We start from the raw sequence: 71,207 nt of genomic DNA on the forward strand, positions 1-71,207 counted from the left end.
ATGCAAGTAGGCTTCAATGATTTCATTTTATCAAACAATATTTTGTCAATCTATTCTATTTAAGATAACGTTTTATTGAATATTGGTTTACTTATGTCCATTTTGAGCTTGTTTTTCCACTGGCTCTAAGGTGTTGATGTTTAAGCCTACATTAATTATGAATAAAATACTATACTGTTTATTTATTTATTTTTTGTGAAGTCTCGCTCTATTACAGTTTGTCATTTTCACTTTAACTATATATAATTTCTTGATGCACGTTCATGGTTAATCAAGGCATAACTTAGCATTTCTTAAAGGGGGGGGGGGGTGAAATGCTATTTCATACATACTGAGTTTTTTACACTGTTAAAGAGTTGGATTCCCATGCTAAACATGGACAAAGTTTCAAAAATTAAGTTGTACGTTTGAAGGAGTATTTCTGTTCCAAAAATACTCCTTCTGGTTTGTCACAAGTTTTGGAAAGTTTTTTTTCGAGTATGGCTCTGTGTGACGTTAGATGGAGCGGAATTTCCTTATATGGGTCCTACGGGCACTTCTGCCGGAAGAGTGCGCGCTCCTGTATAGCAGAGCACTGACTGAGAGCACAACAGACTTCACTGATCAGAGCGAGAGCGTCGCGAAATGTCACAAAAGAAGTGTGTTTTTGTTAAATTTTAGCCTCTGGATCTGATTCTGGATCATAAATATATGCTGAATCTGACTGTTAGCCATGGTTTGTTGCTTCCACACAGCTTTCAAACGCTCTCAATGCAAAAGCCTACTGGCGCTCGTGATTCTTTAGCTCCGCCCACACGCCACGCCTCCAGCCGGACGTGTTTTTCCGGGAAAAATCGGTACAGACTATCTTTCTCTTATGAATATAATAAAACTAAAGACTTTTTGGAGTTATGAAGGATGCAGTACTACTCTATAGGTACTCAAGATTAACAGGAGATTGAGTGAAAACGAGCATTTCACCCCCCCTTTAAGGTAACTCACTCTGTCTGATCCATTCTTGCTTTCGTGTTTGACAGCAGCAGTACAAGCGCAGGCAGACGTGTCACTTGTAAATGTGACAACGAAGCTTAAAAATATATTAAAAAAAATACTTCATTTCAAAACAGACATTGCTGGGGGGGGGGGTTCTTTCTATTTTTCCTATATTAGTGTTATTTCATCTTTACTGTGTAATTCATCATGTATGTTTGCACTATGTGTGTACTTTATTCTACCCTGGAAGCTAATGTTGCCAAGTCAAATTCCTTGTGTGTGTGTTAACATGCTTGGTAATAAAGCTCCTTCTGATTCTGATTCTTAAAGGATCAGTAAGGGAGTCATTAATGGCTTATTTTAATTCCCCCTCTCAAAAACTTTTTTTTTCTTTGAAAAACCAGGTTTCCCAGAATCTTGAGAAACACAGATATATCAAATAAAAGCAGAGATATGTTTTTGTGTTTAAATGTCAGTGAATGACTAGTGGGCATGTCTTATCTCATCAAACTGAACTCATTCCCTCCTGCTCATCCTCTCTACACACGCTCTTCACTCATCAAAGGCGTTGATTCATTCACAGACTTTTTAGTGGATTCTGAAACAAAAAGCAGAGACAATTAGAAAAATTTTAAAAAGAGAAAAAAACAATGATGCTACATATAAACTATATATGTATATGCATATGTGGGTGTTTCTGCAACTATGGGCACTTTTGAACCAGTAGAGTCTGTAATACATATAAAAAAGAAAACAAAATTGCATGGATTCATTAAAATTTTAATCTGGAACGTGATTATTTATTATGTTTTATAACTTAACAAAGTGTACTTACCGCAATGTTACAATAATGTTCATTATATACATTTTCCTTTTTTCATTTGTATGCATAATAACATTTTAACATATTTCAATAAATTTTTCACATTTTGTGCAGTTTTGTAAATATTGATTTAAAAAATAATAATATGCAAAATAGAGGATTTCACGGTTTTCTCTATGACGTAAAATTTTGCAATTGAAAAATTAACTTTATGAAAGCAAAGTTACTTTTTTATTGGAAATGTTTAGTTTGAAGTCACCATTATGGTGAACAGTGTTTGCTTTAATTGACCACTTTCAACGAATGCAACAGTGTTTCATAAAGAAAATAATATATATATATATATATATATATATATATATATATATATATTTGCATTGACAAAGTAGATCAGCTGAAATTGTCTGCACTGACAACATTCAAAAGCTACAGTTTAAATCATGTAATACTGCAATGGTGAGGTTGAGGCAAATCATTTTTAACTAATCAAAATAAGCTGTGATAGAAATATCACTAATGCATTAAAGCTGTGGTAGGGAAGTTTTGACGCTCTAGTGGTTAATAAACAGAACTGCTTGCGTCTTGCGGAAGAACATCGTAGCCGGAGCTACTTCTCTCTGTTTATGTCTATGAAGAATCACAAAGGTACTGGGTTACTCCGCCGCGGTATCCCCGAAGCAATCTAAAATAGTCCGAATATAAACACTTATTATAGGTGCACTCTAGTGAGTCAGGACAAGCTAAAAACACGGTTTGGAAAATGGATTCATGTTGTACTCGCTTATTATGTTCATTTTTCTACATTTTGAACACAAACAAAGTTACAGACCGCAGCTCTGATTGGTTGTTTTTTACCGGGAGCGCATGACTTTCTGCAAATGGCAATAGGACCACTGGGAGGAGCCAGAGGAGCATGATTTTATTCACAGATTATCTGTCTCATATTCTACTGTCAGGACATAATGACAGGTTTAATAAATATGTAAAAAATATTTTTTTTACAAAGGTTCCCTACAGCACCTTTAATGCTGACACGAACATAATATCTGAAACAACATCTTTTGTGCAACAATTTCAAATGGAAATATACTATTAAACTATAAAAAATATGCTGCTACTATAATCAATGTTGTTCTACTCACTGGTGACAGACACATTAATTCTCTTGATTATGGTCTGTTCGCTGTTGATGATCTGTAGTTTATACTGCCCAGAGTCTGTGGTGTCCATGTTTATGATGGTCACAGATCCAGTCTCATCCTCATCATCTCTTTCCAGTCTGTCTCTGAATTTTTCACCAATATAACATGCTCCTGAATCAAATTTAACAATGAGACGCTTTTCAGCTCCAAATGTCCAAAGTATCAGATTTCCCTCTGTTTTAGCATCAGTCTTGAGAGGGAAAGATTCTCCTTTCTCCACTGACTCGGACTTCACTTCATGTCGCAGCAGCACATAGAAACAGAGAAATTCAGAAGATAAAAATAATCAATTTAGCTTGCAATGTCAATAACAGATACATTTACAATTTTTTTAAACTAGTTTGACGTACCTAGAACTTTTAAATCTTGTGTCATTTTGTTAGCTGATGCAAAGCATAACCCATTGTATGTGATTTGAATGAAATCTGTTATTGAATATTATGCTGTTATAAACAAATTTCAAATATTTCAGTTCAAACTGTTTGACAGTTACACATTGTTTAATTGAAAATGAACTTGTGTTAATTTCAGCTCACTTATATTTCACACAGAACACCTTTATAAAATATCCTTTTTACAGTAAAAGATGAAAACTAAAAAAAGTGAAGTAGAGCGGAGGATGATATTACCTGAACTCACACATTATAAGGTATAATGTGCTGTATTATTTACATGTTTAAACCATGGTACAATACATTTATAGAAAAAAAGAGTTCTGAATTTCAAACCACAAACTATGATTCTTGATCATGCTTTTTCTCATAATATTCTGATCCCCCCATCTCCACCCACACACACAATAATACTGCAACTCAATAATACTATGACTTTATTCTCATAACATTATAACTTTATTCATGAAATTTGAGATTTTATTTTTTAATTGTAGCATGGTACTAATTAAAGTAATTCATATATGTAAGTAATTAAGTAAAATTACCCACCAGTCACAGGAACCAAAATGGTCTTGTTTTTTGTTCTTTTACGGCTGCTGATCTTCTTGAGTTTATAGTGTCCAGAGTGGATGGTCTTGATGTCACTGATGGTGAGATTTCCAGTATCATCCAGACTCAGTTTGCTTCTGAATCGCCCATCAGCACCATCGTAAACATGTTTCTCAGTCTTCCCTGTATCGAATTTAGCAATGAGATTCTCTTCATCTTCATAACACCACTGTATCACATCATCTTTATGTAGTTGAGTACTAGTGTGTAGAGTGACATCCATTCCCTCTTGCACGGGATTTTTCTTCTCTTCGCCCATCAAAGCATCACATAGAAACAGAACAGAAATGTGTTCATGAGATCAAGTGACTGTGCAGGTGGACATCTCAGTCATATACATATACATATACTCAGCTGCATAAAGATGCTGCATAAAGATGCCTTGAAAATTAATCAGTTCACTCAGAATCAGGATGGCTCTATATAAAGTAATGCTAACACAACATTTGCAGTCCATTTCAGAATTCCGGTGAAGGTTCAGAACTTCAGTTTATCAGCAAATAGCAATTTCAGTTTATATATATATATATAATTCCGTTTACAGTATGGTTACTGAAAGAGTTTTTTTTTTCTCCCAAAATTCAAAAACTATTTGAAGAGTAATTTGGTGTAAAGTTCTGATTTTATATATTTTTTCATACTGAAGTATATATTGCAGAAAAACTAAATATTATGTTTACTATAGCACATTTGGACGATACTAGTAAAGTTCTCTAATTTAATAGCTAGATAGCTGCATTGTTCTTTTTTTTTTCGCAGTACTCATAATTTATAATTCATTTTATGTCATAAATCTATGCAGTTTCAGTGTGAATGATTGGTGGCAGAATTGGCGGTGATGCCTTACTAGGGAACCAAATATGTCAGTGTTGGCCCTGCTGTAATACGTACCTATTTGCAGTTTAGCAAACTGTCTGCGATGGTAAATCACCACGGCAGCTAAAATTGCAGCCACCAGCAGAACAGCGCCAACTATTGCTGCTATTTCACCAAAAGACAGAGTCAAATCTGAAACAGCTAAAGAGAGACAGCCAGACAGTTAGTGTTAACACGTGTCCATCATATAAATCATATTATTTGAGAAGACTTAATTTCCAGCTAATAATAATGATTTTCTGTCATATTGTTCATTGTTTACGTTATCTGTAGTGAATTATTTCCTTTAAGTTTAAGAGTTGCGATCTGCATGATGTTTTGTAGTGCAGTATTTACTGTACAGCATGTAGCCTGCGGTCGTAGCATAACTGCTTATTCACTGTTACAGTACTTCAGCATTACAGTCACACCGCGTGCTCTCGCTCAGGTGCTGTGTTTATGTGCAAGAGAAAGTGCATGATAAAGTAAGTTACTTCAATGTATATTGTTAATTACCTAGATTACTACAGTGCACCGCAATCATGTTAACTTTGACAGTGATGTTTTGCGAACTTTCTGAGTGTGATTTGATCCTGTTTAACGAGTGGCTTAACCCTCTAGCATCGCAGCATGCATTGTTCATGTTTACAACTTTATTACATAAGTGTAACATTTTCATGGTGATAATACCTTTCAGCGACTATTATTACTGTTACGGATTCCTGGTATGTGAATGAAAGCGCACGAGGAGGACGATATACAAAAAGATACTTTTAATGATCGAGGGAGAATAAGGGAACATCCGACATAATACATTAACTTAACTGAAGATACTACAATAATCACGGACCAGGAGGAACTCAAAAGACAGAGTATTTAAACACGAGGGAGAAATCAGGTGAATGGAGACAGGTGGAAATTAATCAATTAACCCAACAAGAAAAGGAAGATGACCAAATAAATGAACTGAAACTGAAACAGTTCGCCCCCTCCCGGAACGGTGCATCCTCGCAACGCAAGAGGAATACCAGCAGAGGCACGGTGGGGGTTCTGGAGGCGGACGTGGGGCAGGCAAGGGGCAGGCAATGGAGAGGACCCAGGATGGAGTAGGAGGGAGGAGCCAGGGAGGAGCCCGGAGCAGGAAGAGCCAGATGGTGCTCCAGAGACCAGCCAGGATGAAGACCCACAGGGGAGTCGACGGCAGGAGGAGCCGATGAAACCAGGGGGCCGATAGACGGAGACTGCGCCGGTGGGTGAGGAGCCCATGATGGAGCAGAGCAGCCGCAAAGCCAGGGTGACGCTGAGGGTCTGGAGGTCCAAGGCAGCGCTGAAGGCACTGCCTTCTACCACTACCTCCGACTGAGGTGGAGGCGGGGCTCCGGAAGCCCGCTGCATAGTGGGGAAGGAGGAGCCTGACAGAGCCGGAGGGATGGAATGATGAGGAAAAGCCAAAGGAGTGGAGTCCTGAGGTTGATGGATGGTCAACGACTGACCAAGGTGGAGCTGGAGGGACGAAGGAGCCCGGTGGAGCAGATGGGATATGACAGGCCAGGGTGAAGACGAGGGAGCAGGGTGCCAAGGCGGAGCCGCAGGGTCAAAGGACCGAGGAGGAGTCCAGGGCTCAGAGGCTGGAGGCGGAGACAGGGAATCCACATGCCAAGGCAGAGCTGACTGGCACCAGCAGAGATGAGGTTGAGGAACTGGCTGGTCTAGGAGGAGATGAGAGAGGGAGGCTGGGAGGAAACACAGGAGGAACAGGGCTGGCTAGAGCCAGCAGAGAAACAGGAGATTCAGGGCTGGACTGAACCAGCGGAAGTGGAGCAGAGGAACAGACTGGTCTAGGAGGAGGTGGGAGAAGGAGGCTGGGAGGGAATACAGGAGGATCAGGGCTGGACGGAACCAGCGGAGAAACAGAAAATTCATGGCTGTACAGAACCACCAGAGAAAGAGAAAATTCAGGGCTGGATGGAACCAGCAGAGAAACAGAAAATTCAGGGCTGGACGGAACCAGCGGAGAAAAATAAAATTCAAGGCTTGACGGAACCAGTGGAGAAACAGAAAATTCAAGGCTGGACGGAACCAGCGGAGAAACAGAAAATGCAGGGCTGGAAGGAACCAGCGGAGACACAGAAAATTCAGGGCTAGACGAACCAGCGGAGAAACTGAAACTTCAGGGCTGGGCGAAACCAGCGGAAACGGAAGAGAGGAACTGACTGGTCTAGGAGGAGGTGTGAGTGAGAAGCTGGGAGGGAATACAGGAGGATCAGGGCTGGATGAAACCAGCGGAGACACAGGAAATTCAGGGCTGGGCAGAACCAGCAGAGAAACAGGAAATTCAGGGCTGGGCGGAACCAGCAGAGAGACATGAGATTCAGGGTTTACCTCCATAAACCAGTCTGTAAGGTCCTCCATATAATTCCCAGAAACCGAATGCAGCTCACCCTCAGTCGCAGAAGTGTGTGCAGGGCTTTCCTCCACGTCCTCGATCTCCACTAATACTCCCACGATGCACGGTGTTGCCGGCTCGCATACCTGGTCAGTCGCGCTCTCGAGTCCTTGCTCTCCGATAATGACAGGCTCAGGCTCTGCAGCTGCAGTGGGCTCTAGCTCCGTGTGGCGGGATGGTGGCTACCGGGTCTGGGGCTTGAGATTTCCTCTTCAGTGGTGCAGATGGTAAACAAAGATCCATTTTTCTCCAGCACCCACTCCACAAAGGCGGCGAAATCCTCTCTGGGACCGTTCGCTGGCAGGCGTGCCTTACATCGCCCGCTCAGGCCGGTGTAATAGAAGTTAGAGAGCGAGAGGTCGGGGAAGTGGGTAAGGCACGCCAGATCTAGAAAGTCCCTGGTATGGTCCTCCAGCGAACTGTCCAGTTGGTCCAGGCATAAGAGTCGGACTGCTGGGATTGCCATTCCGGGAGAGGGAGGAAAACAAAACGAAAGAAAAATGCTGCTAAATAAATTGTTTGGTCCGTGTTTCTGTTACGGATTGCTGGTATGTGAATGAAGGCGCACGAGGAAGATGATATACAAAAGGTACTTTTAATGATCGACAGAGAATAAGGGCACATCCAACATAATACATTAACTTAACTTAAGATACAACAATAATCACGGACCAGGAGGAACACAAAAGACAGAGTATTTAAACACAACGGAGAAATCAGGTGAATGGAGACAGGTGGGGATTAAACAAGAAAATGAAGATGACCAAATAAGGGAACTGAAAGTCCATGTATGTAACAATTTCTTACATCTGTATTAATGATACAGTCTCATTTCTATATACAATATAGACCAAACGTTTGGACACACCTTCTCATTCAATGACTATGAAAATTGTAGGGTCACACTGAAGGCATCAAGGGCTATTTGACCAAGAAGGAGAGTGATGGGGTGCTGCTCCAGATGACCTGGCCTCCACAGTCACCGGACCTGAACCCAATCGAGATGGTTTAGGGGTGAGCTGGACCGCAGACAGAAGGCAAAAGGGCCAACAAGTGCTAAGCATCTCTCGGGGAACTCCTTCAAGACTGTTGGAAGACCATTTCAGGTGACTACCTCTTGAAGCTCATCAAGAGAATGTCAAGAGTGTGCAAAGCAGTAATCAAAGCAAAAGGTGGCTACTTTGAAGAACCTAGAATATTAAATTTTTAGTTGTTTCACACTTTTTTGTTATGTGTATGATTCCATATATAATTACACATGTGTTAATTCATAGTTTTGATGCCTTCAGTGTGAATCTGCAATTTTCATAGTCATGAAAATAAAGAAAACTCTTTGAATGAGAAGGTGTGTCCAAACTTTTGGTCTGTACTGTATATATCTTATATTTCATTGTTTTAGTAATCTTACTAAGCAGATTATTCACACAGATGTATTGCTAATACATTTCTCAGTTTATATTCTATATATCAGTGCACTTGACAAAGTTGTTTATTATAGAGTATGTAATATGTTGAGTTATTAGTTATATTTGAACAATGAATATTTATATCTGTTGTTTTATTTATTTCAGAAACTACCTCAAATACACTAACATGTGTATAGGGTCAAATCTTGTGCAATAAACGGTTAAACTTAATATGATGACTCTGACTCCCTGACAAGAATTCTGCAGCAGTCAATAACTATTAACCAGCATTAAGTGGGGCAATCCCCAACATTATCTAATATTGATCTAATCACTGATCTAATTATACTATGTGTCATTACATTGAAGGATTATAATAACTCACCACTGACAGAAAGAAGGAACCGCTGTGAGCTCTCACGGCCTCTGATCTCTACTTCATAAAGCCCGGCGTGTTCAGTTCTGGAGTTTGTGATGGTCAGAGATCCAGTCTGATCCAGCAGCAGTCGATCTTTGAATCTTTCATCAGCATCGTTTAATGAAGTCTCTTTAGTCTCTACATCAACTTTAGCCAGGAGGATGCCTTTATCTCCAAACCTCCACAGGAGCAGATCATCTGTGTGTATTTCAGCATCATGTTGTAGAGTGATAGGGTCTCCTTCCATCACTGACACTGACTTCACTCCATCCGTCTCAACAACTGCCTCTGGAAAATATTAGTTATGATTTACCTAAGTCTCTTAAAGACAAGTCATGTCATCTTTGAAATGAGATGGCGATGGCCCGCTCTGCAAACGCTCTTCAGGAGTCTATGGGTGACATCACGGACACTACGTCCAGTTTTTATACAGTCTATGCTCAAAACGCTGATTGTTTCTATACCAACTGGGACTTCTAACAGCAGCTACAGTGACCCGGTGACTTTAACGATTAACGATTGGCTCTTTCATTCAGGATGCAGGGCTTCCTGCGATTGAGCAGCCTTATTGAGTGTTGCATTTTTTCCCATTCAGAACTCTTGGGTATTTAGTCTTTGGTTTTACTTACAGTGTATACATGAACTGTAAGTTGCAATAATTTAAAAGCAATTTTTTTTTTTTTCAAAAACATTGTGATATCACTTATGGTGTCTGAGATGGTTTATTATATAACAATATAATTATATCATTATTAACACATAGTGCTCATCCTTATCATTGTTACATAGAAAAACTTGATACTCACCAAAGACAGCAACATTAAATATCTTTATCGTAGTATTTTCTTTAGAGATTGTTCGTTTATATTGTCCAGAGTGTCTGATTCTGGTGTTTCTGATGGTGAGAGTTCCAGTCTTTTGGTCCACTTGCAATCTGCCTCTGAATTTAGGCTCATCAGTGACAAAAAATGAGGTAAAATCCTTCTTTCGCGTTATTTGAGATAAGACGAATCCTTTAGGTCCCCACGTCCACAGAATGGTATCATCATTCTGTATTTCAGTGAGATCTGTGTGTAGAGTGACGGAATCTCCCTCCATCACTGACATCACCCCGTCTGTTTCTGCGCCAGACGACACACCTACAGCATGCAATCAGTTTTACAGATCAGACTCTACAGCAATGCCGTCCAAATGAGGCAGTGAAAATAAAAAAATAAAAACAATTTCAATAAATAATAGGAATTTCTGCAAATACACTGTTAATTGATGTTTACTTTACAGCAAGCGAATGGTCCACGTGACATACAACCATTCGCCACATTATTGACAAATGTTGGTATAATTATTAGACGCGTCTACAGCCTCATTTTCCATGTATTAACCTAGAACATTGATACTGAAATGAAACCGAAAGAACAGAAATCCATCACTTACCGCCCAGGACCAATAAAAGTAGAAATATAGGTGTCATATTCTGCTCGTTGTTGTGAAACTGTGAGTCTGGATTAATGAAGACGATCTCTGGATATTTAAATTATTCTGTTCCGCTGAATCTCCGTTATGTTTCTGAACAGCGGCGTGCACCGCGCGTCCAGACAGACGCCGATCGGTCTGCGCAGACCCGAGTCACACACACACACACACACACACCGAAAGCTGGTTGTTTGCTCTAAGAACGCATAAGCATTTTCAAAAAATGGGTGCAATAAGTGATTATGTCACTATGGCTCAAGGATTGCACCGTGGTATCTCCAAAAAGGGGGAGGTCACATGCCAGTGTAATGTGTAGTGTCAGCAAAGCGGTGCAGAGACAGTCTTATTGGCCAGGACTCAAGAGCACACGTTTTTCTTAGGTCGTTAATTCTTAGTCCGTTTATATGTAATGTAAAACTTATTCTATGTCAACAGCTTGGCATGACATCTATAATGTCATTCGCTCTCAGAGAGTCGCTGGCGATGTGAAGCTGTTCTTTAGCTTTATTATTGAATGACAAATGAATATGATCAGAACTCTTCTGTTCTGTGTGTGCTTGTGGCGTCTGGTTGGTAAGTTATACGCGTTTGTATTACTTCCTTTCATGTTTTCTGTTTTAATTGGATTTACGGTGGATTTCATAATAAAAAGTTTTCGAAACAGTTTATTATCACTTTTTCTTTTATTTACAAACGTAATTTGTATTACTAGTTTTGGGCTGCAGGTTGATCTTGATTTGATTTGCATGAAAGTGAGTGCTGAAGAAAAATCTCTTCCCACTGAAATCCTGAAGTCATGGCTTACTTGCATTCATATTACAGATTTAGTTTGGCCATTAATAACCAACATAATGTTTTTGTGGAGCATTCAGTCTGTTACAAAAATATGTTTCTGTTTGTTCTGTAGATGTGACAGATGAAGTGAGGTCGATATCAGTGATGGAGGGAGATTCTGTCACTCTACACACCGATGTTACTGAAGTACACAAGTATTTGTTCATACAGTGGATGTTCGGAAACACGCGAATAGCTGAAGTCGGCAGGCTCACACAAACACACTCGACATATGATGGTCCTGATGGGAGATTCAGAGACAGACTGAAGCTGGATCATCAGACTGGATCTCTGACCATCACAAACACCAGAACCACACACTCTGGACTTTATAAAGTAACAGCTATCAGCAGTGAGACCAGCTACATGAGTTTCAATGTCACAGTCTATGGTGAGTTGAGAATAGCAGTGTACATTTCCAATTCTAAAAGAAAATAAATTACTGTAATGTTATTATACAGTAACTTTCTGCCACCCAGCTCCCAGTAAATTACTGTAATATTTACAGCAACCCTTTTACAGTGTATTAATGTCATGGTGATACTTTTTTATTTTCTGTTCTTTTCAATGTTCCTTATATTAACATTTATGGTATTAACTGTATTAAAGGAATAGTTTGCCCAAAAATGAAAATTTCATCACAATTTACTTACCCACAAGTTGTTCCAAAGCTACATGAGTTTCTTTCTTCGTCTTGGAACAGCTTGAGACAAACTAACATCTGTCCTTTTCAGAGACTCCACAAAGTTCTATAACAACAGGAAGTTCAACGAGCACAAATTTTGAGACGTCCAATTTAACCATCAACCAGACTGAAGACGTCAATATTACTGAACTCCTTCGGCCAAGTTCAGGTACGCCACTCGTGATCTTAGAACTCTGTTAAATGTGTTCAGTTAATGTGACATCAGTTTTTATAAAACCTTTACAATTTTTTGATTCTGGAATCCAGTGTTAGCTCATAGAGGCTTAATGTCAGATTTGAGGCCACGTTTCTGCAATTGTGACCACAATGCTAATGCAGCACATATTCACAGGTGTTGCTTCATGTTACTGCAGATGGGCGTGAAATAGTCATTCACACTCGCAACATTTTCATTTACATTTTATGTATGCATTCGCTTTTATCCTTACACTGCATTCAAGGTGTACATTTGGTGAACTTATGCACTCCTTGACAAAGAATGACTTGTTTGTGCTCGTGAGGGTGAAGTGCATTTGCTTTTTTATTTTCTTTTGTTTTCTTTTATTTTCTATTCGCTGGAACAAAGGCAAACCACAGATGAGCGTCACAGGCGTGAAGCGGGTGTCCAAGAGCAGTGTGTGGGTTTGGTGCCCCATATTGCTCAAAAAGATATTAATGCTCAAAGTAAAACAAGATCTTAAAGAAGAAATGAAATAATCACATAGGTTTCTAAAAGAGCTGATATATTTAAGATGTCACCAAAGCACTTATTAGAGTCTAGATTGCTTACAGTAAACAATCCTAGTTAATGTCATTTGGCTAATAAAATCTGGATCAAACACACAGTAAATCTTGTGGATGTACTGCTTTCACAATGAATGCTTGAGGTCCTAATAATAATAACTCTTAAAACCGGCTCATATGAGTCTATTTCAAAGACAGCTAAATGCATTTTTCTAACTCAACGTTTTTCTTGTTTCAGGCCACGTCCACTGCTGTGGTTTTACTGAAACTGTGATACGATTGGTTGTTTCTGCTTTGGTAAGCGTGGCTGCTGTTGGTTTTCTGGTTTACGACATCAGATCTACAAGAAGTCAGCTGAACAGGAAGCAAGGGGCTAGACATTACCATCAAAGCCATCGAGTAAAACCAGACCAACATCAGTTGAGCAAAAGAATGAGTTCCAGATATGTTTGCTGAAGGTTGCTGGTATAATCCCAAAAATATACTGATACATCCAGTTATGTTATCATTAACTGATCTTTAAAATGAAAGAAAATTCCACCAAATGGATCCTCTGGAGTGAAAGGGTGACGTCAGATTGAGAGTACAAACAGCAAGAAACACATCCATCATTAATATGTTTTGACTTATAACTAATGCTAGTCCTATAATTTCATTTTCACCAGTGAAATGTCTTCTCTTCCGAATCAGGAGAGAAATATGCTCAGATCAAGCTCCATTTACAGGTCAAAACAGTCTGAAACAATTCTAAAGAATGGGTGGATTTTGATGTAAGAGGACAACAGGAGATGTTTTTCACTGGAGGAGGCATTTGTGGATTATGCAATTGTGAATTATGGCCAGCAACACCAGCATAAATGATGGGTTCGTTTCTGAAAATCACAGTTTTTCACATCAAAAGATGTTAATTGATAGACTGGAGTCGTGTTGTTTGGACTATCATTCTGACGGCACCCATACACTGCAGAGGATCCATTGGTGAGCAAGTGATGTGATGCTAAATCCCTCCAAAACTGTTCTGTTGAAGAAACAAACCCCCATCTCAGATTGGTAAATTTTAAGCAAATGTTCATTTTTGAGTGAACTCACCGGCGGCGCCAGGGGGGGTCTTGGGGGGTCTCAAGACCCTGCCAAAAAATGCCTTGACCCCCCATTTGACCCCCCAGCCTCTTCCTGATTAATATATATATATATATATTCGGGATAAAGATCCAAAAATGTTTCTCTTCAAACTACGCAGAACAATAATAAATAATAATTATTTCGACATTTATTCATACACTGAACCGAGAACCGTTTCTGTCGGACGCGTCCGATTCGAGAACCGATGAGCTGATGATAACTGCGCATGTGTGATTCAGTGTGAAGCAGACTGACACAGAGCGCATCTGAACCGAACTGATTCTTTTGGTAAATGATTCTGAACTGATTCTTTGCTAATGTTATAAGCGCGGGTAAACCAAAGGCTTGAATAAAGGGCAGTCATCGCCAATGACGGCATTACATCGAGCGCAAAAGAACCGGTGAACCATTTTTTTTCTCAACTGGTTTATTTGATCGAATTGTCCGAAAGAACCGGTTCACTTGAGCACCTGCTCCTTTGCCCCTTAAGTGCCCTTTTGTCAAAAGCAAAATTTCCTCGCATTTTTTTTGTAATAACATAAACTTTTGTGAATGCCTGCCCATACCCAATCATAATATTAGTACAATTTATTAATAATAATTTAGCCGTAAATAAGATGACCAACATGATGACTGTGACCTCATCCAACCGGGAAGATTCCTCATGCTGCACGCGCATTTTTTAATTGCTAGAGGATATTTCAACATCGTGGCAGCTGGTAAGTGGTGTTTCATTCTCAGCGAAGTGATTTTGGTGTTTATTTACTTATTATTATTTGACAAGAACGATGTGGTGTGAGAGAACATGCAGATATGTTGTTTATATTGCTGTGTGTAGCCTGTAGTGTAGAAGTAACACTAGAGTGCTGTTTGAGGGAGAAAAGTTTCACAGGCATCGAGGGGTCTGGTCTTTTTTATGTTATTTGAATAAACTTTTATTATATTACAGTACTTATTTATTTTTAACATGTAAAAATAATTATCACAACACTGGTAAGGCTTATTCAGATTTTCTCATTCTCTGAATTATCATTATAAAAATAAAAACAATTCAGAAATGAATTAAAATATAATTATAATTTAAATGTGATGCAAATATTTTTTCTACAATAGCAACAGTGTTTACAACAGCAAGACCACTTTAGCCTGTAAACTCAATAATATCTATCTGGAAATAAATGTAAAAATATCAATGTCAATAATAATGCATAATATACCTGACATGAAAGTGAAGTGTGAAGGATATGAATAACAAATGTAGCCTGTCATTTGTTTACATTGCAAAGGTGTTTTTGTTGTTGAATAGCAGTAATAAGCAGTTATTAGCCATGTCCAATGTATTTTTTGTTGGTTTTCATGAGACCCCCCTTGAAAAGACCAGGACCCCCCATTGCCCCCCCAATCAAAATTGTCTGGAGCCGCCACTGAGTGAACTATTGATTTAAATATAGGCTGTAAACATAATTTCCTCAGAGGGCCTCAGAACCATGAAACAACATACAGAACTGCCAAATTTATGATTGCAACATATAATAACTGCTGTTAATAGTGTTCATCGTCTGTTTGATTGCATCTTTAATTGATTTTTCTGTACATTTCTGCCATATGTATATTAACTGACAGTCAACACTGATAAGCTACTAATAAATAGTAAATTAATTGTAAAGTTGCTTTGCAATGATTTGTATTGTGAAAATCGCTATACAAATAAACATGAATGAATGAATAATTACCCTAAACAAAATATTTAGCAACACAAATGGTAGATCTCATAGTCCGTTGTTTCTGTTGTAACCATGTAATGACCTCACAGAGGAAATCCTGTGTATTTTTGGAAATTTTGTTTTTAAATAAAGATTTGGTGAAGAGTTTGTGTTTAATTCTTAATGTTTAATGGAACTTCAACTTCGACTCCTGGACTTAATTGAGCATATTGAATACTTTATGAGCATATTGTAATTTCTTCTACACCTCTTTAGAGACACTAATGTTAAAAAAAAAAGTCTGCTATGGAAATTAAATCCCTTTTACAACAATGATTATATTCTTCCAAAGTGGGAAGTAGTGTAAATGAGACTAAGCCAAATTCCATATCTATGGGAAACCATACCATATTTCTCCATATGATGGTGGCCCTCCAGGTTTCCATACCAAACTCCTCTATGGATGAGTCTGCCCAGATCATTCTGCTTTCAAGGATGCTGAATTTTAAAGCAAAACTTTACACAAGTTTGCCCAGGAGACAGGTTTTTATCAATGCATCTGAAAGATGCTTACTTTCATACCTTTTCCTTACTTTCTTACTTTATGTATTTTAGAATTTTTAAATATATATAATAAGGTTGTGATGAGAAGTTGAAACATGAAGAAAAATGGACTTGAAACTGAACTGAAAAAGAAGGTAGCGCAAACAATCCTTGGTGTGTTTTTCATTGGGTTTATCAGAAAATTTTCAGTAAGAACTGCCATTTGTTCAATCAGATAAAGACCATAATTTTCTTCTTAAGAGAAAAATATTTGAAAGCTTGAAAACTGTAGTGAAGATGCCTGATTCGTCGTAGCTTAGCAGAGAGCGCTTAGTGTTTTTCTGACAGATATAACGAGAAGGAGATCAAGACAGTGTTACCATGTTGAACTGATGTGCTATATTTAAATTATATAGTTGTATTTTCCTGTTCAAATAGTAGTGTTTGTATTTTAATTAGTGGTTCTATTGTCAAAGTGAGCGTATGAGAGCGGACAAGGTTCATTTCTCACTTCGGACAGATGGATTAAGACACAGTGTCGATGTCACAGTGATTAGCATTAGTGGTAGTGTATCAGACTGAACTCTTCTTCTGCTCCTCATTCACTAATAAAAGGTGTTTCTTCATTCCCTCCTTTTCCTGTTGATTCTGAAAGCAAACACAGAGGCAATGAAGATCTGGAGATCAAGTCAAGTCGTTCCTAAGATCTAATCATAAGGATTGTCAGTTATTTACCATCAAATTACCATTAGAAATAACATTGTCCTCAGCACTTCTGACTCGTTTTATAAGTTAAATCTTTTTTGAGCACTTGCTCTTTTCTCTCAAAAATAAACATTATATTTGTGAACTCACTCAGTCACTTTTTAACACACAAACTAAAATGTGAAGTTCACATTGATCTTTTGACACATTCAAAGATTTACAATTTGCCCATGTTTCTCAGGACAAACATATTTTCATTAAAGGGTTAGTTCGCCCAAAAATGAAAATTATGTCATGAATAACTCACCCCCATGCTGTTCCAAACATGTAAGGCCTCCTTTTATCTTCAGAACACAGTTTAAGATATTTTAGATTTAGTCCGAGAGCTCTCAGTCCCTCCATTGAAGCTGTGTGTATGGTATACTGTCCATGTCCAGAAAGATAAGAAAAACATCATCAAAGTAGTCCATGTGACATCAGAGGGTCAGTTAGAATTTTTTGAAGCATCGAAAGTACATTTTGGTCCAATAGCAAAAACGACGACTTTATTGAGCATTGTCTTCTCTTCCGTGTCTGTGTGAGAGAGAGAGTTCAAATCAAAGCAGCTGCATATCCGGTTCGCTAACGAATCATTCAGTTCACCAAATCGAACTGAATCGTTTTAAAAGGTTCGCATCTCTAATACGCATTAATCCACAAATGACTTAAGCTGTTAACTTTTTAATGTGACTGACACTCCCTCTGAGTTCAAACAAACCAATATCCCGGAGTAATTCATTGACTCAAACAGTACACTGACTGAACTGCTGTGAAGAGAGAACTGAAGATGAACACCGAGCCGAGCCAGATAACGAACAAAACATTGACTCATTCACGAGTCAAGAACTGTTTCTGTCAGACGGGTCCGATTCGTGAACCGAGGAGCTGATGATACTGCGCATGTGTGATTCAGCGTGAAGCAGACCGACACACAGAGCGTCTGAAATGAACTGATTCTTTTGGTGATTGATTCTGAACTGATTCTTTGCTAATTTTATGAACGCGGGTAAACCGAAGGCTTGAATCAAGGGCAGTCATCACCAATGACGCCATTACGTCGAGTGCAAAAGAACTGGTGAACAGTTTACTTCAACCGGTTTATTGAATCGAACTGTCCGAAAGAACTACTGGTGATCCGAACACCGATGCAACCGGTTCTTGACTCGTGAACGAATCAGTCTATTGTTCGTTATCTGGCTCGGCGGTCATCTTCAGTTCTCTCTTCACAGCAGTTCAGTCAGTGTACTGTTTCAGTACATGAATTACTCCGGGATATTGGTTTGTTTGATCTCAGAGGGAGTGTCAGCCACATTAAAAAAGTTAACATCTAAGTAATTTGTGGATTAATGCGTATTAGAGATGCGAACCGTTTAAAACGATTCAGTTCGATTTCGTGAACTGAATGATTCGTTCGCGAACCGGATATGCAGCTGCTTTGATTTGAACTCTCTCTCACACGGAAGAGAAGACAATGCTCAATAAAGTCGTCGTTTTTGCTATTTTTGGACCAAAATGAATTTTCGATGCTTCAAAATATTCTAACTGACCCTCTGATGTCACATGGACTACTTTGATGATGTTTTTCTTACCTTTCTGGACATGGACAGTATACCGTACACACAGCTTCAATGGAGGGACTGAGAGCTCTCAGACTAAATCTAAAATATCTTAAACTGTGTTCTGAAGATAAAAGGAGGCCTTACATGTTTGGAACAGAATAAGGGTGAGTTATTAATGACATAATTTTCATTTTTGGGCGAACTAACCCCTTAACTTACATTCGTTTCTGATTATCTGGCAGTCTGTATTCATATAATTTTGTTGGATATATGAACCCATCAAAGTTTAAAATGGTGTTTGAGCAAGACAGTGCTAAATAAAAAAAAATAGCATTATTTTTAAAATGTGTTAAAATGATCAATTTACACACTGGAGGACAAGATTGTGGAATGACATTTGTTTAAATGGATGACAAAATACTGAAAATAAAAGTAGACTTTTATCTGATTAATTGAAGAAATAATCAACAGTTTGTGTCTAACCAAATGAAAGGACATCAAATCTGTTCCATGATTCATAAAAGCACCATAAACTGTAGCACAGAGTACAGAGACTACAGTCAAACACTGTGCTGTTGCCTCTGAAACCGAACTGGGGGACGTCAACAAACAGCTGAGTGGGTCGTACTGTAATCCTTATCCTTATTTTTTTTCCAATTTTTTTTTTATTTTTTATTTACATTTTTATGGATTGTCATTTTCTGGACTTCTTTTTTAATGGTTGCATTAAATATATTAATCAAATGCATGTATAATTAATTAAAATCATGAAACATACAATTCAGCATCAATTTATTGAAAGTTGAACCAATATTACATGTTTAGGGCCCTATTGAATGTTCTACGTTGTTTTCAGCTTATGTTTTATTGTTACCAATTTCTGTGTTTTAACGTGTCTAATTATTTTAATGCATAAAAAACTATTTTTATTTATTCTTAATAACAGCTTTACGTTTTTTTTTTGTTATATATATATATATATATATATATATATATATATATATATATATATATATATATATATATATATATACATAATTTTGTTTTTGGTTATCAAATGAAGGAATAAAACACAGTTTAATTTATCTCTAAACTAATGAAATTTATTTTTGAAAAACAAAGGGGATTCACTATTAAAATTAAAACAAGGATAAATAGTGTGATTATTATCCCTTGTGGATTGTTCAAATTCACTACCCTTTTGGGTTGTTCAGGATGAAAACATCCACTCAATTAAACTGCTGTAAAAATGTATCAGATTCATTTTTTCTTTTTTTTTTTTTTTGCATAAATCTGTTAATCAACCTCAGTCCTGATCAAAACTACCAAATGTTTTTAAAAAATCCAAGATTTTAACTCTTTAATTGCCAAGTTCATAAATGATGTCACTGATTTGGGGGGAAAAACACACAAAATGACTTATTTTCAATATAAATGTAATTGTGGTTGGATGTTTTAAAAACTTTTTATAACAGTCTTGGGCATGTCAAAGATTGGTAGCAACATTGGCTTTGATGCATTTTTAGTTTTTGTGCAGCATTAGATTTAATTTTTTTCTCCCTAATTTGTTGTTGGTGGCTGTTTTTGCCCCATTGACTTCCATTATAACGACATTTTTTGATTGCAAAGCCATGACACCATGTAATCATGCATTCTTAATTGTTTGTGGTTTTTCCTTTTGGGAAAAGGTAAAAATTTTTAATTTTACAGTTGATCACTAGGTGGGACCATTAACCCTTTAAATAGGCCTGTGCAAAAAAAGGCTTAGTTTCTGGCTTGTATATGGAGTTATATGGAGTGTAACATTTGTTATTTTTACAGTTGATCACTAGGTGGGACCAATTAATTAAAAAGTTAAAATCTTGGAATTTTTTTAAGTCTAATTTTTTAGTTTTGATCAGGACTGAGGTTGATTAATAGATTTATGCAAAAAAAGAGAGAAAAAAATATTTATCTGATACATTTTTACAGCAGTTTAATTTAGTGGATGTTTTCATCCACAAACATCACAAAAGGGTAGTGAATTTGCCCACAGTGTTTCCTAATTTCCTAAAATATGGGTCAAAATAAGTTTTGTCACCAAAAATCATTCCATTAGCTCAAACACAGAGAAAGTTGTGGCCAAAATAAGACTCAACTTTACCCCCTAGTGGACGAAAACGTCCCCAACAATGCACAAGGGTTAAAAAATAGTTATAATAATTTTAGCAGTAGTTTGACAATTTCTGTGACATTCCAGGTTGAACAGTATATTACATTTTTATGATTGGATTCCGCGATTCTGTCTGCTTTTTCCACATCGCAGAAATCATAAAGAACAATGTATGTGTATCTGATTTTTGTAAATGTTGCAAAAGTGCAGTGACTTGGTTCTGCACTGATCAGTTTTTCCACATGGTGGCGACACTGGCCCAGGTCATTGTTTTACAATAGAAAATGAGATGGAACAACAAAAAAATAGCGGAGAATGCAACAACAACAGACGGCCACATTGACAAGCGCTTGTGTGAGGGGGTTATGAGAGAGCAGCAACTTTAGTTTAAAAGAGTATAGAGACATTTTTATCAGTCATAGCTAGTGGAGAAACATAGAGCAGATGCTGGATAAAGATGAAGCTCTCTAGAGTGCATGTGTCGACCACCTGCGTTCATGCATGCTATCAAATGTATACTTTGTATACTTTGAAAGTCTATGCGTTTGACTGTATGCTAGTATGCATAAAAACTGTATGCTAGCATACCCATAAAAATGCACACACCACTGCTCCGGGTGTGTGTTCACGGTGTGTGTGTGTGTGTGTGTGTTCACTGCTCTGTGTGTGCGCACTTCAGATGGGTTAAATGCAGAGCACGAGTTCTGAGTGTGGGTCACCATACTTGGCTGAAAGTCACGTCAAAAGCTGAACCATACTTTAGGGTTAAGAGGATGGTAGGACTTAAAACACAGTTTCCACTCAACTTCATGAAAGATTTAGTTTCAGTTTGATAAGATTTATGTGGACAAATAGGCTGTTTTGACCTGGTAGTATCTTTCATAACCTTCATCTCTTAATTCATCGCATTATATCACTTTTGAAGGGGCACCAAGTGATATGCATGAATACTATTGAATGAACAAACCCTTCTTACATTAAAATATTAAGTTAAAAGACAAATACTTACCATGAACTCCGGTATGTTCAGCAGTAGTGTTAAGGACTACAAGGCTCTTGCCATGCATGTCTAGGACTCTCCTATCAGCACCATGTGGCCCACCAATCTCCTGACTTATGGCAGTGTCTTTAAAAACAATGCACCGTTCCCTTTCACCTTTCTCCATCTCTTCTTTTGTGGCATCAGCACCTGGAAACACAACACAATGCAACAAAGCACTAATTGCACTAAATCTTTTCCCTATTTACACAAGTAAGTATGGTGACACCAATAAAATGTGGCGATTTTCTAAGCGGATCAAAGATTATAACTATAATGTATGGCGGAAGAGCACATCGCAGCACTTCGACCTCGGCACAGTAATTTCATCACTCCTAAGCTAAATGCTAGCATAGTGGTTCCGCGCGCTACAGCAATTGCCCTCATTGGCTGAGGTGCCCCTATTAAAACCCCAGCCCCCTCCCACCAACCCACACCCCCCACCGAATCAGCACTGGATCAGACAGCTATCATTGCTTTGCCAATGTAAAGCCTTTTTACCATGCCAGTAAAGCTTCTGGAATCTGATTCTGTCAATCGCATATGGTACGTATGGTTGTGCTTTGGTTGAGTCATTTCTTTCGTGTGACTGGTTAAGTTATTATAAGTAGCTTGTATTAGGAACAAAATGTTTTCCCTGTGTCCAGATTTCACTGCAATAATGATGTAAAAACTGACACTTCAAATCAACATTTAAATGTCAACTTTAAAATAAGGAGTCTTTAATAGTCTAAATATTGTATTTATCCAAATATATAATCTAATTCAAGTAAGCAGTTATGTTTGAAAACTAGGGAATACACAGCCCTGTTTATATATCTAAATATAGTGATATAAAACATTGTAATGGGTACACCATGGTGCAAAATTTAGAGTAAATATTCACATAAACATTTAGTCCCGAAAAATCCTCTTAAAATGCCAAACGACAAAAATATTATTGAACTAATATACCTGACAGCAACTCAATCATCAGAATCCTCGGTAATCCTCTGCAAACTTCATTAGTTAGTTGAACTGGGTCCTAGGTCTATGATTTTGAGTCAGATATGATAGAAAAGCTGTTTTCAACTTTTCCTTTCAACTCTCCGACTGCCTACAACAAATGGTAAGTTTAACCGATAACTTTAGCCTAAATATTCATAAAATGCATGTTAAGAGAAAAGAAAAGGTTAATATATGCAAATTTGCTGTTTGTGCGCACACTTTGGATGTATGTCATTGCATCTTAGCTTACTTTAAACTTAATTTTTTGACAATTACTAACCGTTGCCAATTTTAAGATATTTATACACCTCTTAAATGTCCATGTGAGTTGAGCACTGCATTGAGTTCTTCAGTGCATATTGCTCTTTTTAACATCAAGCACGTCCCACTGTTTATTTTCTCATTCATGCATGTTTCTCTTTCTTATGTGTATTTAGCCCTTAAGTAGTACTTATGTATTTCCTGTTCAGAGATTTCCTTTTTACTTGTCAAAGCTGTACATAGAAGCAAAGAAATGGGGAGATGTCAGAAACCCTGAGAAGATACTGTGTGATTCTTCATGTGCTTCTAATAATCACTTCATCATCTACATGACATTCTTAACAAAAGACATCCACAGCACTTATTGGTTAATGTTCATTTATATACATTTTAATATCAGTTAATTGATGTGTTACATTTGTATATTAGGGTAAAGGTAACTCTTCTAGCACTTTTTTCTCTCTGAAATACTTACACATCTGCTTCAGTCGTTCAGAGATCTTGCCTTCATGTCACAGCAGCACACAGAAACAGAAACGAGATGATTATAAGTGAATGAACAGATTAAGTTCTCTGGCCTTTATATTTGTTTAAACATTATAACAGGCCAAGGGACAGCAGGGCTACGATTTTAGGCCAACTACTTATAAAATTGTATATAGTTTTGTAAGATTAAATAGAAGAACAACAAAACACACTTATTTAAACATATTTATATATATATATAAACACTGATATGAAAAACTATATTGTACATTTAAACTAAGAGAAGAATTTTTTTTATCTTTCTGCATCAGTTTTATTACTTACGCAGTTCTTTTTCACATTCCTCCGCTTCATGTCACAGCAGCACATAGAAACAGAGAAATGAGGAGATTATAAATGAATGAACAGGTTAACATGACAGAAACGCTGAGAAGATACTGTATGATTCTTCATGTGCTTCTAATAATCACTTCATCAATATATAATTAAATCAATATATAATTCTTCCTCCGATGAAAAAGTCCAACCCCTGTTGTAATCTCCCATCAGAACTGTTTTACTTGTAAACATTTCTTGATTTGTGCATATTTCTCTCCTGATTCAAGATGGCCTTTGCATCGGAGAAGGCAATATTATGGATAGAGGACTCAAATTTTAGCTGGAAGCAACAGTTTGAAGTTAAAAACATCATAACACGTCAAACTTTAATATTCTTCTCAGGTGTTTTTTGGGCACTTAACATGCTTAAAGTTTCACGAACCTTGGCACAAAATAGTTGTCAACTGTTAGACATTGGAAAAAGCTCATAAATGTGTGTGGAGGAAAGGCTCTATAGCGCCACCTTTTGACTGATTCCATTTATACATTACGGTTACCAAACTTGGTACGCATATTGCTCTCAGGCCAGAAAACTTTCTTTCTATTTAACAGTCATTAGCTATGACCAACAGTCTCCTTCTGAAGACCCCTGTCTCATCAGTTAAAATGCAGTTAAAGTCATTCTAGCATCCACTCAGTCAAAAGTAACAAAGCTGTGGCTGAAGCTGCTGCATTTTGGGAAGTTTTAGCAGTGCTGTAGAAACAAGAAAGGGAAACAGCAGGGCAAAAAAGGAAATAGAAATAATTATAATCACTGACTCTACACTGGGCACAGAGTACAGCACTTTAATTTCTGACATACTCCACACACTTGAGTCTGCTGACGACAGGACCAATCATCCAGTTTAAACAGTTTGTTTGTGTCTCTGTACAGACTTCAGAATTATATGCTTTTTCTGAACATCTTGTTTTGTAAATAAGGCAGTGTAATAGAGAGCTTGCAAGAAACTTTTGCTGAAAGATGAAGCAGCAGCTGCATCACAAACCAAGAGTAAACAGTTTCATACAATTTATCAGTAAATGATGGTTTTATATAGAGATTTTAAAACACTGACTGGTTACTGACACAGTCAAACACATGTTTATGTACTGTAAGTGTTGTAAATTCAACACTCTGAACAGACAGAGATTCAATCATCAGTATATTAATGTCATGCAGCTTAATACTGGACAATCACACGTTATTATTTATTACACTAAATCAAACACAAATAGTTATATGTATAACATATATCAAAATGTATAAATAGACTATATTATAAAAACAATATTTTTACTTTTATACTCCAGAGTAGCAGAATAAAGCTAATTTCCTTCAGTTGCTTCAGCTGTAATACTTACACATCTGCTTCAGTTGTTCAGAGTTCTTCACTTCATGTCACAGCAGCACATAGAAAAAATAAATGTACAATTCTTTATGTGAGAATTCCTTATTATTAACACTTCATCATCTGCATTACTTTGTCTTAATGATCAGTAACAATTACAGTAATGCTGTATATCTAATGTTGTATGTGATTCATTCATCAGTATATTAATATCATGCAGCTTAATACCAGACAATCACACTCTTCACTGATAACTGCATTAAATCAAACAAGCAAAATTAATGTAAAAAAGAAAACAAAACTGACAATGAAAAATCCTTTAAAAAATTTTTTTACTCAACAGTAGCTCAATAAAGCTCACTTTTCTCTCTCTCTCTCTCGCTCTCTCCGTATCAGCTGTTATACTTACACATTTGCTTTAGTCGTTCAGAGATCCTCACTTCATGTCACAGCAGCACACAGAAACAGGAATGAGAAGATTTTAGGTAAATGAACAGATGTACACTGAGAAGATACTTCATCATCTGCACAATTTTTTTATTAATAATCAGTAACAATTGCTTATTTTCCTCTAGCTGTACAAACTGTAATACTTACATGTTTGATGATGTTTAGATATCTCAGCTTCTTGTGTCACAGCAGCGCATAGAAACAGAGAAATGAGAAAAATGATTTTGCAGATGAACATGAAGATACTGTGATTCTTTAAAAATTACTTTTCATTAACGATATGTTACAGCTTACAGTAATGTTGTAGGTAACCATCTTTGGCATCCATCTGGCAAATCTATGCTCCCTAACCCACAAAAAGGATGAACTACTTCTCCACTGCCAAACAAATAAGGACTTTTTAAACTTTGCTACTCATCATACATCATTTTCTGTGAGGATATGTGCATCTATACCAGGACTCGTTTAATCCACAACAATGACAAACCATGGTTCACAGCTAAATGTACAGCTTCATCAGGCCAAAGACGACGCCCACATGAATAGGGATATTATCTTATATAATTAGGCCAAAAATAAACTGATAAAGGAGATAAGAGTTGCTAAGAGGAGCTTCTCCAAAAAGTTAGAAAACCAGTTGTCATAAACTACAAGACGCCATTCCCCAAACTCTTATCTACAACTAGAGATCGACCGATATATCAATTTGCCGATATTTTCCCGATATTTAAGCATTTTACCATAGTCAGATATCGGTTTTGTAATATCGGATTCACCGATAAACACTGAAATGTAATTCTCTCTGTTGTAAATTTGCTCCATCATTAGTCTCGTGAAGACACTTACATATTGCTGTTCACTCAGCGTTGATGTGATTGATGCTCAGGAAATGCTCAAGCACGGCCACCACATGTAACTTTTAGCAGGATTCACTTGTTTAAAATCCCCTAAATTGTATCAAAATTTGCTATATAACCATCATTCTGCTAATAAACTAATAAATACAACTCTATAGAAATTAATTATTATAGTCGCGAGCGATCACAATTTCATAATCTAGAAGGACAAAACATTAATCATTTTATATAACATTCCAGTTGAGAAATGCAATAAAATACGATGTTTTGTTTGTTATATTCCAATATTCCAGAGAACATTATTCAGTGAATTAACATTATCCAGTAAATTATTATTGACTCCGTAGCTATAAAAAAAATCTATTATAAACCTACTAAAACGGTAGTTTAAAATTAAGTTGATATGACTCCTGTCCTGTTGATATTTTCTCCATTAGAAAACATTAGATGTTCTACATTTATTTTGTTTATTTTTAATATTAGTGTTGTTTCTGTTGAAGCGTTTTACAAATGAAATGTTTTTATTGTTATAATATAAAGATTAACTTTAACATGAAAGACAAATTTTCAACACTTAAAAAAAAGATGCTTGAAAAGAGGAAAAACCAAAGTGAAATATATTCTTTCTTCACTCAATCATTTATTTACTTTATAACAGTTAATAAATATTGGTTCTGCATATCAGTTATCTGGCACAAAATGCAAATAATCGGTATCAGTAATTTAAAAAATCAATATCGGTCGATCCCTATCAAAAGCTGACTAGCTATTGTGAGTAATTTAATATAACTTAGTAACTGTGTTTGCACAACTGCACTCTTGCTTCATTCGTTTTAATACTTACACAATTCTTTTTCACAGTCCTCCACTTCGTGTCACAGTGGCACAGAGAAACAGAGAAATGAGGAGATTAGAAGTGAAGGAACAGATGAATAAGACACTGAGAAGATGCTGTGTGATTCTTCATGTGCATCTAACAATCACTTCATCATATGAATGACTTTATATTAATGATCAATAACAATTACAGTAATGTTGATTGTGTGAACATTAGTTAAATCATCAATGTGTATTAGAAAACAAGCAACACAGAAACAATGTATAATATGGATTAATTTGTTTACATTATTTTACTACTTTGGTTAATATAAACAAAGAAAAATATGTCATGCTAACTTCAACATTCACTAACATATAGTTAAAATCAAAAGTTATACCTGTAAATATTATTTAATGGATCTGATCAAACATGAAGTAATAATGTTTATTATTAACTAACATTAAGGACATTAGGTACTAACCAACTAAAACAAATGTTTTGCTTATTGTTGGTTAATGTTAGTAAATGCAGTACCAAACATTAACTAAAAGAACTTAAATGATAAGTGTCACCAATGATACTAATCACATAATTTACTAGTAAAAAATCATTTATTTATTTTAAACCTCAGTTAAGTGATGCGTCACACCATTGATGTTTTTATATTAAATTCAACTTACTCATTTCTTTTAGTTCTTCAGAGATCTCTGCTTCATGTCACAGCAACACATAGAAACAAATGAAGAGATCATAAGTGAATGAACAGATGAATCTACATTACTTTTTATTAATAATCAGTAATGCTGCCTCTGAGCTGCAATAATAGGTCCTGCGAATATATCTAAATACTGTTTGATACTTTTCTCAATACTGACTTTGAAATTGTCTCTTGGGGATAATGTCTCAGCCAAATTTGCTGTTTTTAATTTGTGATGTATATAGCCAGAGCCTGGGCTCGTACCCAATCAAACATTTCTGGAGAAGCCTGAAAATGTCTGTAGGCTTCAATCCAACCTGACAGAGCTTTAGAAATGAAGAGAAGAATGGCAGATAATTGCCAAATGTAGATGTGAAACGCTTGTGCCATCACCCCCAAAAACACTCATGGCTGTAAAGGTAAAAGTATGGATTTCCTGATTTTAGCCATTCTTTTTTTAACAAACTTTCAAATTGTGTCAATTTTATCACAAAATTCTAACTATGAATGTCATTCTGTCATTCTCACTCCAAAGAGAAAGGAACAATTTGACCCCTTTAAATCAGGAGAGCAGACCACTAATGTGCAGTATAACAAAATAATAATAAGGAGAAAAAGAATGAAGCGGAGTGATTTATTCTTTAAATTGTAAAAGGCTTGCTTGGAAAAATGTGGCTGAAATGCAAAAATGAAAGCTGAAATAAAATGGATATTAATAGTTCTCTGCGGAGCCAAACCTTCTCCATTCAGTGGATATTGCTGCTTCTGGTTTGTGAATTGCAATGCTCAGAATGTCTACAAAATATAATGTCACCCAAAAACATCACACCCGTAACCCATGTCTCCTGATGTTTCAGCTTTAATACTTACACATTTGCTTTAGTTTGTCAGAGATCTCCACTTCATGTCACAGCAGCACATAGAAACAGAAAAACAAGGAGATTAGAAGTAGAATCACTGATGATGAAAACTTATCTTATATATTTCAACTACTGTAGCACAATACAGTTAGTTTTTCTCTGGCTGTGTCAGCTGTAATACTTACATGTTTCATTTTGGCGTTCAGAGATCTTGGCTTCATGTCACAGCAGCACATAGAAAGAGAAATGAGATTAGAAGTGAAGGAACAGATGAACATGACATGCAAATCTCTATATGACTTGTGAACTTAATCTTACTGGTTTGAACGCTTTATGTGCATTTTGAGTGGTATTTTACATTTACACCTACTGCCATGCAACAAAAATTAATTTTTCTCTTTCAAGCTGCATCTGTAATACTTACACTTTTGATTTTTTAGTTCAGAGGTCCTGCGCCAATAAAATAAAACACCAGCAGCTGCAACTATTACCAGCAGAACAACAACAACAACAACAATCCCTACTACAGCAGCCGGACACAGACCTGGAACTGAAATGATACAACGAGAAACAGTCATTTGTGTGAATGTGTGTCTGATTGATGATAAACACTATTTTAAGTTTTGAGTTCTGAAAGTTACAGAATGAGGTATTTGTGCACTGAAGCTTTTCTATTTTAAAGGAAGTTGGATTCACAGACAGCTGATAAACCATCATAACTTCTTTAAAAGACTTGAGTTACTCACCACTGACAGTAACAAAGTATTTCTGGTATAAGGTCTGTTTGTTGCTGCTGATTTTCACTTGATAGAGTCCAGAGTTTATGGTTCTGGTGTTTGTGATGATCAGAGATCCAGTCTGATCCAGCTTCAGTCTGTCTCTGAATCTCTCGTCAGTTTCATCATATAATTGTGAGCTCTTGGCCTCTATATCATGTTTAGCTATGAGTTTTCCTTTATCTCCAAACCTCCACACTATCAGTTCATCTCCGTAAAGTGGAGGAACATGAAGATCCACAGGATCTCCCTCCGTCACTGACATGAGCTTCATATTAGCCTCACCAGCATCAATTACAGATGGAGACTCTACAAGAAACAGATTCACAGATAGATGATAAACATACTGAACACTGGCACTAGAATATTGATTATTTCATCTTATGGTAACTACATAAAGCATGTAGATTATTAAAATGATGTCAGATTGACAGTTACAGGTGGTTGACTAATTTGGCTGGTCATCATTTCATATCACAAAACAGCAACATTTCATTGTTTGTATAAATGCGCTTTTCTGTGTTCAAATAATTCATTTTTCTATACAGCAAGCAATCATGCTTTGAGTTGTTTCAGTACTGTTGCTGAAGGAATGAAACTAAAAATACATATCTATGTTCTGTATCAAATGTAAGTTTTTTAGTCTGCGGTTTTAGAAAGAAGTTCATACTGAGTGTATGAACTTCTTTCTAAAACCGCAGACTAAAAAACACACTGGATATCAGTCATGTGTTCACATGTGACTCATTCACAGCTGTGATATTCAGAACAACAGCATGACTGTGATACTGCGAAACTAAATCTCTGTAAGATTGTTTAACACATTATGAGTAATATTTCCTGGTTGCAACTTAAATCTGTTATATATACATATATATATATTCTCACCATAGACAGTAAGACGGAACTTAATATATAAGGTTCCAGTTTTGTGGCTGATTTCTGCTTCATAGAGTCCAGTGTGTTTGGTTCTAGTGTTATTGATGGTGAGAGACCCCGACTGATCCAGCTGCAATCTGTCTTTGAAAATCTCATTATTGTTATATAAGATTTCATCTTCGTCAATTTGAGCAACGGTGGAACCTTTATCACCAAACCTCCACAATAGCAGGACGATTCCCTTTATTTGAGTGAGATCAGGGTTTAGAGTCACAGAATCTCCCTCCATCACTGACACTGACTTCACTTCATCTGTTTCAGCACAAAACACTCCTGCAGAACAAACAGAAGATATTAATATCATAACACAACTGGTAGTGATGCTGAAGATTTATTCATGATCATTTAGTCTTGTCTCATTAACACTGTGGTCTTTGTTCACCTCCATTCTGCAAAGAGACAACAATTAGCAACCTGAGTCCTTTATGATAATATGTTTTGAGATACTTTGTTCATACATCTTCGTGGCTGGTATTTTCAGTATGGTCGCCATAGCCGGGTTGTTTCCTTTTTATTTGTTATTTTATTTTTTTGGCCGTATTGTTTACCATAACCACAGTTTTAATACAATATAAATACGGTTAGTATAATAGGCCTAAAAAAACCATTGTTAATTTGAACACTATGCTTTATCTATAACCAATTTTTTGTTGCTGGTGTTGTTGTGTTATTTGTCCCATACGAAAATTAACCATGGTTTTACTACAGATAAAACCAAAAAAACATGGTTACTGTAGTTAAACCATGGTAACCACAAATTAACCATGGTTTTGCTATATTAACCATAGTTTAACCATGGTATTTGTAGTAAATCTGTGGTTTTACAAATGGCAGTCAATACGCCAAAAAACCATGGGTTACTACAGTTTTACTATAATAAAACCATGGTTATTTTTCGTAAGGGGTAGTAAAACGTACGTTGCCACAACGCCAAATGCGGCTTCCGGTGAAACTGGAACTTTACCGAAAAAAGAGAATTGCGCACTTACCACACATGATTAGCAAAAACCGGACGATTTTGAGAGTACTCTTCATGATCTTGAAGATTCCAGAAAAATATCGATGGATAATTTCGATGGATAGTGTTATTATCATTCATACTCATTTGTTTCTGAACTACATCCACTCAAGTGACAGCGACGATTGTTATCTAAGGACAACGGAGTGATTCATGTACAATAATATTTAAATACTGATAAAAAAGTACGTTTTATGTCAACAGTCCAAGAGGGTCTGGCTGCAGACAAACGAGACGGCTGGGAACGCCCCGTCACGGGATGTGAACTGTGAAGGGGAACTGGGCCACATGTCATTTGCTATCTGGGAATGTTTTCCCCCACGGGCTAAATTAATTCACATCACGTGACGGTGCGTTCCCAGACCAACCGTCTGTATGTCTGCAGCCAGACCCTCTTGGACTGTTGACATAAAACGTACTTTTCATTATTAACGTTATAAAAACTGTGTTTCAGAAAGGGGCATGTATAATAAGCCTTATCATTCTACCTGAAGCAAAACTAAACTCGCCCTCCCGCCCCCAACTATAACTAGATGCCGACTCGAGCTCCACTCAAGAGCGGAAATACGTCACCTCCACTAGCGACGCCACCGCCATGTTGGTCCGGGCAATACTTTCCGTAGAATTACGTCACTTCCACCAAACTTTCGTTTTGTATTATTGTTATATACATGTATAAAGGGTGCTATGCAAGTTATGTCACCTCTTTCTAAGTGATGTTAATATGTTCTGTACTTTTATCTTTGTTACGTTTACCTAGTAGAAATAAAAATAATACTATATATATCTTTAAGGTTAATGACACGACAGCGTATTTTTAATTTCCCCCCAGCTATTTGTACTACAGACATCCACAATCCATATTTTTAGGGCTTCTGCCTTTTGTTCATGTTTGTTTTACCAATGTACAACTGCCAATGTAACATTCCATACATTTTAGAAAGTTAACCTCATGTTTGTGATATTTGCAGGGGAAAATAAATTATTAAAATAATACCTCAACCAGATTTTTTTTATTTCAAGCAAAATAACAGCATATACAAATAAACCACAGTAAAATAATGAAGAATAATTTCCACAATTTAGCAGTTTTAATTGTTTTTGAGTAATAACAATAATAAACATCTTACACTACACTGAAAACACATGAACTGCAAGCGCACACACAATTTACACTTCAAGACCTCCATCGTCTGTGAAGCAATCCCAGCTACAGTAGCCAGGGTGGTCATCTGAGGAGTAAAACCCCAAAAACTCTCCCTGTTGTCCATTTTCCTGGTGACAAGCCCCACAGTCTTTGTGAAGCTGGCTGCACTGGGTGACTGGACCTAGAGATGATGTACGGTGATGTTTCATGTTAAGGAAATGGAAGAGAGTGAGATTACTTAGCCAAATTGTTATAGCCACAAAAAACAAGAGGGTCAACCACACTTACTGAAGTCACCATCAAGCCAGCTGAAGTGTGCCTCCTGTTAAATATGCTCCTGACTGACAGTGTTGTTAAATCTCTGGCATGAACAATTACGTCAGATGGGTCAAGTTTAATTACAATACTGACATTTCATTATCATTAATGTTAAAGCAATTTACTGGTTGCTGAAGGTGCCTGGGCCACCACAGTTGTGCTTTGTTGTTCTGATGCATCTGATTGCTGGGCTGGGGACACAAAGAAGACATGATCACAGCAAAACTGGAACAAAACTTTGTCTGTGTACTGACGTTATGTAAATTCAACACAGAAAAGTACTGCATCATTCACCTATGACAGTCCTAAAGCAGACAAGGTGATGGTGCTCAGAAGTTCCAGTCTTTATTTGTGGAGGTGTTATGAGGATGGATAACACTTGATATACATTTGATCTGAAACTAAAAAGTCAAAAAATAGAATAATAGAACAACAAAATAGAAAAAAAATAAATATGTACATGTTAATGTCACATGTAAAAAGACTTACATTTAAAATGTAAAGAGTGCTTCATCTTCCATGTCAATCCTATCCCTGGAAGCGGATGAAAAGTTAAATATGAAAACAACCTCCTCATATGACCTTTTTGACATTATACAACAAATGCTAAAGGCATACACATACAAAACGAGCGTGTCCTTTCATTATTCACTACGTTATTTTAACACAAGCCACCAAAAACTAAGTTACACCTATGCTATCCATCATGTACTGAAGGTAAAAATTTAAAGAGCAAATAATTAACAAATAAGTTTATCAGAAATGTATTATCCAAACTGTACTTTCCAGTCAACTGAAAAGAAGGTATGTTCTTCAAGAATTAATTGAAGAAGAGGCAAAGAAAATAAGGAAGCTTTATTTTACTTATCCAGTTCTTCCTAAAGACAAAGAACTAACATTTAAAATTCTAAAGGAAATTTATCCATCTAATAACTTCCTACAAGAAAGATTTTATTGGGAGAACAATTTATGCGGGTTCTGTGAGAAAGATAATGAAACTGTAGATCATATTTTTTTACAATGTGAATCTGTACAGACTTCTTTAAAAACTGGCTTCATTCCACACATATATCAATACACTCTTTGACTGTGTTCTCAATTAAGGTTGGAGTATTGTTGAAGGAAAAGATCCTAGACTTTATGATAAATAACTTAATTACTTTGTGCAAATACTATATTCATAGATGTAAGATTAAACCTCACTTCAGCAGATGGAAGAATGAACTAAAGATATTTGCAAAGTCTCTTCATTACATGATGAACATAAACGCCCAGAAACTCTTGTATGCTTTGAACTTGTTTTTGCTGTTAGAATAAGACCCTCATCCTTCTTTTTCTTTCCCTTTTTTATTCTGTTTTATCTTAGGGTGTGATTATTGTTACTGTTATTTGCTTTGTTTTGTTTTGTTTTCATCTTTTTTCTTTCTATTTGGCTGTATCAACATTAATAGTATGTGTTCAGTTGTTGAAATGTGCCGTAAAGGTTTGTAATTGAAATTAATAATTAAAAAAAATGAAACAAACAAAAAATAATAATTAAAAAAAACTTTGGCAAGACACACTGATCTATACATTACTATATATGGTGTATATGTGATTTATAGATAAGTGGCCAGACATCAACATTGCTCGCGATATAAAAGAAATCTATAAATCCATAGTGTTTATTAATCCTTTTGTGAGTAATTTCATGCAAGCCCTGTGCGTTTTTCTTACACTGCACATTACAACAGCGTCAGTTCACCATTTTAGCGATGCTGAGATAAAATTACTTGAGTTTAAGTTCGAAGAACTCACGGCGACGCCATCTTGATGTTCTCAAGTGGAGGTGACGTATTTCCGGTTCGAGAGTGGAAATTTTGTTAAGTATTCTGATTAATTATCTCCCTTGACTTCATGCCTCCATGTCCCCCGATTGCCTCATAGACAGTAAAAGTTTGCCTGCGAGCTTCTCCTCCTGTCCATACAGTAATTTATCTACTGTGCGACAGAGAGTCGCTGGTTATGATGCAATCGTTAGCCCATTTTTTACAAAAACTGCTTCTATGGGACCATAACGTAAGATAGAAGGTAATGGAGCCTTTTATATATTTTCGTGTTCTTTAGAAATAATTAATGGACTACTGCGGTCTTTAAACGCCTCAGATGTATAGTTATTCGCTGTCAAAGTGATGCCAAAATGAATGGGAGTCAATGGAATGCTAACAGCAGGTGGGGGTCCACTAGCTAATGGCGGCGCCCAGGGGTGCTTCAAAAAATTATGAAACTCTGCACATTACACATATTTCTTCTGCCATGTCCTCTCACACCATTTCACAATACATCTTTTATAGGCTACCTGACCCTGACAGCTCAACTTTTCTTAGTTCTTCCATCATTTTACCCTTTTTTTCTTCATACTTCTTGCAATTCATAAGTAGTAGACTACATCATCTATGGTTCCTAAAACTTGACAACACACACACACACATACACAGACGTTTGTTTTTGTGAAAAGTGGGTTCATCCCATAGGCGTAATGGTTTTTATACTGTAGAAACTGTATATTTTATGACCCTAAACCAACCCTACACCTAACCCTAACCCTCACAGGAAACTTTGTGCATTTTTACTTTCTCAAAAAAACTAATTCTGTATGATTTATAAGTGTTTTGAAAAATGGGGACATGGGTTATGTCCTCGTAAGTCACCCTCTCCTTGTAATACCTGTGTCATACCCATGTCATTATACAGAGTTGTGTCCTGATATGTCACAAAAACAAGAGCAAACACACACACACACACACAAAACAGCTGGAGCTTCTCTATAATGTGCTATGTACTATTCAAATGTCTTTGTGCTACTCTTAACCTAGTCATCATTATTTCTTCCTTCCTAGTCGCTCAGTTCCTCACAACACTGCCTTATTTTGAATGGCATTCAAATGTCTTCCTTTTGTTTCAAGGTCCCATTGATGTTGCCATTTTCTAATGTCTTCTTTTTCCCTCAGATTTTGAAATCTTAATATTGACTTCAATGTCAATTGAACTTTGAAGTCAATATCAATTGACTTTTTTTCACTTTCACTTTCACTTTCAGTGTTCTTTTTTTGTAATCACTTGTTTAGCAAATTTTTCCACCGTCTCAATACAAAGTCTGGAGTCCAAATCAGTCGAATCTCACTACATTTCCTTTACTTTTGCATATGTTGTCAATACTGCATTTAACAGGTCCTGACGGCTATTGGACATACCTGTCCTGAGACTGTACACTGCTGACAATGAATCACTTCCAATGAAATCTTTTTTTTAATTCCCTTATAAATCCACATACCCATACTATACAACTTAATCCTTAATTGTCCTCTCCATAATATATTGTATGCTTTTTCCACATTAAAATATATTGTTACGAGGCTACTGTCTTTATTTATTTGCGCTTCCTTATTTAATTTTCATTACATACCACTTCCTCTCCTAAATCCTCTTTGGTTTCAGCCACCATACCTCAATTTTCAATAATACACATAGCTTCTCTTTTACCATTCTTTACATTAATGTTGCTTTCTATCTTTCCAAAGATTTCTTAATGGGACACTAGGAGGTCTTTTGCACTCGTACTTGTTTTTATATGTTTTTAACTATGACCCCACTGGCAGGATATTTAGGAATATTCACACATACTTTATAGACATAAAATAAGATAGCAGAGGTTTTACAAATGAAAGTAACACACGTTTAAACCAATGAGCATTAAGCTGTGTCATCAGCGAGTCATTTCCCAACATGTCTTAAACTTCAGACCAGCAGCACTCTCATCTTCAGCTCTTTTGATGAGATTACAAGACGTTCATCGTTTATTATGACTAGTGATGGGAACCCGAGGCTATCTGAAACTTTTCCGAAAAACGGTTCATTTATGGGCATTACGACATCTAGTGTTCAGACTTGTTTCTCCACCAAACACGTGACCAAACAAAGCTTCCGGGACATTAAAAAAGGGGAATCAGTCTGAGATCAATGTCTAATCCGATTCAATATAATCTAAATTAGGCTAATTTGTTCCAGTGAGACCATAACTTGTGTCATTCACATAGGTTATTGATTAATAATATTAATAATAGGCTACAAGTATGCAATCACGTGTTTGAAAAATATTATGGTTGAGCTGTTCTAGGTCTCTGAGACCATAGAAAATTATTAAATGCAATAGAGGTGTGACGTGCATTCAGTTTGTCTGCCGTTGACATTACAATTTACTCAAAACTATTATACTGAATCGCAAATAACACACACACAGTGCCCGAGTTTGTCCGTGTTCACTCCGTCTCGAATCGCGCGCACGGAATGCTCGTGAGAAACTCTTTCCCGTTGCTCGGTACGCTTTCAACTGAGACACTGTCTGTATGACAGTCATGTTACTTGATTTTGGCAGATTTTTACATAGAGAGGGCGACAGCACACTGCGTTAAAATAAATGACATAAGCGGTTTTCATATCCACTGGCCGAATTCAAAAACGAAACTAAAATTTAACAATCTTTGAGAGCAAGGGGGCCCCCTGGTGTTCCGGAGACCATACTCTGCGTAATGGGAGGATCGGCTCTGCACACACACATCAAGTCAAATACAATTAAAGGAAGCGCCAGATTTTTTTCAAACCACTACGTGCGTTCAAGATCAAACGTCATTAATCACGTGGTGTTGTTGGATCATCAGAGCCCCGGTATCAACTGTCCTATTGTAACGAAATCATTGTCCTATTATTGTCCTAAATTACTTTTCATCTTTTGTAAGAATTTTAATGGCTTAATTCATATGTTGGCTATATTATAATTTGTCCACATAAGAATAATTAATTAATAAATTAATTAATTTACTTATTATGTTAATTTATTTACAATGACTTAAACTCCAAATCTGGCGAATCTGTAAATTTTCTTTAGATAGTGTATTTGCCCATCAGGTGTGTTTGGTGCTGATGAAGTGAAGTCAGTGTCGGCGATGGAGGGAGATTCTGTCATGGATCTGTACATGACAGAATCTGATGATTTGTACAGCTGTGTGGTGAACAATCCCATTAGCAACCTGACTCAACATCTCAACAGCACTGAACTCTGTCACACATGTGCAGGTGTGGCTCTATATTTCCCTTTAATTATAAACTGTGGCGGACTGCCGTAATCTGACCATAATTAACTGATAAATATTTTTTTTTACTTTTCATAATTACATAAAACATTGATGCTTAAACTCTTGCAAGTGAAGTAATTAAAATGCAAGTATTGTAATACACTTACTGTGAAATATTACTTTTTTATTTATATTTAATATATAGTAGTATTAAAGTAATACTGCATGTGTAAGGGATTATAATAATAACAACAACATTTAAATTACAATTTAAAGTCCAGGTACAAGTCAATGCAAAGGCATTTACTGTGTTCAGTTTAGTCTCTGAAAATGGTTTTGTAATGAAGGATGGTGTTACAATGGAGGTTGAGGTTACAAATGCTTTACTCTTAAACATGGTCAGACAGGCAGGGTCCAGTAGCAGCAAACAACATGATCCCAGGCAAGGACAAAGAGTAATCCGCAAACAGGCATTAGTCAGGGCAAGCAGCAGAACCATCGTAAAAAAAACAGATAAATAGTTCAAGATCCAAAAAAAACAACAACACAAAGGCAAGGGGAAACAAGGAAACGTGGGGAGGAACACAGAAACTAGTAAACATTACAGGCTAAACAATACTGGACCATGAGTGAATGGATAACCAGGCTATAAATAAGGTGAGTCTGCTGGAGGTAACAAGACACAAGTGTATGCAATAAGTGGTGATGAGTCCAGCAAAGAATTATGGGAAATGTAGTCTGTGGGAGACTGGGAGTTCATGGGTATTCCAGCTGGAGATCGTGGTTTGCTCTCAAACCAGTGCATTTAACTCTAAAATTTATTTTGGTGTACATTTTATCAATTTCATTTGATTCATTTATTCATTCATTTTATTCTCTCAGAAGTCTGTATCCTCTGCTGTGGTTTTCCTGAAGCTGTGATCCTATTGGCTCTTTCTATTCCAGTGGGCGTGGCTGCTTTTGCTGTGCTGGTAAATGATATAACCCTGTTTTATGACATCACATCCAGAAGTCTTCATCAGAAGAAGAGAGACCAAATGTCAACATTACACACTGATAATTCAGACACTCAGGAAAGTGGAGATGTTTTTGAGTGGGGACATTACATATTAAAAACTAATTTACATAATTATTGATTCTTTTTTTTTTTTCATTTCAATTGTAATTGTAGTGTTTTTCAAAATGCAAATCTTTCTAACGCAGCTTTACAAGAAGTAGTCCCTTAGAAACACACTTTGATCAATCAGTCAATAATTATATTTGTATGATAGTATTTTTTGTATTCTGTTGTATTTTTATAAGATAAGTTGCAAGACCAAAGACTCCCACTCAATTAGAAAAGTATGTCTACTCCTGTATATATTTTTACATCTGAATAAAAGCTTAATTATGTCCACTGAGTGTTAATTTAAATAAGAAAAGCTATTTTGACCTATTTTATGTTTTATTAGTTTATTTTTTGTGTTCTAGTGATATTGCTTTCCACATTTTATCACTCAGAATAATGTGATACTATTCATTAAACATATGTTGTAAGCCTTGGTAAAGATGTAGGTCACTTCAATTGATTTGTGTGATAATATATGTTAGATCATTTAGTTATAGGTTAGTGGAGTTCTTATTGCTTTTTTGAGTCAAGCGCTTATGAAAGAAAAAAAAATACTCTGAGCACATAAGTAGACAACAGTGATACGAGAGTTGCCATGTGCTCTAATTAAATTTAGTAATAACTTGACATGAAGGTGGGGTGCAAGTGAGTTGATGCCAATTCTGATACAGTTTTTTTCTGCTGATTTTTATTTAAAAAAAATTAAGCAAGAGACAAGAAAGCATAAAACAGTACATGAGAAAGATATTTATTTGCTTTGCTGCAGGCTGAACTGGCCTTAAAAAAATCTGTAGCCGTCTGAAATGAGTGATTAAACTGCATTTTAATCACAGTCCTAATAAAGATGATACATATATGTAGCATGAACAGTTTTTTTTACTTATTTTTTATTTTAATTAGATTGTACAACTACAAGGTTTATAGCAAACAAAGTGGTCTGGCTTCAGCTTTGGTAAATTATACTAAAAATGTAATTCACTTTCTGAAGGTGGCGCTTATGGAACAGCAGCAATTCCTTGGTTGTCGCTGTAAACAAAGCAGCGCTGTGCTTATAAAGAATGCTTTGATATTTATAGAGGTAAGATGGAAAGAAAATGCCAATGAAACTTTTCTGAAGACAGAAAGTTACTTCAGTAATACGATTATGTAAACCTTAACCACCAATTCAATATTTAGGATTTTCTTCTAATATTTCCAGCATCAGAAACAGTGAGCTTGCTCTGTCTGTACACTATTTTCTCAGCTAGCGTGTTCTCTCTTCTTTAACTCCATCTTTATTGTGTCCCATCTCTAGCCTCTGTTAATGTCCTTCGTTATATAACTACATATTTGTGCGATCATATTAAGATGTTTGTCTGTGAGATCTGCGAGATCTCTCATGCGCGCCGAGGCTGTCTGTCAGTCACACACACACACACACACACACACACCAACGAGCGCGGCGCACACACAGACATAACAGTAAGAAAACTCCCGTTTGATAATAAAGAGTGACGATGGCGAAGAGCAGTGGTGGACAGTAACGGAGTAGCTTTACTTCGTTACTGTACTTAAGTACATTTTTCAAGTATCTGTACTTTACTGGAGTAGTTTTATTTTGAGTAACTTTTACTTTTACTTCACTACATTCCAAAGCATAAGATCGTACTTTTAACTTCACTACATTTCATAAAACATATCGTTACTCCCTATAATATATCACGTGCTCCGACACGCAGAAGCGGTGTCTGATTCATCATGAACGAACTGAGTCTTTTCAAAATAAACTTTAATCGGATCGCGAATCGCACCAAACGATTCGTTTACGAATTAGAATGATCCGATTGCAGCTGTTCTGGAGTCGACCACTCACTTCATTCAAATGAACCGGCGAGTCACCAGAAGTAAGAACCGGGAGATCTTGTGAGCGCGCGTGCGTCTGATGTTGCTAAAAGTAAGTTATTAATGTCGAAATTTAGGATTAATTATTGTAACTGAAAATCATATTTAGGTCAAAATTGTCAGTTGTTTGGGAACTAAATCCGCTGTAAAGAGTGATCTGTTTAAGCCCACTGAAATGCTGACATGCAGACACATCAATCAGCGTCTGTGTTTTAGGTTAAAAAAAATAATAATAACCTTAAACTAACACAGATTAAATAAAATAACTCATGCATGTCCAAATTCCCCGCTACCGTAATATTAACAGTTTTATTAAAATGCTACCATGACATCTGTTTTTATATTGTGTATTAACAGTAACGTTATACATATGTATATTGTTTGGATTAACTAGACGAGTAACGTTAGACAGACATGAATGTTTATTCATAACAGTACTGAAAATAAGTAAATATTGTAGCTGATGCTAAATGTCTAGCTAACAAGCTGGTGCTAACTTGAGGTAATTTTTATAAATAATGTCCAAATATTTTTATTCAACCACCTATATATATGTATATAGATTACATCTAGGGACAAAAGAAAGGATGTGATGTTCAGAACATGGTAACTAGTAATTATCAAAGAGGGAAAGAGATGCACCCCGTTTGGCCAGGGGTGTTTTTACACCACAGAAAAGGTTTGAGAAGGAAAAAATCATTATGAAAATATAATTATATTTTCCTTAAAATGTTCTTCCTAACTTCAGGCCTTATTATCATGTCATATATAACTGTGATGTTCTGTAAAACCACAAACTTTAAAACACTTTCACAGATCACAGATTCCAAAATAATATTTGCTAGCACAACTATTAATAGTTCTAATAATAAATCATCATATTTTCATGATTTCTAAAGATCATGTGACACTGAAGACTGAAGGAATGATGCTGAAAATACAGCTGCACATCACAGAAATAGATTATATTTTAAAGGATATTAAAATAGAAACCATTATTTTATATATTTTATTTTGATAATTTAGAATTATTACTGAAATACAACCTTTTTTTGTTTCAAACAGATCAATGAACAATAATAAATGAAGTACCTGGAGCTGACAATGAAGTAAATGTATAATAATTGGCAAAGATTATTAATTTAGCGCTGTAAACGCGCGTGTGAGGGGCGGTTGATTCAGAACGGCACTTCGGAGCCTGTTCGCGACTCGGTTGATTCAGATTGGCACTTCGGAGCCTGTTCGCGACTCGGTTGATTCAGATCGGGACTTCGGATCATGTTCGCGACTCGGTTGATTCAGATCGGCACTTCGGAGCCTGTTCGCGACTCGGTTGATTCAGATCGGCACTTCGGAACCTGTTCGCGACTCGGTTGATTCAGATCGCCACTTCGGAGCCTGTTCGCGACTCGGTTGATTCAGAACGGCACTTCGGAGCCTGTTCGCGACTCGGTTGATTCAGATCGGCACTTCGGAGCCTGTTCGCGACTCGGTTGATTCAGATCGGCACTTCGGAGCCTGTTCGCGACTCGGTTGATTCAGATCGGCACTTCGGAGCCTGTTCGCGACTCGGTAGATTCAGATCGCCACTTCGGAGCCTGGTCGCGACTCGGTTGATTCAGATCGGGACATCGGAGCATGTTTGAGATTTTTTTTAATTCAGATCTGGACATCGAAGCAGGAAGTGTTTGTCAAACAGTTAATTGGTCATAAATTAATATTTGGACTTGAGGCTTTTTTTTTTTTTTTTGCTTGTCGATTCAACATGTACATGGACCCACACACAAAGGTGGACACACTCTAGACTTAATCATCAGTAGAGCTCTAAACTTTTCATCCATTGTTATTAAGGACGTTATTCATAACCGTACTGAAAATAAGTAAATATTGTTAGCTGATGCTAACTGTCTAGCTAACAAGCTTGCTGGTGCTAACTTGAGGTCATTTTTATAAATAATGTCCAAATATTTTTATTAAACCACATATATATATATATATATATATATAGGGTTATAATATATAAAATATATATAATATATAATATATAAAATATAATTATATTTTCCTTAAAATCTTCAGGCCTTATTATCATGTCATATATAACTGTGATGTTCTGTAAAACAACAAACTTTAAAATACTTTGTTCTTACTGGTGAAAATCAGATGGTCATCTCTGTTTTCTCTCAGGTACATCACAGTGTAAGCTTCACAGTTAACATTACTCTCATCAGTGTAGTCCATATCAACAACAAAAATATATCTTGACTCCATATAGTGGTTTTTTTGGGGAAAATCCCAGGTATTTTGAGCAGTAGGATTATAAAAAAAAAAAAAAAAAAAAAAAATGTGCTAATATAAAATTAAATTAGCCTATATAAAATTGCAAACATCTATCTTTCAGTACTTTTTTTACTTAAGTACATAAAAAATGTAGTACTTTTGTACTTTCACTTGAGTAAAATTGAAAAAGGAGTACTTTTACTTTTACTGGAGTAATATTTTATTATACGTATCTGTACTTTTACTCAAGTACTTGATTTGTGTACTTCGTCCACCACTGGCGAAGAGATTTGCTTAATAATGTTGTCGTGCAAATTTTATCTTACCAAACATTTCTAATTTGCAATATTATTAAGACGTTTGTTTGTGAAATCTGCGAGATCTCTCATGCGCACTGCGGAGGCTGTCTGTCAGTCACACACACACACACTGTTTTTTTCCCCTTTGTCTGTAGGTTATGAGAACATGCAAACTCTACACACCCAAAACAGCATCTTCATTACTTCTTGTTGTGAGGTGACAATGCAGCTCAGTGTTACTGAGTTACATTATGTGAGTCTAGGAGAGCATAAGTCTAAGTGGACGTCCATGACATGCGGAGTCCCACAAGGCTCAATTCTTTCACCGCTCTTGTTTAGCCTGTATATGCTTCCACTAAGTCAAATAATGAGAAAGAACCAAATTGCCTATCACAGCTATGCTGATGATACCCAGATTTACTTAGCCTTATCTCCAAATGACTACAGCCCCATTGACTCCCTCTGCCAATGCATTGATGAAATTAATAGTTGGATGTGCCAGAACTTCTTCAGTTAAATAAGGAAAAAACTGAAGTCATTGCATTTGGAAACAAAGATGAAGTGTTCAAGGTGAATGCATACCTTGACTCTAGGGGTCAAACAACTAAAAATCAAGTCAGGAATCTTGGTGTGATTCTGGAGACAGACCTTAGTTTCAGTAGTCATGTCAAAGCAGTAACTAAATCAGCATACTATCATTTAAAAAACATTGCAAGAATTAGATGTTTTGTTTCCAGTCAAGACTTGGAGAAACTTGTTCATGCCTTTATCACCAGCAGGGTGGACTATTGTAATGGGCTCCTCACCGGCCTTCCCAAAAAGACCATTAGACAGCTGCAGCTCTTCCAGAAAGTGAAGTGAAATTCAGCCAAGTATGGTGACCCATACTCAGAACGCTGCTGCCAGGATTCTGACTAAAAGCAGAAAATCTGAGCATATCACACCAGTCCTCAGGTCCTTACACTGGCTTCCGGTTAGATTTAGGATTGATTTTAAAGTACTTTTACTCGTATATAAGTCACTAAATGACCTAGGACCGAAATATATTGCAGATATGTTCACTGAATATAAACCTAACAGAGCACTCAGATCATTAGGATCAAGTCAGTTAGAAATACCAAGGGTTCACACAAAACAAGGGGAGTCTGCCTTTAGTTACTATGCTGCCTGCAGTTGGAATCAGCTTCCAGAAGAGATCAGATGTGCTAAAACACTAGTCACATTTAAATCTAGACTCAAAACCTCTGTTTAGTTGTGCATTTATTGAATGAGCACTGTGCAATGTCTGAACTGATTGCACTATACTTTCACTGTTTTTTTATTTGTTTTTTGTTTTTTATGTAAAATAATTTTCTAACTGTTTTTAAATTTATTTTAAGTAAATGTTTTAATCATTTTAAAAGTTCTTTAGTTTTGTTATTATTTTACTTTATGATTATTTTACTTTCTTTTATGTAAAGCACTTTGAATTACCATTGTGTACGAAATGTGCTATATAAATAAACTTGCCTTGCCTTGCCTTACTGTTAGCAAGCACTGCTACATCAGCTCTGAACTCAATGTCAGTAAAGTCAATGATTCAACATGAGATGTTCAGAAACCTTTACAAGCAACCTCTTAAAACAGTGGACTGGGAGAAATGGGAACATGAGCCAGTAGCAGTTGTTGTTAAACTGAATTTCTAGAGTCTATTGTCTAAGAAAACCATGTGAGTAGACATACAGACTGTGTGGGAGGTGTAACTGGAGCAGTTTATTCACACTTTCTGCAGAGCTTCACAAAACCACTTCACTACAGACCAACAGCACGCTGCTCTCCAGCTCGTCTGTGGCTACAGCTCTCAAAAACGTGTTACAAAATTTCTGTCGGGTTTTGTTTTAAATGTCGCCTTTTCAGAATTCAGGTCTGATGTTGTTTGAAGAGAATGTTTGAGACATTTATTTTCGTCTGTTTGTGCTCATGGAGTCTGGCTGGTAAGCATTTTCAGTTCTATGTATATTATCATTTATCCATACCAAAAAAACAAAAACAAAAAAACATTCTGATTCATGATGTTCATTTTTACCATTTTTTCTCTTCCACTCAAATCAAAGGGTTTATTATTGTACATTATTGAATTACTCCTTTAAAATTATACAGTCAGTAAATGTTTTGCAAGTATACATTTTTAGATGGGTTTAAAGTGTACATATTTGTTTTTTAGGTGTGTTTAGTGATGAAGTGAAGTCAGTGTCGGTGATGGAGGGAGATTCTGTCACTCTAAACACTAATGATACTGATATAAAGAAAGAAGATAAGATACTCTGGAGATATGGAAATGACATTCTCATCGCTCAGATCAACAGAAAGAACAATGAGAGCAAGTTTTATAATGATGGTCCTGCTGGTAGATTCAGAGACAGACTGAAGCTGGATCCTCAGACTGGATCTCTGACCATCACAAACATCACAAACACAGACTCTGGACTTTATAAAGTAACCATCACCAGTAAACAGACGCCGCTCAACACATTCAATCTTACTGTCTATGGTGAGTGGAGAATAACTGACCCTTTAGACCCTATAGATGTGTGAGTGTTTCTTCAGTGATCGATTTGGCTGTGAACTTTATTAAGAAAAATAATCTTAATAATTTTAAACTTGAAATAACATACTGACTAAATAATACATAAAAAGCTGAATAGGATTTTCACACTATGTGCATCATTTGACAATTACAGCTCAATCAAAAATGAAGCCTAATGAAAACTTTGTGTTATATTCACAATTTAAACGTACACATTAATGCTAAAATTATTTTTTATAAATTTGTATGATAATATCTAAAATCTAAATTAAATAAATATAATTATATGGTACAGAAATAATTTTCACACAATAGTTTTTGAAAATTATTTAAAATCATTTAGTGTAAGACTTATATTTTTTATATTTTTCATATTTGAAGATTGAAAGTCTCAGTCTGGGACAAGAGTAAAACTAAAAATCAGTACATACAACTAAATTTAACTCCAGCAAGTTGCACATAAACACATATATATGTTTCTTTGTTTTAGTTTTAGAGGGATGTTTATCATAAATGATATGATTTTTCAACTAATTAACTAAATCGTTACATTGATACTGATATTTTAATTTAATTTTAGATATTGAGACAGGGGTTGTCAGGGTCATCACTGATATCTGTGTGATGTACACATCTGTGCCTGACACAATGAACTTCAACTCACATCAAATGCTGACAAATAAAATTAAATAGATGTATTCTCTAATATCTCTTCTCAGCTCCTCTTCCTGTTCCTGTCATCAGCAGTAATTCTTCACAATGTTCTTCATCTTCATCCTCCTCATCCTCAGAGCAGAATTGTTCACTGCTGTGTTCAGTGGTGAATGTGGGTCATGTGACTCTCTCCTGGTACAAAGGAAACAGTTTATTGTCCAGCATCAGTGTGTCTGATCTCAGCATCAGTCTCTCTCTACCTCTGGAGGTGGAATATCAGGATAAAAACAGCTACAGCTGTGTGCTCAACAATCCCATCAGCAACCAGACTCAACATCTGGACATCACTCAGCTCTGTCACACATGTGCAGGTAGGACAGTTCTGATATTAGCATTTACTTACTGATCTGATCTCCTAGTGCTCATATATCAGGTAGTGTTTGTTGTAGATCAGACTGACAGATTAATTCACACCAACTGCTCAATTTGTCTGTTACAGAACTCGACCGTATTATATCGTACATAGTGCTGATCTCTGCTGCTGCTGCTGGGTCTCTGTTGATTTTTACTGCACTCATAATCTTCTGCATCTGCAGGAAACATAAAAAAGTAATCCAAGAAGGCACGTATGACCTAAAGCTTTTACATCTGTAAAATAAATATTATTATTATTATTAACATTAGAATGATGTGAAAGAGTGTTCTAGAGAAAACAAAACAATAATTATCATATTCTTTTTTAGTCTTTAACGTCTATCATTATCGTTCCAACAGATACAACATGTGCAGAAGAGATCACTTACTCTGAAATAACATTCAAGAAAAGAAAAGCACAGGAATGGGTAAGAGCATTTATTTCAGTGCAAATCTTTGTCTTGTGATCTGTGGTAACAAGTATTTATGCATTTATAAGTTAAGGCGTTCATTAAGTCATTAAAAACAGAAATGATGGTGACACTGCGCATAAATAAGTAGTGCAACAGTACTTCAGCCACATTTAAAGATTTGTCAGTAACAAGCAATGTTTGTCAGTTATTAGTGCAAACGACAGATTGCCGTTTTATTTTTCACACCCGCTGAGCCTGCTTTTGGTTCATTGCATCCTGTGTCAGAATATCGCCTGTTGTGCAGTCATTGTTTATTTCAGATCGTTTCCTTTAGTTTGTTCCTCTCTTGCTAACTCTCTTTTGATGTTTCTGAGTCCTATGCTGTATAAATTAGGGAATCTTCCAATTTTGGTAATATTTAGTTTAAGTAATCGTCTGTTCAGTTTTATTAAAGAGTACCTTGGCTGCTTGACAAGCTAGTTTCACAGTAGTTTCACCAATACTGTCGTGGTGCATGCTGGGAACTAACTCTAGACCTGCCTTCAGCACTGCAGGCATCACTAATAGCTTACAAATCTTCCTTAAACTCTTCACAATAATAGTAATAATAATCAATTATATATTTGTTTCAACATTAAGAGTAGATATGTACATTTATTTGCTGAATGTATGGTCAGTACATTATACTTTTCTCTTTTGCCATTCATCATCTTTATTTTGCCTTTATCTGAACATCAAAAAGTGCAACTGAAAATAAGGAGTGAAAATGTATCCCATAATGCAGTATATGATACTTTTATATCATAATATTAATAACATAAAAATGGTTTTACCCTCCAAAATGTGGAGATACTATTATAAGTAATTTACTGAAATAAAAAGTATTAAAGTTGTTCTAGTGTATTTTCATGGCAGAATTTGGATAAAGGTAATGATAAATAAATAAAATGATAAATGCATTAGTGATGTGAACTTGTGCTTCTGTTTTGTTACAGAGAGATAAAGAGGAGACTGAGGTGGTGTATGCAGGAATCGCTGGGAGATGCTGATCAGAGTATGATTCTGGAGGTGAAATACTGTGAAATAGTGTTAGTGTGAAACTTTGTTTATTTGAACATAAATGTATGCTCATTTTACACGTCACAAGAATCACACACAGATCTTTGAAGATCAGTGAGTTTCTGGAAATGAACTGAAATATTGCCATTCCCCACTGACAGAATGCATCTTTGCCTGACAGAAAAAAACCTTTCCATAAAATCATCCGATTTGAAGCGTATCAGTCACACAAGATTAGTTCCTAGGTTATGTGTATGTAGAATAATTTTTACTATGGCCAATATGGCAAACATTTATGGTCTTTTCGTGAAAGGCAAATGTGAAATTGTTCATATAGTGTGTCTTCTGCACAATGCCAAAACAGGTTACTGTTCCAACACAAAAATATTCCTTTATGTGCATAATTATTAAGAAAATATTAAACATGAACATCCTCGTTCTAAAGAAAGATGGTGGCTCAGGCAAATCCTTGATTTGATCTCATGCTCCTGAACTGTGTCTAAATTAGGCGCAGTTAATCGGCCATCCAAGATGCCGACTTTAAAAAAGGTCCTCGTGCAGGTTTGCCCATGAGAGACGTATATATATATATATATATATATATATATATATATATATATATATATTTTTTTTTTTTTTTTTTTTTTCAGTGGATCTGGAAGATGCTTACTTTTATATCCAAATAGCCTCCCATCACAGACCATTACTGAAGGGGTGGTTTAACTATATACAGTACAGTCACCATTCACACTGTCCCTGGCACCATGCACTTTTACCAAGTGTCCTTTTAAAATCAGGTGGAACTTTTTATCCCATTAATCAATCATGTCGAATGAATGTATTTCTATCCAGGGCTTTGGAGCAGTTTCCATTCATGTTTTCATATTTTAAAACAGATTCAATAGTTTTGTCAGTGCTGTAGTAATGGTTTATGAACATAAACATGTCATTTCACTTACAACTCTTTCTTATGATGACATTTTCAAGAATACAATTCTTTAAAAGATATTTCTTTTTTTTAATTACTTTATATTTCCTTTTGTACAGTATTAAATAAAGACTCTTTATACATTCCTTAAAATGTCCTGCCTCATTTTGACCTTTTAAAAGAAAGACTGTCATCATGGGTTGTTTGGAGGGAGGAAATTCTCGAAGGCGGGGAACCGATGTCAAAACAAATGTCAATCTAATGAGAAGATTTGAAAACAAGTGGTTCATTCATAAATTAGACAACTTTACATTAATGCTGTGTAAATACAAAGAGAAGACGCTGAATCGGAGACCTCACTGCATTTGGTGTAGACAGCAACACAGATTATAATGGGCTCTACTGTCTTGTGTCATATCACGTTTCATGACATGGTGTAAATGGAAATTTTAACAAATCAGACAACTATCCAGTCAGTAAAAACACACGAAGTGGCCTGGTGTAAACACGCCCACAGATGAGACGGAAAACACTGAAGTGTGAAGGCTTCATTAAGTCTTAATCATTAATCTGATCATAGCTGTGGGTGTTTCCATCGAAAACAATCAGTTAAACAGTTAGGAAGATTTTGACCACGAGTGGAAAAAAACACCTAGTGTGAAATCAGAAGCTATGGTGAAAAGAGCTGACAACAACCAAATAAATGTGTGAACTTTGGTCTATATTCTACACTGCTCTTAATTCCACTTTTATCTCTCATCATGACTATTTTAACACGTTGTTGCTTTAATGGATGTTAAACCCCTAAAATATATTGATCCACAGATGTTTGATCTGATCAAGTATCTTCATTGTGTTCAGCTGTAAAAATCAGTGTTTGGTTTAGTCAGTGTATTTATAATCAAACTCCAGAATTAAATTAGTGGTTCCCAACCAGCCCCCAACCTTGCGTAAAAATACAAGCAAATTATGCATTGTTGGGGGCTCCAGAAACGTAGTTGGTAACCACTGAACTAAACCACTAACATCAGCTGCCTTCGATTCATTTACCACATGAAAAGCTTTTCAGCAAGACAAATGAGTTCAAAACATTGTAACATAGTACCAAGTGATCAATTGAGAGCAGATGATGAAGAACAATGTAACTGTAGACACACTTTAACATGATATAGTTTAATGCACTTCTGCTAAAATAAATGGTGATAAGAAGTTCTGCAAGAAACTTAAGCTTTCAGGAGCCACAAGTGACCAAAAACAGTCCAGTTAGTCCTGCTTGTTCGTATGTGAACGTGTGTGAGAGATAATCAGAGCAGAAACTTAGCAGTGCATTAGAAAGTTTGTTTTTAAAACTGAAAAGGGGGCATTTAAATCACTGCACGTATCTTCATATTTGAACATTTTAGAGTGCTTGTGTAGAGGCGGTTGTATCTGTGATTTTTGCAGGACTCCAGTTTAGCAGCCGCTGTAGTAACTTTTGCCCTGTGAGCTTTAGACGCTGGTACTGCTGGTGAAGGTCTGCACATGAGTCCTCACTATCCGTAAACAAACAGCGTCATCAGCTACGTGTGAGTGTCAGACAGAGGACGTTTGCACTCAGGACAGTCGTGAACACATTGAGAACACTTCGCCTAGGAGGTGGATTAAAGGTAATAATCTTGTAAATAATATTTAATTTCTTGCACAGGCTGATTGTTTCACTTCACAAGAACTCTTGGTCTTTCCTGTGTATGCTTTTCTTGCTCTTAAATAAAAGGACAGTGGTTTCACCTTCCAAATTTTTTTTTTACTGCTCTACTGAGGAACAAGAGACTGCTACATCTTGGACGGCCTAAAGGGGGGAGTACATTTTCAGTTTTTGGGTGAGCTATCTCTTAAAGCGCCTATTCTTAACCATATGGCCGCGGCCCACGCTTGGGCTGTGAGCGCCACCTGGAGGGCCGCAAAAAACGTTACGTTTTTCACCTGTGGGCCGCGAAGGCCGCGGGACCAAACAAGTTATCAATTGAAGACACCAGAATGACCACTGTTATCCATGAGACAGTTACAATACACCATCCCACCACTGGCAGTAATGCCTCAGTTGTTTAACTAACGCTAATAAGCAGAAGAAGACACTCAGTAAACCGTAGCCTGAAGCAAAAGTTACGCCTGCTTCACCCATAGGTTTCACCCCTGATTTCCACTGCACACGTCTGCGGCGCGTTACGGCTCCGACGCGGTTACCGGAGCTGATCGCGGTCACTCTAGTCTATGCCTGTGTTTACACCAGACTTTCTGCTGCACTTTTCAAAAGCGTCCCAGAAGTAACTCTCCACGCCGCTTCGCTAAAGATAGGTGCCTAGTTTATTTCTGAAGCACCCCGCACACAAACCGCACAGCAAATAAAAAATAGAGGTAAAAAAAATAATGTGCATTTCAAAATAAACACCCTGTGCAGACTCCCAATCGTATTTCACATTACTATATTCATGCGGCCAGAAATAGATGACAAGAGGTTCATCCTTAAAGTTGAAAAACCTCACATTATATGACACCACAGATCCTTTTTACAAGGACAATTAAAAAAAAGGAAGTGGTGTGGAGTTTAACTGCAGGAGTTGCATCACTGGAATAAACATAATTAAACCGGATAAAGCATTAACATTTAGCCAACCATGTTAGAGCACACAGAAATCAAGAAAAACAATGTTGGACCACAGGCTGTAGTGATGGACAGGCAAATAACATGGTCTCGCGAATCCTACCGCTCTGCTTCTGATTCGCCTGTACCGAGTTATTTTTGCTGTGCTGCACATGCTGAATTACACACATACTCCATCTGAAGTGTGTATGCGTTGCATGTTTTGTTTACGCAACCATGTTAATGGATTCCAGCGTTCACACTGCGTGCGGCTTTGGTCTGTCAAACAAGCATCAGTGCGTTCCAGGAGCGGTCTTTTACTAAGCCTATATTTTTTCATTTGCACTTTATTTGTAACTTATTTCATTAGAAAAATATTATTTTGAATTTATTTTTAGCAAAACATTTTGTTGTTTTTATTTTATATAAATGTAATTTTTTTGTAAGTAGAATCTGTCAAATCTTACAGAATTTTTGTGTTAATATGCCTGACTTGAGCCTTTTAATTTTGTTCTTGATGCAGATTGATTTGTTCCTTGAATTGTTGTGTGTTTGGCATCTTGTTTTATGTGCAGGTTTATATACACATGAATAATAAACTGTTAAACTGCATGTGGATTCCATATAGTTATTGAATACAAATCAAACCAAGGCTGAGATCAATAAACCAATACAGTGCTAATATTTGATTGGGCCCTGGGCCACTTTGTACTGTAAAATTTGGGCCCGACATCAAAAAGGTTAAGAACCCCTGTTTTAAAGGGTCTATTATTTGTAAAGCAGAAAGATTTGTATTGTAAAAAGTTATAGACAAACACAATATAAGTGAAAAAAATAGCTAAAATATATTTTTAATGGGCATTTACATTTGATAAAATTAATTTATAATAATTTAAGTGACATTTATTTAGAAATATATTGATAAATATACTCAAAGCAGTTTAAGAGCATCTCCACTGTCCTAAACATCGAATTAATCAGAGTTTGATGATCTTGTCTTCTCTCTTCTCCTCTGTTGAAGGTTTCTGGATCTGAATTCATAAGCCAGCGCAGCAACAGTAGCCACGCCCACCAGAGCTGAGAGAGCCAATCGGATCGCAGCTTCAGTAAAACCACAGCAGCAGATATAGACTTCTGAGAAAAGAAATGAACAATTTTGAAACATCATTATGATTAATTTAGTTTTGTGGAAAATCATAATAAAACTGCTGTAAGGCTGGAAGAACCTCAGACACTGATCTTTGAGATACTGGCAATACAAACACAGCGCATTTACGTACAGACATGTGTTTTCACACCTCACATTTTTTTATTTTTCACCCACTTCCTTCTGTTTACCATCCTTCCCTTCACTCAGCTCACTCAGAATGGTCAACAGCATAATGATCATGAATGCAAGTGATATTCACAGTCACGTCTGGTATCATTCGAAACATCTCAGTACAACTGGTACAACTGTCTCAATCTTACAAGAAGTAGACTAAAAGGTAATACAGATTCTAAGAGTTAAGAGATAGTTTGCTCACTGTATAGTATAAACTATAATGATCAATGTATATTCTACATGTTAGTTCTGTCTCCATTTGGAGGAGCTTTGACTTGGTCTGATGACTTGGTTGATCAGGTGTGCTTCTGTAGTCAGATGAGCCCGTAGTGTGGAGTACGTGTGTCCAGATACTCCACACTATCTTTCTGAATTCAGATATTAATCTAAGTATGTACTGGATCTCAGGTCAGATGGAGCATACAGTAGGACACATCAGCTGAGATTCTAGATTCCTTACTAACTGCATGACTTTAGTTAAGTTGTTATATAGCTGTATTAACTGTGGGGGGGGGGGGGGGGGGGCTAGACAAAATACTACTGAAGTATTAGCGAGATACTTTATAGTACCTACTCGCCTTAACCTCTGATTATTGTTTGAGCTCTCAGTAAGTTGTTAATGTAGCTGACTGTAGGAGGCTAACTGGAACCAATATTTAAATAATGGCAACCACGAGACGCCCTTTTAAATAGCATTAGTCATAACCTCTGGATAATGATCAAACTGGCAAGTTTGTGACTGTGAAGTCCTCTTAAATGGCTGATGTGAGACACTGATGAGAGGCATTATTCCTGAGAGGAAATTAAATGACTTTGTGCTGTGAAAATCCCGAACGGGCAGGAAACCTTCAGCCATCACTAGATACCTTTATTGGGACAATTGGGTGGACCTTACACTGCTGTACCTGCACATGTGTGACAGAGTTGAGTGATGTCCAGATGTTGAGTCTGGTTGCTGATGGGATTGTTGAGCACACAGCTGTAGCTGTTTTTCTCCTGATATTCCACCTCCAGAGGTAGAGAGAGACTGATGCTGAGATCAGACACACTGATGCTGGACAATAAACTGTTTCCTTTGTACCAGGAGAGAGTCACATGACCCACATTCACCACTGAACACACCAATGAACAATTCTGCTCTGAGGATGAGGATGATGAAGATGAAGAACACGGTGAAGAGTTACTGCTGATGACAGGAACAGACAGACGATCTGGAAAAAAAGAGAATTAATGTAATAGTAAGTGACGTTTTATTTGTTTGTGTGTGTGTTTTATTTGATATATCTTGAGTGAAGGTTCATCACACAGAGGTGCTTGCCGACACTGACAGTCTCTGACTTCCTCTACAGTTATAAAAGGCTTGTGTTTACATTTTTAAAATGAAATTAAACTTAGTATCAGGCCAAATTGATTGCTAGAAAAATATTTTCATCACAGGATTATCACACAATAATAAAGAAGAAAGAAAAATTACTGAAATACATTACAGTTGTACATGTTGAAAAAAAAATGCAGCTATTTGTGAGAAGGCAATACTTTTTACATTTTTATTGAAAATAAGTGAGACTGTGAAAAGTGTTTTAACTCACCATAGACAGTAAGATTGAATGTGTTGAGCGGCGTCTGTTTACTGGTGATGGTTACTTTATAAAGTCCAGAGTCTGTGTTTGTGATGTTTGTGATGGTCAGAGATCCAGTCTGAGGATCCAGCTTCAGTCTGTCTCTGAATCTCCCGTCACCAGTATCATTATAAAACTTGCTCTCATTGTTCTTTCTGTTGAACTGAGCGATGAGAATGTCGTTTCCAAATCTCCAGAATATCTTATCATCTTTCTGTATATCGGTATCATCAGTGTTTAGAGTGACAGAATCTCCCTCCATCACCGACACTGACTTCACTTCTTCACTAAACACACCTGACAAATATACATATTTACTCGATTAACAGACTTTATGACAGTTTTAGGAATTTTATGTCTAGTTATACATTGTAATGCAAAAAAATAAATAAATTAATTAATTAATTAGATGACTACTAATTTTAGCACCATGCGCACAAAAAATGTAAGTATATTTAGTTCTGATATAAAAATAGTGACAAAGTAAGTGATGGAAATAATAGCCATAAAAATCCTCACCAGCCAGACTCCATGAGCACAAACAGACAAGAGGAATCATTTTCTTCAGGAGTTTGCAAAACCGTTTCATCATGACAGGGCTGTGATAATAATCAGGTCCTGACGCTCTTTTAAATGCAGACTGTTTTCTAACAAAGCAGAAGAAGCAGAAGTGCTGTCTGTGTGTGGTGAAGTGATTTAGTGAAGCTCTGCAGAGAGAGTGAATAAACTCCTCCTTCACAGACTCTACATGAGTTCCTCGAATGACTTTAGACCTACACAGAGAAGAAAGAATCTTTACTCTTTATAAACAAAAATAAAAAAAATAAACTTTCTTTTAGTAAAACAAATATAAACCTCCAAATTTGAAGGCCTTTGCTCAACCAATGGTCCAACTCATCCATGCAGTGGGTCCTCTGTAAATAACACATTATATTATATTAAATTATATTATATTATATTATATTATATTATATTATATTATATTATATTATATTATATTATATTATATTATATTATATTATATTATATTATATTATATTATATTATATTATATTACTGTCTGAGTGGGAGGAGCTAGTGGAGGGGTTTATTCACACTCATTGAATCACTGTGACTGGAATACATTCAGTGTCAGGACCTGATCATGATCTGATCACAAAACTGAACGATAAAATGTTTCAGGCTTTTATTTTCCTCTGTTTATGCTCCTGGAGTCTGACCGGTAAGTATTTTTAGGACTTAATTTATCATTTGTTCACCTGCACATTATTCTGTTATTTAATTGCAACATTTCAGATAACTTTAACATTTTTTAAAAAACAAGTAAATCTGAGGGTAACACTTTAGAATAAGGTTCCATTAGTTAATGTTAGTTAACTACTTTCGTTAACATGAACTAAGCAAGAACAATCCTTCTACAGCATTTATAAGTCTTAGTTCATGTTAATTTCAACATTTACTAATGCATTATTTAAATCAAAAGTTGTGCTTGTTAACATTAGTTAATGCACTGTGAATAACCATGAACTAACAATGAATAACTGTATTTTCATTAACTAACATTAACGAAGATGAATAAATACAGTAATAAATGTATTATTCATTGTTTGTTCATGTTAATTAATACATTAACTAACATTAACTAATGGAACCTTATTCTAAAGTGTTACCAATCTGAGTAAATATATGTTTGTCCATCAGGTATGTTTGGTGAAGAAGTGAAGTCAGTGTCGGTGATGGAGGGAGATTCTGTCACTCTAAACACTGATGATACTGATATACAGAAAGAAGATAAGATACTCTGGAGATATGGAAATGACATTCTCATCGCTCAGATCAACAGACAAAACAATAAGAGCAGGTTTTATAATGATACTGCTGACGGTAGATTCAGAGACAGACTGAAGCTGGATCCTCAGACTGGATCTCTGACCATCACAAACATCACAAACACAGACTCTGGACTTTATAAAGTAACCAGCACCAGCACACAGACGCCGCTCAAAACATTCAATCTTACTGTCTATGGTGAGTAGAGAATTATACCCTGTTGAAAAATTATAGAAAAATCTGTAATTGTAAAAATTCATTTGTGCATTTCAAGCAGCGTTATAATGAATAATTTTATTAATAAACTTTTTATAACCATTGCTTCTTTCATACTTTACATCAGTTTTAAATGCCAATGATCTGACAAATATCACAGGTTTCTTAATTTAAATTTGATTTATTTTGCAATATTTTGCAGCTCATTTGCCTGTTCCTGTCATATATAGAGACTCTTCACAATGTTCTTCATCATCCTCATCCTCAGAGCAGAATTGTTCATTGGTGTGTTCAGTGGTGAATGTGGGTCATGTGACTCTCTCCTGGTACAAAGGAAACAGTTTATTGTCCAGCATCAGTGTGTCTGATCTCAGCATCAGTCTCTCTCTACCTCTGGAGGTGGAATATCAGGATAAAAACAGCTACAGCTGTGTGCTCAACAATCCCATCAGCAACCAGACTCAACATCTGGACATCACTCAGCTCTGTCACACATGTGCAGGTATGGCAGTGATAATAATTTGTGCTAATGTACACATTCACTCACACTAATGACTGTCTCCTTCACATCCCCCAGATGTTTCTGTATATCTGATAGTGCTGATCTTTGCAGCTGGATCTCTGTTGATCGTATCTGCAGTCGTGAACTTCTGCATTTGCAGGAAACACAGGAAAACTGACCAAAAAGGCAAGCATTACCTACCTCTTATATATCTGTAAAATATATAGATTATGTGTAAGTGTTTTTTTATCCGGTTTTTTTTGTTGAAACAGTTGAGACTTGTGCAGAGGAGATTACTTTCTCAGATCCGTCATTGTGCAAAAGAGACACACAAGACTTGGTAAGATCTGTTATTTCTGTGGTGTGTTTCTGTATTTATTCAGCAGTGAGTCAGGTTTAGGTGTGTGTTTAATGATTTACACACAGGGCTGCACTACAACAGATATTTCGATGTATTTCAGTGTCCCTTTGTCCTCTGCTCTGATGCGTGTATAATGTAGGGTCACTAAATAACATCATGTAGAGGCAGACAAATAAATGTAGGCCATTTACACACTGCATTAAAATGTTTGTGTGTGTAAGGAACAGAACTCACTCTCAAAATTGAGATGAAACGTTTTGGCATTTAACACTATTTTTGACTAAAAGTAGGCCTAATATGGCAGAGCCCAGAGACACATTATGTTCAGTGATTTTAACTAAACCACCATCGACAGATCCGTCGTGTTTTGTTTATGTTCTGAAGGCTACTTCACAAAGCAACAAGCAGGGTTAAGTCTAGAGTTTTGGTGGCCCCAAGCAAGTGGGCCCTAGGGGGGCCCCCTCAGTAATTGCTTTCCAAGCGGTGCAACACAGCCCGTAATAGACATACTTTCAGATACAGTATGTCTGCTGATGTGAGTGTGTATATCCATATGTGCGAGAATGGGATACATGTATAGACATACATTTCATTTAATGGTTTAAGTGACAGAAGGAGGAAGATGACGGATGTGTAAATAATGATCATGATACATACGCTGATGAATGTGCATTTTTGTTTTCTTTCAGATGGATAAAGAGCAGGATGATGTGGTGTATGCAAGAGTCTCAAAAAGGTGACTGACTGATCAAACTGTGATTCTGGTTTGGGTTACTAAATTAGTTTTACACCACAAATATGGGAAAGATATTTTATGTCAATATAAATGTATGCACATTAACAATTCCATAAAAGTGGTGCATTTTTCATCATTTCCTAAAAAGTTCAGGATTTCATTGAGGGATATAATGCAGGGGTGTCACTAGATATTTTTTAGGGGGGCATCAGCACAGGCATCAGAACCAGAAAACAAGGTGTGTGCATTTATCTATTGTAACAATGTTCATGGATGTAAAGAGGAAGGAGACCGGACTTCCGCACTTCTTTGGGTTGGCCGTTAGCCCCGCCCTTCTCAGCGCCCCGAGGACAGTCCTCACATGCTCCATATGCCGCTGCCAGTCCACACTGTAGATGATGATATCATCCAAGTAGGCAGCGGCATATGCAGCATGGGGTCACAGCACACAATCCATGAAGCGCTGAAACGTAGCTGGGGCCCTGAACGAGACGAAAGGAAGCGTCACAAATTGGTGTAATCCAAACGGCGTGGTGAAGGCTGTTTTTTCTCTAGACATGGGAGATAAGGGGTCGCCAATATCCCTTTGTTAAGTCCAATGTTGACTAAAAGCGAGCCGTGCCTAACCATGCAACTCGTCAAAATTTGATGGATAAGCATCAAATTTTGATACTGCGTTCACCCTGCGATAGTCCACACAAAACCGCACCGAGCCGTCCGTTTCAGGCACTAAAACTATCGGGCTCGACCAATCACTGTGGGAATCCTCAATTACTCCCATCCCCAGCATTGCCTCTAAATTGGGCTGAACTACTTTTTTCTAGTGTTGAGGTAATCTATATGGCCGGCTGAGAACCACCACGCCCGGCTCTGTCTCAATATGGTGCTGAATCAGATCAGTACGACCAGGTAGGGGCGAAAACACGTCTGCAAACTCTGACTGTAAACGCCCAATGACAGTGAGCTGCGAGGGCGAGAGGTGATCCCCTCCCGGGGCCAGGGCGAGGGATTTTTCTTTAAGGATAGCTTCTGGCCCGAGATCCTCGTCTTCACTCACTGCCATCGCTAGCATCACTGACCCCTCCGCGCTCCATTTTTTAAGGAAGTTGAGGTGGTAGATTTGCCGTGAGTCGCCTCTATCTCTTCGTACTACTTCATAATTGAGATCTTCTATCCGCCATGTGACCTCACTTTATCTTCAAGTGCAAATTCTCGCAACTTAGCCCCCCGGTTATACAGCTCGCTTTGCTTGTCCTGGGCCTGAAGCAAATTCTCCATAGAGAGCCGCCCCAGTGTATGGAGTTTTGCTCTCAGGTCCAGGACATATTGAATTTCATTCTTACTATCAAAACGTCCGTCCTCCCAAGTTTCTTTTAAGTAGTCTAGCACCCCCCGGGGCTGGCGTCCATAAAGAAGCTCGAAGGGGGAAAACCCCGTGGAGGCTTGGGACATCGCTCACAGCGAATAAGAGGGGTTCTAGCCATCGGTCCCAATTTTTCACGTCTTCTTGTACGAACTTACGAAGCATGGTTTTCAATGTGCGATTAAACCGTTCGACCAGTCCGTCTGTTTGTGGGTGATAGACACATACCGCTTTAATGCCCAACAATTCGTACAATTCGCTTAATGTGCGTGACATAAACGCGGTGCTCTGGTCCATGAGAATCTCTTTCGGGATTCCTACGCGGGAGATTAAACGAAACAGGGCGTCCGCCACACTCTTTGCCGAGATGTTGCGGAGTGCCATTGCCTCAGGATATCGTGTTGCGTAATCCACTATGACTAGCACAAAACGATGTCTCTGTGCTGATCGTTCTAATGGCCCGATGAGGTCCATACCAATTCATTCGAAGGGGGCCTGCACTAGAGGAATAGGGCGCAATGGCGCGGCCAGTGGGTTTACCAGCTGACATTCCCGATAAGACCACCTGCGCACGTTCTCGCGAATGCCCGGCCAAAAGAATCGGGTCATTACACGACTTAGTGTCGCTGTCACTCCTAAATGCCCTGCCATAGGATTACAATGCGCCGTCTGGTTCCCCTGAGACCGCCCCACTAGGTCCTGGCACAGATTCTCCCACCTGCGCGCTCGCCAGGTCTTTTTTCCCCCGAGGCATCCACTGTTAAACACCCCAATAACTGTTCAAACGCTGACCAATTGGTTTCCAAGATTAGCGGATGCCGGAGACGTGGACTAATGGCCACCTCCACATTATGCTTTTAAGTTAACATTCTGAACAGTTCTGAAACTTTTGGCTTTTGTTATTTCTTCATTAAGTCTGATATATATTTGAAACATGTTCATTCTTATTCTGTGCAAACACTGTAAGAATTTTTATTTTTTGAACCCAGCAGCATCACATGTAATATAAGGCTTTATTATTATTATTATTATTATTATTATTATTATTATTATTATTATATATATTTTTTTTAATTTGATTATTATTTTATTTTATTTCAATTTTTAAGGTTCAGGGTTAATACATTTGGCAAAAAATCATTTGATAGTATCACTGTTGTTCCAAATATGCTTTTATTTTCAGTTTGGTTTCATTTAAAGGATTTTTTGTGAGTTAATGAATGTGTCACTTAGTCAAGGTCAAAAGGTCAAACATTATAACATTAATTTAAAACAGCAGATCTATACACAATATCCCACTGGCAATAACATCCACTGCATTTTATGATATAAATCAAAATCATATTGCTCATGGATTCTGTATTATCTTTCATGTATTTATTTATCAAACATTTGAATGTAGAAAATATATAATAGAGACACTACCAGGCCATTAAAAATATATTAATTCATATTTATATCTTTAAAATGCTTTAAAAGGTGTCAATAATGGTCAAGCTCTGCTTTATCGTCAATTCTTCCACATGTAAAGCAAAGTACATTCAGAGAATTGAAATTGTGTTACTCTCAGACCCTTGGTGCATACATATAACAGAGCAGAAAATACAGATTAAATATAAAATACAACTATACAAATAAGGACATGCAAAAAAAAAAGGAAAAAAAAAGGAATAAACCAGCACAGATGCAAACCAGTGACATAAATAAACAGTGCAGATATAATGATGGTAGTGCAAAAGAGCCTATTCATAATAGATGACAAACATTAACCTCATCTTGGCCGCAGGTGTTACTGCTGAAAACACCCTGTTAAACGGTTCTAGTCAGCAACGCTTCTGTTGACCACTGTAGTGAAAAAGAAATGTAGAGTGTGAAATGAAAACCTGAGAAGAAAAATAACTGATCACAGCCACATGATCACTAAACTAAATGTGTGAACTTTAGTACCATCAGTTTACATTCCATTCTGCTCTTAATTTGGTCTGTATCCCTAATCATGACTATTTTTACCCATAGTTGCATTCATTGCAGTTGAAGCCCATGATTAACAGATGTTTGGCCTGATCAAGTATCAGCTGTTAAAATCTGATTGAGTGTTGTTGATTCAGGTCACACAAACCACACTCAGCAGTACTACATCAGTTAAATGACTTGTGAAACAACAACAGATGAGTTTAATACACCAATATGATCTGAATTACAAAATCAAAATATGCAAAACAAAACATTCATTTTTGTGCAAATATAGTATAGCTGAGAGAAGAACTCCAAGCACTGAGACACCTTCGCCTTAAACACGCTGTGGTTTACTGTGCTTCTGCAGGAACAAACATTGGTTAACATGTTAACATTGTCAGACTAAACTGAAGCTCTCAGCTGCCACAGGTGGCTAAGCTTGCATGTGAACATGAGAGAGAGAAGAAGTGTGAAACCCAGAGCAGAAACGGACCAGCGCTTTGGAAAGTTTGTTTTTCAGACCTGCTTTATACAATAACTTTACGTTAATAACATAAATTATCGAACAGCTGTGTTTATGTGAACTTGAATGTCACAAGGCCTGATATGTGCAAACAAATTGTGGAGGTGTATATTAACTATTCAGTATATCCATAATCTGTATATAAATAAAGGAATCACATTATTTTATGATTAATGTGATCACTGATCACTGCCTTTTGATTTCAATTTAGATTTGCCGAGGTCATCATCACTAGAAGCTCCTGTGAAAATCTCAGTATATTATTCAGCAGTCTGTGTATCTGATCAGGAAATACTGACAGACCTATATCTAGACTAGCAGCTCACTGAACTCTGATTAAATGCTTTTAAATGTCTATCATGATGGTGATTGAAATCCTTTGTTTCCAGAGACTCATTCATGGATTCCTCGCAACAACAATGTGCTTTTAAAATACAATGTGCATTGTTTTCTCTCTTCTCTTCTGTGGTGCATATGTCCACAAGTTCATAGTCTGTGTTTCCTGAAACCACAGATCCAAACGAACATTAGCAAGCTGCGTTGCAAACATGTGTGGTTGAACTGCGCATCTCCACCTGTGGTTAGAAGCAGAGCTCGTCACCGCTGGGCTGTGTTTTATTCAGAGTTATGCCCTATGCCTTTTGAAGACTTCACCATCCACTTTGACAGATTTGGAAAGCTTAAAGTTCTTCTTACGTAATTTACATAGTTATTTTTGAAATAAAATTGAATAGTTCAATTTTAACGAGCATGATTATAGAGCGATTATCAAAACTGTGCTCCCTTTGTAGTGCACTCCGAAAACATTTAGGCCATTTTGAACACAGCCGAGGTTTGTAAAGAAAAGTGGGTTTATTATTTAAGCTACAAGCAAAAATAATTTCCAAAGAAAGATTTCTCAAAGAACTGTACTTCTAAAACATATATGTTAATGGTTTTCACTTGTTTGATAAAGTTATCTGAAGCATACTGTAGCCTACATAGCCTTAATACAATTGTAATGAGCTGTAAGAGGCTTGAGTTGTATACACCATACTGTCTGTCATTTCAGTGACCCATCTACATGTTCTCTTTCAATCTATGTGTCAGAATCTTTGTTAAACTTGTCCCTCCCAAAGACTCTGCTGGAGCGCCAACTAGTGAGTGAACATGGAAAAACAACAACATATTTTACAATGTCATCAGTCAATAAAAGAATCAGTGTTTGTCCACTAGAAGACAGTACTTAATACGTAGACAAATCATGTAGACACTTACAGATCAGTTATGTGAACATTTATTTAAATGACTAACAAATGAGAATAATGCAAACAGAAATGAATAATCCGTGGCTCAACAAAATGTAGTGTCCTAAAAAATGTTGGTATAAGTGCAATAAGGCATGTTCATCAGTCAAGTACTTCAGTATGGATATAACAAAACCACTTTAAAACATCTATCCATTCATTTTCCAAACGGCTTGTCCTCAATCCCAGCGCCTCGGTCCACATGTGAGAGAAACTTCCTGGATTGATAGCCAGCACATCACATGGCTAACACACACACACACACACACACGCACTAGCCAATTACACCTATGCACAATTTAATGTCTCTGACTGACCCGCACTTCATATGATTATAAAACATGCAAACTCCACACGGAAACGACAGAAAGCAGAAAAAAAAAGTTAGCAAGTTTAGCATTTAAATAAAATGAAAAGTCAAAATACAGAACGAATATAAAGTAGTCAGTAAATTTCTACAATAAGAGTCACATAGACTGATGTTGAGTAACACTGAAATCTGGCACTGACGGTCAAATATGTTTATAAATGATGACAGAACAGCGGAACTGTGTTCTGAGATGACTTCACATGTTGATGATGTCAGAGTGATTCACCCTGGTGGGCGTGTCTTATCTCATCAAACTGCACTCATCGTGAGCTGCTCATTCACTCCATCCACATCCTCTTTACTCAGCAAAGGCATCTCTGCAGTCTCTGATTCATTCACTCTGTTTCCTGTGGAATCAGCCAGAAACACAGACAACGCATATTAAACAGAAAGAAGATTTCTAAAGGTCAAGTACGTATTATTATATTGAAATCCTTGATTTAATTACCAAGGACTGTAAGAGTGTATTCCCTATTTATGTTTCTTTTCTTGATGCTGCTGATCTGTAGTTGATAGACTCCAGTGTCACTAGTTCTAACGTTTCTGAAGATGAGATCTCCTGTTAGATGGAACAGCTCCAGTCGGTCTCTGAATCTCTCATCATCACCGTATGAAGTCTTTTTAAAGTCTCCATTCATCCCAGTTGCAAGAGTTTTACCTTCACAGCTCCACTGCAACTGCTCGCCTCTTTCTATGAGAATTTCAGAGTAAAGACATAAATATTCACCCTCCATCACTGACACAGTCTTGGGACCAAACATACCTGGAGAACAAAATACTCAGTTACTCAGATATAAAACTTGACACACTGGCAGTGACAATTCAGAAAACACTTTATATGGTATTTTTTTTTTATCTCAAGGAAACGTATCTTGATTTAGAGTTATTTGTATTGGAAAACAAAACACATTTTTGGAATTATGGCTTTGAAACGAGAGTGAGTAAATTATGACGATATACATTTTTAGGTGAACTGTCCCTTTAAAAAGATTAATTAAAATGTATTGCATAAACATTCTTTAAATTGACAGATACAAACTGATTCTAAAAGCATCACATGATCACTCTTCTTCACAAAGACCTTCAAATGATAAACTGAAAGACAATTACTCACCATTTGTAACAACTTTGAATGTCTTGTAATAGATTCCTTGGCTGCTGCTGCTGATCAGTAGTTTATAATGTCCACTATTCATATTTCATGCGTCTGATGGTCAGATCTCCAGTGCTTCTGTCCAGCTTCAGTCTGCCTCTGAATCTCCCATCAGGACCATCAAAGGTCTTTCTGGATCCTCCCGTCATCTGAGCAATTAGAGTCTCTTGATCTCCAAACAGCCACACGATAAGCTAATTTTTCTGTATTCCTTTAGTAAAACGGCTGAGAGTAATATACCTTCCCTCCATCACAAATTTAGTCTCCTCTTCAACTGTGACAGTAGCACAGAGAACGAGAAAGGTGTTAAACTTTAAGCTTCATAGATAGAAAATAAGTAAAGCTGAAAACAGACAGAGAGATTCTTTACTCTGCCTCAAGTTTCTCTCCTTTGCCCTGACTCATGTTAACACACATTTATGTAACAAAGTATTTCAAAGGGAGATTTTGAATCTTTAATCTTACATTTCCAAAGACTGGAATTACAGTATCTACAAAGAGTCTCTAGTTAAGAAGTTTGACCTGAGTTAACTGTAGAAGAAAGACTATGGATGAAGACTAGAACTGACCATAACCGCAGACATTAACTCACACTTCTTCATATCTAAGAAAAAGCAGCGATAGCACATCATATCAATAGCTGCAGCTGCAAACACCAGCAGAACAACAACTGCTATTCCTGCTTTAGCACCTGGAGACAGACCCGCAACTGGAATATAACGAAAGACAGTTATTAGTGTGACTGCGAGTGAATAAACACGTAACACACTAGTAGGACTATATGCCAACTAATAATTATTTACACCCTGGAGTAAGGTGCCAATTGCATCTACTTGGATATTTATATTATAGTGAGCACATGTGGCCCAATCCCAACAACAGCATGACTTTGAGATTGTGGAAATACATTGCACATAACATCATAAAATACTAGCTTGTTGCACTTTAAATCTCAGTTTAAGAACAACAACCTGAAATATCTAAATTACTCAAATAATAAATGTCCTCACCATAGACAGTAAGACTGAATGTCATATATGAGGCTCCACTGTTGCAGTGGACCTCTAGTTTATAAAGTCCCGAGTCTGTGGTTCTTGTTTTCTTGATGGAGAGAGATCCAGTCTGGTTCAGCTGCAGTCTGTCTCTGAATATCTCATCGTTGGGATATGAGGTCGCATTTGCATAGATTTCAGCCATGACGGGGCTGATATCTCCAAACCACCACTGTATCATTGAAAATCCCTGTGTTTGATTAAGATCAGGGTTTAAAGTGACAGAATCTCCCTCCTTCGCCAATACTGACTTTACTTCATCAGCAACATACACACCTGAGGAACAAACAGAAACAGACCTCTAGTAACAAGGAAGGTCTTATTCAGAACAGCATTGACAAAATAATGAGAAAAGAAGTTGATTTAGAATCTAAGGACAATCTACATTTTATGTTTATTTAGCAGACACATTTATGCAAAAAAGGGAAATATTAAAATGTGAAAATGTACGATTTTTTGGCATTGATTGTTTTGTCTTGATTTTAACACTGATTTTGGATTTCAACCAAGGGCCTACCAACCAGTTATCATACTCGAACAGTTTCCGACAAAACTGTATTCATTAAAATGTTAAGAATTTTGGTCTTTAAGAAAAATGCATATTAGAATTGTGAACTATTATGAACTAATCCATAAAAATACAATAAATTAGAAAAAAAAAACTGGCACCAACAAAGCCAAGGGCGTGGGTTCGATTCCCGGGAAATGCGTGAAATGTTCAAATGCATAAATATTCTTAAAGTGTTTAAAAGTCTTCAGTCAATAACTTTCCACCCAAACTCAGTGTTAAGGCATTGTTATAGTCCTATGAAACAATCGAAGTCCGATGTCGCAGATTTATTTTAACTGGTTTGCGTCAGGATGCAGATTTTAAACTGCTAGTTTAAATTAAACAAGCTCTTGGGAAAGCGCTTTACGTTTTATTTAAGCACCCAAGAGTTTTTAAACAAGGAGAAAATGAGCTATTACAAAAGTGAAGAAAGACAGGCGAAATTGTAACTGGATTTTAAGGAATAAGAGAACATCAATATTAAGTGCTCAGAGTGAAACCGAAAGTGTTAAAGAATAAACATAAATCACACTTACCGCACATTAGAAATAAAAACAGAAATACGTGTAAAGTGCTCGTCATATTGTTGTAGATTCCGACGAAATATGATTTCGATGAATTGTAATACTGAACCACACCCACCCGACTGACAGCGACAATAGCTACCCACTAAAGACCAGCAAAGAGGGGGTTTTGAGCTATTAATGCTTAATTAATCCAACGAAAAGGGAAACTCCAAGTTTATTTTTCCAACATCTGAAAGACTGTATGAAGTTCCTATGGCGGCAGGCAGCAACCACACACACACACACACACACGCGCGCGCGCGCGCGCGCACACACACGCACGATCGCTAAATATAATAGTGCATTAGCGCCATCTGCTGCTTACATTGACCAAAGGCAACTTTATTGGTATGAGACAAAAATACAAATACAGAAAACGATAACAGACACACAAATAGATAAACAATTATAAAAGAGAAAATTAAGTTGAAGATTGTGAATTGAAACCCATAATAATATAATTAAATTTGAACAAAAAACATGGAGGTAGGCTATAACTGTGCAAGCTGTGGAGGTGTTGATGTTTTGATTCAAAAAACCTTTTGAAGACTTTGATGTCTCACATTTGGCTTTGAAAAGTTGTTTTGTTTGTTTGGAATTTGCCAACATTTCAGGGGTTGATTAAAAAAGAAAAGGGGATAAATGTTTTGTTGTTATTGTTTTAAAACAGTCTCTTTGTTCTTTCTTTTGATATTCTTGGGGGTCATGATAGGTGTGGATACCAACTTAAAAGAAACTGCTGAGGAAAGAGTGAATTATAAAAGAGTTTCATAAACATTGTTGATCTAAAACCAAAACCATTTTAAAAGCTCAACCGCACATGGGTCAGTTTCTTAAAAGTAGGAAATACATTGTATGCTGTAGAGCTCAACTGTTGATGATGTCACAGTGATTGACACTGGTGGGTGTGTATAATCAAACTGAAGTTGTCCCCTGCTGCTCTTTCACTTCATTCACATTCCCATTTAATGGTTTCACTGCAGCTGATCCATTTAATTTACTCTGTTACCTCTGGAATAATAAGAAAAACATTTTTTTTTTTAAATAAAAACATCTACATCTACATATGGATGGTGCTCATACTACACTAAAGATAATGCACAAGGGCATAGGGATGAGCCCTTCTGAATAGAACACGAATAGTTACACATCATTATGAGAAAAAGAGCTTCGAGGCACTTAAAATAATTTTTTAAGTTCATAGAGTACTCAAAAAGATATCTGAAGCACCTTTAGTTTTTACAGTGTGTGGGGTTATTCATGGTCTGTTGAAAGTACCTTGTTTATGCTCTTACACTATTAAATGTCAGTGTTCAGTGGATGAAGTTGAGTAGAATAATTTCATCGCATTGTACCCAGTTACAAATAAATAAAGAAACATTTATTGAGTTCATAGAGCAAGCCTTTCACTGATTGTTTACATCTAATTCGCACAAAGCATAATGGTGTGAATAAGGTGGATAGTCTGAACATGCAATACATATTAAATCAAATACAAATTCATTTGTATAGCTCTTTTCACAGTGCACATTGTTTCCAAAGCAGCTTTTCAGAAAATGTATGTATCTACATCGCAAAAGAGTGTTCTTTTATCAGAAGTGAATGTGTTCAATAATGTTCATTTCACAAATAGCAGTTTATATATAGTCAACTAACATTAATTAATTTTAGGCAGAACTTCATTACATCATAATTTCTTCAAGTGTTCATGGCTGGGGTTGGTATCATTTTCAGAAGTTTGCATTTTCAGCGTTCCAGAATGTTTTTGTCATGTAAATGAAAAGGACAAAACACGTGATTTTTTTTTAGTTGAACATGGTGAACATGGTGAACAGCCCCGTAGATTTGAGTAGTAAAATTTCCAATTCCAGATATCTATTCTGCTATTTTGACTCATGGTAACTGACAATTAAAAAAATAAATAAAAAATAAAACAGAGAAAGAAATAAGAAGTGTCAACAACCTGACATGACATCCTCTTCTGTCACTCATAAACGTTACTAGGCAACCTGCAGCGGGAACGCCTACTAGCGACCAACCCCCCCCCCCCCCCCATGCATGACGTCATGAAGAGACAAAACTCGGGTCATTTTCTGTTATCTACAGCGTTAGTGCTTGACAAACGGCCAGGGAATAATGTTTAACTCTTTTGTTTTATTCTGTTTGTGCCTTTGTCGTCTGGTTGGTAAGTTATAAATTAATTTTTATGTCTTATTCTATTTTTTGTAAGCTCGTTATTTACTGTATACAAAAATTAACCAGGTTTGTATTATAATAAACCCCTTTTTTTGCATATTGATTATATGTAATGACAAAATAACAACATTACAACAGTAAACATGATTTTATTATTATAATTATTGGTAGTAAATCCATGGTTCATTTTCGTAAGGGAATTTTCTCAGACATTTCTTTACAGAAGGAGGGTAATTTTATTTATTAGTTTTGGAGTGTGGTGAGTAATTTATTCCTGAAGGAATTCGTCTAGAAATATACAATAGTAATAAACCATCTTAAATTAGTTACAAGCATCAGAAAACATTTTGATATTGAGGCCAATTTATTTCGAAACTAACTTATTCAGCTGAATACGATTTATTCAGCAGATCCTCAGAGTGCTATCACGTGACTGAAACTACAATCTTGTAAATCTCCAACAGCACACAGCTTGTATAAATGATATTTATTGTACATAGGGATGTAGTCTAGATTGGGGCCAAATCTCTGGTGGTTCTATATGATGTTGTCCATGGATTGATTTAATGGGCTATGTTTGTCTCAGAGCCTCAATTTGTCTGTATTTTCCAATATAAATATATATATATATATATATATATATATATATATATATATATATATATATATATATATATATATATATATTATTAAAGGTTCTGTTTTAATTATACTGACCAGCCTTCATTGTATCATTGTATGTTGTATAGTTATTGTTATGGTTATCTTCGTAGTTATCGTTCTTGGTGTGAACAGACCTTTAGTCTGTGACAAAATGTGTTTCTGTTTTCTTTCTAGATGTGACCGATGCGGTGAGGAGAATATCAGTGATGGGGGGAGATTCTGTCACGCTACACAATGATGTTTCTGAAGCACAGAAATATTTGTTGATACAGTGGATGTTTGGAAGCACAAGAATAGCTGAAATGAACAGACTTACACAAACCATCTCAATCTATGATAGTGCCGATGGAAGATTCAGAGACAGACTCAAACTGGATCAGATTGGATCTCTGACCATCACAAACGCCAGAACCACAGACTCTGGACTTTATCAACTCATAATTGTCGGCGATGAAACCATATACATGAGTTTTAATCTTACAGTCTATGGTGAGTAGAACATTATGGTTTAATTTACACTAACCTTCATTTGAATGATGTATTTGGCACTGTAAAATGTGTT

The 71,207-nt window shown here is 36.6% G+C and overlaps 7 protein-coding genes and 1 long non-coding RNA gene across 9 annotated transcripts in view; 3 read left to right on the forward strand and 5 right to left on the reverse strand.

Annotated features, from left to right (window-relative positions):
• Positions 1–1,125: 1,125 nt before the first annotated feature.
• LOC127942445 (uncharacterized) lies at positions 1,126–4,260 on the reverse strand. The gene is made up of 3 exons (XM_052538147.1): positions 3,942–4,260; positions 2,938–3,231; positions 1,126–1,570 (listed from the first exon to the last, which is right to left on the reverse strand). Exons 1-3 carry the CDS (start codon positions 4,258–4,260, stop codon positions 1,512–1,514), a joined length of 672 nt encoding a protein of 223 aa, XP_052394107.1. The 3' UTR covers positions 1,126–1,511.
• A 42-nt stretch (positions 4,261–4,302) lies between these two features.
• On the reverse strand, positions 4,303–10,832 carry LOC127942446 (uncharacterized). The gene is made up of 5 exons (XM_052538148.1): positions 10,561–10,832; positions 9,933–10,265; positions 9,094–9,414; positions 4,893–5,018; positions 4,303–4,310 (listed from the first exon to the last, which is right to left on the reverse strand). Exons 1-5 carry the CDS (start codon positions 10,595–10,597, stop codon positions 4,303–4,305), a joined length of 825 nt encoding a protein of 274 aa, XP_052394108.1. The 5' UTR covers positions 10,598–10,832.
• Positions 10,833–10,942: 110 nt separating this feature from the next.
• On the forward strand, positions 10,943–15,852 carry LOC127942884 (uncharacterized). The gene is made up of 4 exons (XM_052538898.1): positions 10,943–11,172; positions 11,507–11,824; positions 12,168–12,287; positions 13,101–15,852. Exons 1-4 carry the CDS (start codon positions 11,121–11,123, stop codon positions 13,316–13,318), a joined length of 708 nt encoding a protein of 235 aa, XP_052394858.1. The 5' UTR covers positions 10,943–11,120; the 3' UTR covers positions 13,319–15,852.
• Positions 15,853–16,408: 556 nt separating this feature from the next.
• LOC127942853 (uncharacterized) lies at positions 16,409–31,874 on the reverse strand. 2 transcript variants are annotated; one of them, XM_052538845.1, is made up of 15 exons: positions 31,553–31,865; positions 30,513–30,836; positions 29,595–29,933; positions 29,273–29,398; positions 29,034–29,063; positions 28,859–28,888; positions 27,972–28,001; positions 27,316–27,339; positions 25,762–25,788; positions 25,574–25,603; positions 25,178–25,207; positions 23,783–23,806; positions 23,448–23,477; positions 21,695–21,874; positions 16,409–16,878 (listed from the first exon to the last, which is right to left on the reverse strand). In XM_052538845.1, exons 1-15 carry the CDS (start codon positions 31,656–31,658, stop codon positions 16,829–16,831), a joined length of 1,380 nt encoding a protein of 459 aa, XP_052394805.1. In that variant the 5' UTR covers positions 31,659–31,865; the 3' UTR covers positions 16,409–16,828. The 2 variants fall into 2 exon arrangements, 1 of the variants encoding a protein (XP_052394805.1); XR_008149448.1 differs by lacking the exon at positions 16,409–16,878 and adding an exon at positions 22,679–23,205 and having other exon boundaries at positions 21,747–21,874; positions 31,553–31,874.
• A 786-nt stretch (positions 31,875–32,660) lies between these two features.
• LOC127942900 (uncharacterized) lies at positions 32,661–33,583 on the reverse strand. The gene is made up of 3 exons (XR_008149470.1): positions 33,536–33,583; positions 33,341–33,441; positions 32,661–33,237 (listed from the first exon to the last, which is right to left on the reverse strand). It is a non-coding gene; the product is annotated as an uncharacterized LOC127942900 (long non-coding RNA).
• Positions 33,584–45,509: 11,926 nt separating this feature from the next.
• On the forward strand, positions 45,510–47,599 carry LOC127942447 (natural killer cell receptor 2B4-like). The gene is made up of 4 exons (XM_052538149.1): positions 45,510–45,698; positions 45,929–46,255; positions 47,011–47,316; positions 47,445–47,599. The coding sequence occupies exons 1-4, from the start codon at positions 45,650–45,652 to the stop codon at positions 47,597–47,599; spliced, it is 837 nt and encodes a 278-aa protein (XP_052394109.1). The 5' UTR covers positions 45,510–45,649.
• Positions 47,600–52,383: 4,784 nt separating this feature from the next.
• Positions 52,384–56,162, reverse strand: LOC127942874 (SLAM family member 9-like). The gene is made up of 4 exons (XM_052538882.1): positions 55,842–56,162; positions 55,293–55,619; positions 54,609–54,914; positions 52,384–53,513 (listed from the first exon to the last, which is right to left on the reverse strand). Exons 1-4 carry the CDS (start codon positions 55,912–55,914, stop codon positions 53,353–53,355), a joined length of 867 nt encoding a protein of 288 aa, XP_052394842.1. The 5' UTR covers positions 55,915–56,162; the 3' UTR covers positions 52,384–53,352.
• A 13,713-nt stretch (positions 56,163–69,875) lies between these two features.
• LOC127942883 (uncharacterized) overlaps positions 69,876–71,207 on the forward strand; it is a 5,974-nt gene continuing 4,642 nt past the window's right edge. Inside the window, exons 1-2 of the mRNA XM_052538897.1 lie at positions 69,876–69,971; positions 70,820–71,134. Of these exons, the coding sequence (XP_052394857.1) occupies positions 69,923–69,971; positions 70,820–71,134 (364 nt within the window). The 5' untranslated portion in view covers positions 69,876–69,922. The remainder of the gene's footprint in view (positions 69,972–70,819; positions 71,135–71,207) is intronic.

The sequence above is a fragment of the Carassius gibelio genome, chromosome A22, assembly GCF_023724105.1.
Source record: "Carassius gibelio isolate Cgi1373 ecotype wild population from Czech Republic chromosome A22, carGib1.2-hapl.c, whole genome shotgun sequence".
NCBI classification, from domain to species: Eukaryota; Metazoa; Chordata; class Actinopteri; order Cypriniformes; family Cyprinidae; genus Carassius; species Carassius gibelio.

Bases quoted from the DNA above. Each gene is read 5' to 3' on its own strand.
- LOC127942447 (XM_052538149.1), top strand. From the start codon at position 45,650: ATGTTTGAGACATTTATTTTCGTCTGTTTGTGCTCATGGAGTCTGGCT. The intron at 45,699-45,928 runs GTAAGCATTTTC...TTTGTTTTTTAG, and splicing joins GTGCTCATGGAGTCTGGCTG to GTGTGTTTAGTGATGAAGTG. The intron at 46,256-47,010 runs GTGAGTGGAGAA...ATCTCTTCTCAG, and splicing joins ATTCAATCTTACTGTCTATG to CTCCTCTTCCTGTTCCTGTC.
- LOC127942874 (XM_052538882.1), bottom strand. From the start codon at position 55,914: ATGATGAAACGGTTTTGCAAACTCCTGAAGAAAATGATTCCTCTTGTC. The intron at 54,915-55,292 runs GTGAGTTAAAAC...CTTTTTTTCCAG, and splicing joins ATTCAATCTTACTGTCTATG to ATCGTCTGTCTGTTCCTGTC. The intron at 53,514-54,608 runs GTACAGCAGTGT...TTCTTTTCTCAG, and splicing joins ACTCTGTCACACATGTGCAG to AAGTCTATATCTGCTGCTGT.
- LOC127942445 (XM_052538147.1), bottom strand. From the start codon at position 4,260: ATGGGCGAAGAGAAGAAAAATCCCGTGCAAGAGGGAATGGATGTCACT. The intron at 3,232-3,941 runs GTGGGTAATTTT...TGCGACATGAAG, and splicing joins CATTTTGGTTCCTGTGACTG to TGAAGTCCGAGTCAGTGGAG. The intron at 1,571-2,937 runs GTGAGTAGAACA...TTTTTGTTTCAG, and splicing joins AATTAATGTGTCTGTCACCA to AATCCACTAAAAAGTCTGTG.
- LOC127942853 (XM_052538845.1), bottom strand. From the start codon at position 31,658: ATGATAATAACACTATCCATCGAAATTATCCATCGATATTTTTCTGGA. The intron at 27,340-27,971 runs GTAAGTTGAATT...TGTGACACGAAG, and splicing joins TGAAGAACTAAAAGAAATGA to TGGAGGACTGTGAAAAAGAA. The intron at 21,875-23,447 runs GTAAGTATTTCA...TTGTGTTTCCAG, and splicing joins TGAACGACTGAAGCAGATGT to GTGCTGATGCCACAAAAGAA.
- LOC127942446 (XM_052538148.1), bottom strand. From the start codon at position 10,597: ATGACACCTATATTTCTACTTTTATTGGTCCTGGGCG. The intron at 10,266-10,560 runs GTAAGTGATGGA...TGCATGCTGTAG, and splicing joins ACTTTTATTGGTCCTGGGCG to GTGTGTCGTCTGGCGCAGAA. The intron at 9,415-9,932 runs GTGAGTATCAAG...AATATTTTCCAG, and splicing joins ATTTAATGTTGCTGTCTTTG to AGGCAGTTGTTGAGACGGAT.
- LOC127942884 (XM_052538898.1), top strand. From the start codon at position 11,121: ATGAATATGATCAGAACTCTTCTGTTCTGTGTGTGCTTGTGGCGTCTG. The intron at 11,173-11,506 runs GTAAGTTATACG...TTTGTTCTGTAG, and splicing joins GTGCTTGTGGCGTCTGGTTG to ATGTGACAGATGAAGTGAGG. The intron at 12,288-13,100 runs GTACGCCACTCG...TTCTTGTTTCAG, and splicing joins ACTCCTTCGGCCAAGTTCAG to GCCACGTCCACTGCTGTGGT.